This window comes from Triturus cristatus, chromosome 11 (assembly GCF_964204655.1).
Source record: "Triturus cristatus chromosome 11, aTriCri1.1, whole genome shotgun sequence".
Taxonomy (NCBI): domain Eukaryota; kingdom Metazoa; phylum Chordata; class Amphibia; order Caudata; family Salamandridae; genus Triturus; species Triturus cristatus.
This window is the reverse complement of record NC_140594.1, coordinates 246,702,878-246,774,966: the sequence shown is the minus strand read 5'-3', so window position 1 is coordinate 246,774,966 and position 72,089 is coordinate 246,702,878.

Genomic DNA, 72,089 nt, shown 5'->3' with positions numbered 1-72,089 from the left:
TCGCAAACGCTGATTTTGTGCATTTTGATAAAAAAATTACTCAGGTTGTCATTCAGCTGTAGTTTTGGAGCACGGGGAAGCTTTTATTTTTTTAAAAATAATTTTGAGAGAGGAAGTAAGTCCCACAGAGACTACAACTTCCTGTTCCTGTCATTTGTAATCACTTTGGTTATTTGTGGTGGGTGGCCTGAGCATGTGTGGTGGCCATTTTGTGGAGGCAGGCATTGTGCTTTTTGCATATGCCTCCAAGCTTGTGGCCTAGTCGTACAGTAGGCCCAGGGGTACTACTCATCAATCATCACGGGTGCATGGAATTTAAACAACTGTTTTTGTGTTGTGCGTTACATTTCAACATCATGTATGGCTTTGGATTGAATTGTAAAATGTGGCCTTTACTTTTTTACGGGGGTAGATTTAACTTTTTGGGTGTTGTAAATAAATGCTTTTAGTTTTTGCGTATATGTTCGTTGTTGTTGCTCCCTGATGCTGCATCCATCCCATAAGATGCACAAATTTTTATTTAGGGCAAACAGGCTAGACTACATTTATGTTTTTGTTCTTTGCTATTCTGAGTGTACACAGTACAAATACAACAGGATCCCTGGCCTTGTCAGTCTCTTAATGGCTGGCTATACTGTTGTTGTTCACTGACTTCATAAAATTTAATAATTGTGACCACCCACCAGACACTAATAAGTTACATATTATATTATTGATCTTTTGACTGATGTTCTTCTGGCTTTTTGCTTTTAGGTGCACAAAAGACAGAGGAGGTGTGTCATCATCATCATCCACCGTTGTGGTGCCAGACCGACGTCCTGCTGCTGTACACAACGTGACGTGTGAGTGACCTGACCAGGCATCTCTGCAACTTGTGCAACTGAGTGCTGTTTCGACATCTGGTGGAGATGCCCCCAAAGAAAGCAGGTAGCAGGTCCTCCGGTACCAAGAAAGTTGCCATGGAGAAGAAGGAACAGAAGAAGAAGAAAGTGTTACTTAAGTCTGGTGTGCCTCCCAAAACCTTTTTTGGTACACCAAAAATGACGCCTGCAGCAGCGGTGTCGGGGGGCCAAGCTGGGGGCAGCACCTCCACATCAGTGGGCCCAACCCACCAACCCAGGCCCAAGCAGATGAGTGTGGATGAGGTAGCCAGCCTTATGGTGGAAAGCAGTGATGCTGAGCCTGAACTAAACTTATTGCTATCTCAAAGAAGTACACAATCAACGCAGGAGGGAACACAGCAGATAAGTGGTCAACAGCCACAGCCACTGCCCGCAATAGGAGCTGTTGTTCCTCCCGAAGTAGGGCCAGTTCAGGAAATTGAGCCTCATGCAGAGGAAGAAGAGGAAGCCACTCCTTTAGAAGTTCCATTGGCTTCCAAATCCCCAGCAAGGAAAAGGAGGGTTAGTACATCAAGTTCTTCACCAAGCCCCCTTCTGATGATCTAGATGCCACTTGGAAGCCACAAACTGAGTCTGAGAGGGAAACACATCACAAGAGCAGGCATGGGAAAAGGAAGGTTCCAGAAAGCCTTACACTTATGGATGTTGATGTAGAAGAGCAGGATGATGATGATGATGATGAGCCAGTCATCACAAACATCACTCCCGGGCCTGAGGAGATGGAGACCAACATTTTTACACTATCCAAAATGGCTGCGAGGGATGTAGCACGCATACCTCCAACACAGGTAACACCAACACGACCTCCAGCTTCCATATTTACATTAACAAAGAGCCGGCAGAGTCCTACATCCAGCACGAGCACCACCTCAGCAGAAGTAGGTAGTGGTACTGCACAGAGTCAAATGCAACACACACCCTCCAGTTCATCCGACATTGGAAGTGGGAGTGGCACCTCCAGCAGGAGACAAAAGTTAAGCTCCCCAGTGTGGGACTTCTTTACGGTTAGCGGAAAGGAGAAGAACATTGCTATATGCTCCGTTTGTCATACCTCTGTTAGTCGTGGTAAGCTTGGTACAAACTATGGTCCCGGAGGCCAAATGACCCATCTGAAAAAACACCACGCAATCCAGTGGGAGGAGCACCTTAGTCTTATCAAAACTGGAACCCTTGCTGTTGGGCATAAACGAGTAGAAAGTCTGCTCACGGTGGAACAGGAAGAAGAGGGAGTGGTAGTGGTGCACAAAGTAGCCCTGTCCCCAGCACTGCAGTGATAACGCCCACATCCTCAGCCACATCTCATTGGCACAAGAGTAAGAGTCAGCCTGAGACACCAAGGAGTACTGCTGGCCAAAAAAGTGCGACGTTGAGAACAGGAAGGAATACCATGCAACCTACCATTCTTAGCATGTTTAGTAGCATGTTTAGTAGCACGTTTGTACAATGCAAAGCTGGGTAAAATGTTAGCACTGGACCTTCTCCCTTTTTCTTTTGTTGAAGGGGTGGGTTTTCTTGAATTTGTGACCACCATCTGCCCAAAATGGAAAGTTCCCAGCCGCTACTATTTCGCAAGAGTTGCTGTTCCAGCACTACATCATGATGTGCTGGAATTGCTTGGAAAAGTCTTAAAACAGAGTGCTGTTCAGAGTATACACATGACAAAAGACATGTGGACCAGTTGCCAAGCCACTGATTACATGTGCATCACTGCACACTGGGTCTCTTATTCGGGTGTTAAAGATAAGATATCTGCCGGTGTTGTTGACACCACTGAGATTTTTAAAGACATGCAACTGTAGCCATGATTGCCATGGAGAAATCTCATACTGCTGCAAACATTTTGGATGAGTATAACAGCAAGATGTTTGAGTGGCTGCGACCAAGAGGGCTTACCATTGGTTTTGTTGCCACGGACAATGGCAGTAATGTAGTTAGGGCCATGAAAGATGGTGGCTATTTCAGGGTGCCATGTTTGGCACACTGCGTTAACATTGTTGTTCAAAACTTTCTGAAAAATGAAAGCAAAGTCAGCAGCTTACTGACCACCTGCAGAAGAATATGCACACATGTCAACCATTCCTTTAAAGCCCGGAAGCAGCTGAGGGTCATTCAACGTGAGCATAAAATGCCAGTCAAAGCACTCATCCAGGAGGTGCCAACACATTGGAACTCATCGTATTACATGCTTGAGTGTCTGTTTGAGCAGTACATACCACTTAATGCTTATGTCATGAAAAGGTCAGGGGATCCTACTATGAAAGGCATGACAGTTGAGATGGCCCAATGGAACCTCGTCAAATGCCTGACAGAGATGCTACTTCCTTTTGAGGTCTTCACACGTGAAGTGAGCAGGGAGGACTGTACTATGGGCCAAGCTATCCCATTGTTGTACATGCTAGAGCAAGAGCTGAAGGAGGTGTTAGAAATGTACGCAGGTGTGGATGACAAAGTAGACGCATATTATTTGGCAGACACCTTCATGGAGCAAAGTCCATTGGTGTATTGGTATGGGAAAAGAAGCAAATGGCCAGTCCTCTGCAGGCTGGCGATAAAGTATGTGGCTTGCCCTGTTGCAAGTGTCTCTTCAGAGCGTGTTTTCAGTGCTGCTGGTGCCATTGTTACTGTCAAAAGGACCAGTCTCTCGCCCAAAAGCGTTGAGAGGTTAACCATGATCAAAATGAATCAACACTTTATACCACCGGAGTACAAAATACGTGAATCACAGCAGGAAGAGGAGAGCAACTTCGATGACATAAGTAGTGGGTTGTTAGACGTACTTCTGTCCGAACCACCAGAGTTTGAGGACGAGCTCCTCTTCCCTGACAACTAGGCTTTCAAATTGTTCTCTCTTCCTTTTCTTTGTGTGTGACTGTGTATCTGTTTTTCTGGTTCAAAATCTAATCACAAGAAATCCATCAACAGTCTCCTCTTTGTATTTCCCTATTGGAGTTGCACGTCTGTGCATAACTGTCCACACCACTCCTCAGGGTCCTGCTTCATCTTCCTTACTCTCCCTAAGGACATTTCAAGCAAGCCAGACATTGGATGGAGATGGAGAATAGTACAATACATGTTGCCTCTAACAGTCCCTCCATAAGAAGTGAAACGTGACTCCAGCTATATTCCATTTTGTTTCCAAGCCGAAAGAAACTCATCACTGACTGCCAGAAGGCTAGGCAGGCATCAGATCAGACAGCCAAAGAGAACACCAAGGCAGGTAATGAGTGATTGTTGTGAATGATGGTGGCATGCATTGCATTGGATGCTGGCTGAATACGAATAATTGTGCATGAAGTAGAACTATATTAGTTTATTGACAAAGTAAAAGTGACTCAGGTGTGGTGACAGTTAATGTTTCCTTGTTGTTTAATAATAACCACATTGTACTCCTACCACTGCAGGTGCCGGCCAATATCCGTTGCAATTTTGTAATATGGAATATATTATAAACTTAATCAGTCACTACAGACTGAGTTGGTGTTGGAGAATACGTACCACACGGTCATCATCATGATGCTGCTGAGCATACTATCTTTGCACACAGTCAGTTGGATCGGAGAAAATTGATGGAATAACTGCGTTTCATGGCCTGACTTAAAAGGTAAACAGTTTGAACAAGAACCACAGCAGACCTGGGCTAGATGTCCGTGTAGTAGTGTGGACTGGAGTAGAGTGTAGTGGTATGAGGGACAGTGGCGCATTGATTTAGTCACTTCATTTGGAAAATGCTAGGTTGCTGCAGTGCATATGACATTTCTCTGGCTCGGTCAAAATGTAAGTAAGGGGTAGGGTGCCTGGCCTGTGCCGAGGTTCTCCTGTTCTGTGGCTGTGCTGGCCCCTGAGTCCTGTCCCGTTGTTGTTATACCTTAATGCTGTAGAGTAGACACTATATATCCTATCCAAGCTGCCTCAGTCTGAAAGTGTTCTCTCCAGAGTGCTGTCTTCTCATCTTGCACTCCACTGTAATTGAGTTTATTGTTTTAAATGCAGTAATTTTTCAATACCCGGTTTGTTTTTCCATCTCCATTTGTTTTTCCATCTACACTTACAGGCCGGCCTTTAACCTGTGCTATAGTGGGAGAAACGACTCACACTTACCTTACCAATCCGCATCAGGCAGGCAGTGGTACCCAAGATTGATGTGCGGAGTGTCCATGGAAGGGAGGACCAAGAGGAATGACGAGAATGATGCAACTCCACATTTGGACCAGGATAATACAGTAACTTTAGTATCATTCATCATTCGTCTTTAAATGTATTTGATTGCTTTTTTCTCTTCAATCATTACGACTGTGTGTTGTGGTTTGTTTGCTAATTGATCCCTACAACTATTTTTTAATTTCCTTTGCTAGCTTGAAAAATAAAAGTAAGCCCGGTACAGCATGTAATTGGGTTCGGTCTGAGCTCTGAGGGCGGCAGACAGGCAATGCAAATTTCAATTTCTTCCCTGACTGTACTGTCTCATTGGGTAATAGTAGTTATAGTAAGTACAACTCATTATCATTAACCATCAAGTTCTCTTCCTCAGCATGCATGCATTCGCTTTTTCTCACTTTATACTTTGATTTCTTTGATAATGGATCATGGTCGTCTTACAAGATGGTGTTTTACTTTTGTTGTGTCCATGCATACTGTCTGTTTTTCTTTCTCAAACCTTTCCCAAAACCCCACTTCCCATCCATTCATCAATCCCTAACCCCTTCCCCCGGGCTGTGTGATTTATATTGAGGTGTGATGTGATGACTACATTAAATGTACACCAATTGATCACACGCTTGCTGGGGCAGATGTGGTGAAAGCAACACTAATTGAATTTCAACTAAGGCAGGGCACCCATGCTGTAGTTTACTTTGTGTTCTCTTCTACTACTCCTCCCACAGTCTCTCAGTCAGGTGACTTTCTATTTCTTTTTTCAAATGCTATTGCCAGTGTCTACTACTACCACCACAATAATGGCATCTTGTCCGTTAATTTGGGAAACCAACCATGCAGCCATCAGTGTGCCAAACTTTATCATCAATCACAGGTAAGATAAGTTTGGTGGGAGGTATGGACTAGGAGGAGAGACTGACAGTACTATTATGACAATTAAAAATAACTCAGTGAGGGGTACTGCATCTATCGGTTTATGTGTGTTACAAAATCGACAGATCTTTTAAATCAAACACTGGCTGTGGGCATGCAGCAGCACGGAAACAAAGTAACAGACCATGTAACTTCGATTGAATTCGGAAAACTGTAACCCACCACAAAATATTAACTTCGTATAAGTAAATAGTAAATAGTATTTCATTTACTATCCCCTAACAAAAATAAACTATCCCACTCTGACCTAACCCACCCCCTCCCTAACCCCAACCAATGTCCAAAACGAAACGAAAGTTGAAGAGTCCCAATGTCCGAAAGAATCCCCAACGCCCAAAAACCCACCCACCAACAAAAGGAATTAAAAAAAAGGGGCAAATGACGAGGTCCTCTATTGTCGGCGGGCCTTAAGGTGTTTGTCGACCAGGATCTTTACCCGCTCCTCCAGGTTCTCCTCTAAGCGGGCCATCCGGCGGAGCAGCTGGCGGCGAAATGCCCTGCAGTTACATGCAGGGTGGGGGTCAGCAGTGCTTGAAATCGAGGCACGGAGACAGGCGGATGCCGGACCACGGCGCCGTGAAAGTGGAGGCAGGGCCTGACTGGGGCCCGGAGCATTGGAGGAGGCTGCAGCTGCAGCCGCCTCCTCCTCTGCCTGAGCCACCAGCCGGCGATAATGTTCGCAGATGGCCTCCAGTTTCCGGCGCTGGGCCCTGGCGGCCAACTCCTTCCTTGATGGTTTAGTGGATGTGGAAGGAGTATCTATATCAAGAAAGAAAAAGAACATGTTGTAGACAATACTCTTAGCAAAACAGAAACACTAAAATCATTCAACACATAATGTCACAGTATCACTAGCAAGCACAGTTCCTAACATTTGTGATTTAGTGGTAAGTATCTCTACTCCTGCTTCCTAGGACTCTAACATTTGTGGGAGTTTCTGACATTATAAATATAATCGTACTATATACTCCGGTACACCAGTCGTGTTGTTCTTATCTGTAGTTTAGCCCAATTACATAACCTTGTTGTAGCCGGCATACCAGCTCAGTCAGCTAAGCTTGCACCCAAGAGAAACAGATATGAGCCACATGATGCAGACTCACGTTAGTTTTATTTACTACTACTGTCTGCAGGTGGGGAATCTCATATTTTTGTATGACGCCTTACGGCCGTTGGCACTGGCCATACTCTGTTACATGAGGGCAAATGGCATACACAATTTCACTTACACCCTGCCATGGGTACTACAAAAAGGCTGATTATTTATCTGATCCAATGATCATTGCTTATATTCATATTATAGATGCGAATACGATAAGACATCAGGTCAGTAGCGGTCGGTGGTGGGAGTGCTGCCGGGCGGTGGGTCGGTGACGTGGGAAGGTGCAGGGTGGGGATAGTAAACTATGGATTAAGGACAATCACAGGTAATTAAACAATACATTAAAAAAAAAAAATTGTTGCACGCACTGCATCGCATTCGGCGGTGCAGTGCGCACACTGGAAATAATTTTATTTATTTTTATGTTGATTACCTGTATTTGGCCGTAATACACAGTTTACTCACCAGTGTCACCCACCTGTCCCCTCCCCATGTCACCACCCGCCAACACTCCCACCACCAACCGCTACTGCAGAGGGTACTTTGCTTTCATTGATTGTGTAACCAATAACCATAAACGACAGATAGGCCACCCTTTGCAGGCTGGCTGCCCCAATCGAAAATACATTAATAATAATAGGTAGGGAGTGGTCCCCAGAGTGGGAGGAAGGGGCTTCTGCTTGATAATATATATATATATAAATATATATGACGTGCTTGCAAACTAATGAAAGTGTACTGTATTCTGATAATACTACCTATATTCCCCTAGGCTTTGCTACTGTCGCGCAGTTTCTTTTACATTTTCTTCAAAGTAAGAATCTCCAGTGACACTTTCCACCTATACTGTCTATTGATGATAGTACATCCAGGCATACATCCATTAAAGTAAACGTTTATCCTTCTTTTTTATATCTCTCATACTTAGTTGGTTTCACCAACAACCACCCATGCTTCCGCTCCTTCCTTGCTTGCCTTGGCTTTGAATTTGAACCAAACAACGCTGATTTTTCCTATCTAGCACTATACACCCATACTGTGTCGCCCACCCAGGCAGGCATTCTTTCACCTTCCACCCATCCTTCAACAACCCATGCATCTGATCTGATTACTATCAGCCACCTATGCATGCTTCCAACAACATATCCTTCTCTGCCAGTCAGTCATATTATTTATCTCGCCCGCCCTTCCACCCTTAGTTCTTTCTCTCTTTGTTCAACACATCCATCAAGGTCATCTGATCTGAGTTTGTCTTCTCCATAAAACCTTCACAGCTGATTTTGGAGTCAAATAGAAGAGGCCATTGGTTACTCTACTCACGCTGCTAATGCTAAGTAAAGGGTGTCTTCTTCAACCGTTGTATAATAATAAGTCGCACAGTACAGTGAAATAGTGAACACACTATAATCTAATAGTAATGTCAAGAAGTAATGAATATAACTTACCGCCGCCGGCCACTGCTGCTGGATCCCCCCCTGTCTCTCCTGCAGGTGCCGCCAGTTCACCTGCCCCCTCCGGAATGGCCGCATCGCTGGCCCCGACGGCACTGGTGGATGGTAGTGTGCCTAGAAAAAAACATCACAAATTTTTAGATGCCTGGAAACCTCCCCCTATTTTAAGTGTTCACTTGGAACACTGAAAAAAAAGTTAATACAACATACATCAGCACTAGACAGTAAGTACAGTCAGTAGACAGACACTAGTAGTAGTGATATCGTTCCACTTCCTAGGGTCATCTAGTCCTACTCTACTCTTTTGAAAGTTAGCCTGAGCCATGTGTAACCCTTTTAGATTCATCATGTCGACTACTACTCTTTTGGCGCATATTTAATTATACCTGCCAGCTTATTGACATGTGCAGTAGATGCCTTATAGGCCACTTGACTGTTGCGTACAAGTGAAGAGGTCGAAAAAAAAAAACACTTATTGAGTTTGTTTAGTTCATATTGCTTAGCCATCACATACATGTTACACTTTTTGCCATGACTGCAAAATGCTTGCATTCACCAGTATACTATCTAACGGCTAACTCGCAGCATTTTTCTCATATAATAGGCGGAAGATTCCCTTCTACAAACCAGAGATTTACAGAACATATTATGATGCAAGATGATGTAACCAGTATTTCTACGTTCTACGGTGAGGGGTCTTCCAGAATTCTAAAGATCTTGGCTCTTGTTCTTGTTGTCATGCACTTGTAAATGTTTACTGTTTTAATCTTAGGCTTCTTGCTGCCTTATTGACTATGGCTGTAGTAAATTTAATTTCATATTAACGATGTACAGAGTTTGATACTTGTTTCAAATAAACCTTTTGAACTTACACATAGACTCTGTGGTATTTGGTGTGGTGGGGTGGACTTACACAAGTGAGTGAGCAAAATGGTGTTATTATGTTCTGGGTTGTCTGTCTCAGTCATCATCAACATTGTGTATCTTCTTCGTGGGGGGGTCGGGAGTGGGACCCTAATGTGAGACACTATAGCTAGTCGGTCAGGGGATCCTGGGTTCTTCGGACTGAGGTGTGATCAGTAAGGTCCAACCTCCCATCAGCAACATCCTATTTTGTTGTGCATAGTTCTGTATGTGGCTCTGCAGAATCACTAGACAAGAGTAGTATCATGTACTATCCGATCAAAAATACTAGTCAAATATCTGGTTGGCCATTTTGTTTGTGGTAATTGTCAAAGCCTCCACATTGAGAAGACTTGAAGAGGACAACCCAAAGGACAGGACACAGTGGCTAGAGCTATTGGTCAATCAGAGTTTTATTATTCCTAAGAAAACCTTCTATAAAGAGTGGGCAACTGTGCAAGCTTCGCTACAGACAGAGTAATATAATAGTAGTAGTAGTAGTATTAGAGAGTCATAGCAGAGGCAGTTAGAAGCAACTTAGTTAGAGGCAGGGATAAACAGAATTTGGAAACAGATAGTCAAGGTCAAAGAAGTAAGCTTTTGTAAAAAATAGAATTAGAAAGTGGAACCATAATTTATAGTTCAGAAAAAAAAGATGCAGTAAACGTTAGGGAAATATAAATGTCAATATAACCACTGGAGGACTTACTGGGGCCAGCAGCAGGAGCCTCGGTAGAGGAGCGGTCCTCTGGTTCCCCCGCCGACTCCGACCCCGTCTTCTTGCCCCTGGGTGGTGCTGATGATCATGTAAAATATAATAAAGAAAGAGACAAACATTAAGGAGTGCTGTGAAAGAAATAACAATAAATCATTTGGAAAAATAAGTCAAACAAGATTTTAGGAAACAACAATTGCAATAAAAGTGACCTATCTAATCAGATGGATTGACTACTGGCTTCTTCCTGCATTCACAGATCGTCAACTTATTTATGAACACTCCAGTGTTCCATAATCATTCTGATTACAAATACTAACGAAGCCTAGTAAGTACCACCTGACCTACTCCACCTATTCCAGACGGGCCAATTGTTCACTAAGTCTGCATTTCCATTTTTTTTCAGCCATCAAATGCATAGATGAGATGGAGGACACATGCATACATTAGTGCATACATACATACAACAAATTGTGATTTGGTTGCATGATTCTGATCTAGTTCTGCTACTGCCTGACCATGCTAAGCCTACCACTCACTAAACAAAGTACAAAAGGTTCGACGGAGGACTGGGGTAAGCAGCACTCAGTGACAGAGGAGTCGTCACGCAGACCGCATAAAACAATTATTAACTAATACTAACAAAGTAACCCTAGTATCCAATATCCATCCACCACTATTTCACAGTAGGACAATGGAAGGACTAGAGTCTCTCTAGCAAATCGCATTACCTAACTTCAGTTCTGTAAAATAAACTCTTATATAATCAGCATCAGCACAAGCTAGCGCAAACTAAGTTGCAAACAAGTAAGAGTACCACCGAGCACCTGGGTCCTTAAATCAAAGAATATTTTGCTTTTTGGAACTTAATTTACCAGCAACGCTTGGCACGCAGCAGTAATCTTGTTGTTCATCAAATTTAATATACACAATAAGTTACTCACCAAGCCCGACGACCTCGACACCTAGCAGGTCCAACAGGTCCTGCTCCCGGTCCAGGATGTCGGACCACCGGTGGGCTAGTTGGTTGTGGGTGCGCCGGACCCCAGAGCACCGGAACACGGCCCGGCGCACCTTCGCCCACCGACGGTGCCGCTCCTGGGTAGCGTACCCGGAGCCAGGCCTGCCACCTGCTGCCAAGGTCAAGGGGAGGTGGCACTGGATGAAAAAAACAAGGGCGGCCTCCTCCTCCTCCCCAAACAGTTGCCGGCCTGCACCCCTGCAGGACGCATTCTGCAGCAAGGCAGGCGGCCCTTCTCTGCTCCTGCAGGTCCCTTGCCCTTGGCACTCGGTGTGCCCTTGGCCATGGTTCTGGGGTGGGTGGGAGGCGGAAACGAAAAGTTTGAAGGGGAAAAAAAAGTTAGGGGGAAGAAGATAGAAAGAACTTTATAAAAGTAACAAAAACACAGTAAAAGTAGAAATAAAATGCAAAATATAAACTTAGGCAAAGGGAGAGATAGATAATAACTAAAAAAAGTCAGAAAAAATGTTTTAAAGACAAAGGATTGAACAGATAAAGGGAGGATACAAAAGTAGGCCCAGAATCATAGCATAGAGTGAAAAACAAGATGGCCGCGCCCATTCGCGACCGCGTGGGTAAGTTTGCGCGATATTTCTCGCGAACATGTACTATTCATCGCAAACAAGTAAAATGCGCTCCTGAACACGTCAATGCACATCGCGAACACGCTATCCGTGACCCGGAACAGGAAATAATGCATCGCGAGCGGGCGGGACAATAGAAAAACAAGATGGCCGCGCCCGTAGGTGACCGCATGGGTAAGATCGCGAGATATATCCCCGAGCATGCAAACAGCTCCTCGAACATGCTCACCGCGCTCGCGAACAAGAAAAAGCCATCGCGAACAGGTGCCCCAAGCAACTGCGCAAGCTCGCGAAGCTACGCGAAGGTCGCGTAGTGCAAGTACATCTTCGCTAAGCTTCGCGAAGCGCGGCTACGCGAACTACGCCCAGGGTTAATTTTGAGGCCAATGTCCTGGCAAAGGCAATGGCAAACAGACTGCAACAATTGTCTCTACAGTCATAAACCCTGACCAGTCGAGATTTATGCCGCACAGGAGCACCCAGTTGAACCTCAGACATTTTTACAGAGTCATGCAAATGATTGGAACTCAACAAGCTAAAGCTGCGACCTTGCTTTCGCTGGATGCCCGTATGGCGTCTGACAGCATTGAGTAGCTGTCTTGTCTAAAATGAGTTTTGAACCAAAATTCTGTGACTGGGTTAGACTCCTATATCGTAACCCAATGGTGAGAGCCTGGGTAAATGAGACAGTAGCCAGACCAATCACATGGCATAGGGGTACACGCCAGGGCGGCCCCCGTCCCCTATGATTTTCAAGCTGGCACTCAAACTACTTGCAGCGTGGGTACACCAGGATCCGTTCATTCATGGCATTGAGGGTGAGGGTGGTTGGGAAGAGCATATTTCCCTATACACCGATGATGTTCTACAGTACGCCCCGTCAGACGATCCATAGACTCATCCACATATTTCAGCAGTTTTGAAGAATACAGGCCCCAGCTAGGCCCGCAGAGGACAAGGGTTCGCTCTCCTGTAACAAAAGCTAGAAGGAAGTTGGCACGGAAACTGCAAATACAAAGACAGAGTTTATTAACCCTTAAGGGTGGTCCTACAACCTACACAACACTCTTCAGTATTGCATAGAGTAGCACACAGAACTTGCGTACACGGTCCCCTTTTATACACAACAGAGGGGCTCATAAGTGGGTGGATACAACATAGAGCAAAATTCATTACCATTTACGGGCATTTTCGATACAGGATCAATATGTGGGCGGAGTTAACAATTTCCTGAGCCCGTGAAAACATGGTCAAACAAGGACTAACTGATAACAGATGTGGTCAAGTCTGGGCATGCGCCAGACGGACAAAGGAGCTATTTATAGACTGTTACTAGGCAGATTACAAGAGCAACTAGCGAAAAGGTCGGACTCTTCTCGTGCAAAGCACGTGGAGACATGACAATACAAGATGGAGCCCAGACATTAGTCAACATAAGACAAGAAACTTGTTCTAAGGAAGGAGAATTCATGTCTTTAGTGAATGCTTAATCATATCGCTGTTTTGATTTTCAACAGACGACCCTTTCAGCATTTACTGAAGACATTCGGCTCATTAGGATAATCATCATATATGTCAATTTTCATCATCTCTTCCACCTCTTTGCTTAAATGTTTCTGATAGGTGACATTGGCAATAGCTTTCTTATCAGGAATACAGAATGACACACATAGAGAACAGAGTAAAGGACCACACTGAACACAGATGCAACAGGAAAACAGAACTGCTACAATAATGCAGAGACCAGTTAAAACCTTCCATCCCCATGTAGTGATCAATGCCCAGAACCATCCAGAAAAAGTCCAAGTGCCATTTTCTGTATGAATCTCAGCTGCGATTTTATGCAATTTATTAATAGCGTTATAAACTGATGGCGTATGGTCAGGAATGAACACACAACAACTACTTCCGATAATTTTACATGCTCCACCTCGGTCAGCTAACATAACATCTAATACCATACGATTCTGCAATGCAACAATTCTGGTAATTTGTAATTCTTCCGTAAGATTCCCAAGAGCAGCAGCAGTCTGATTCGTCACGGCCTCTACAACTCTTGTTAACCTTCGAACCTTCCTACTATTTAGGGCAGCTCCAACAAAGAAAAACAATCCTAAGTTAAAATCAACATACTGCTGTAAGCTAGTATCAGTTTGATCAACATCATCAATAGATAAAGTACGTTTATACCTATTTACAGTTACATTGTTCAACAACTTCAAATCTTTATGATAGGATGCAGGTGCTAAGAATACAGGGGGTAATAAAAACGCTACATAACATACTCTGGACCAGCCGGCTGGTAAGCGATAATAGCCCTTATTCCCACATATGAAGTATGTGTTATGGGAGGCTAAGAAAGTACTATTATTTAATCCGTCTATGTTCAATACAATAATGCAGTCGCTAACACCAACAGGAATATAACCCACACTCTGGACACACAGGTCCGCTTGAGCTTGTGCCACTTGAATCACAAATTGTTCATTCCCAGCAGTGTCTCTGGTGTTCGTGAAGATGTAGGGGATCGATTCATTGTCTGGTCGATATTCTTCCCATTCCCATATTGTCCCATTCGCTTGTGGATAGCCATCTTTATCTTGATGACATTCCCTATTAAGTCTGAAAAGTAATCGTCCCACTGTGGGTTTCCGTGTGGCGAAAAGCAAAGTGTACCATGCTCTACAAGAGCCATTATGAGAGAAAGGAAGAGGTATGAACGGCGTTCCTCCTTTCTTCTGATGAGCTGGCATCATACCACATATCCAACAGTTCGTAGCATTTGTAGCAACATGGGTATGATGCAACATCTGGATGAAAGTGTTATTCAAATAGGACTGACGATGTTTCAATTCTTGATACGGAAGGGTATAAAAGTAGTGCTCCTCAGGCACTGGAGTGGTCAAAACAAGCAACTCACGGGCAGGAGTTACATCCTCAACAAACCATGTGGTTATACCAACAATAGCTACAATGATAATAAAGCTTGTCGCACAAAGAATCTTCTTCTTTTCCATCTTGTAGTAAAAAGTCAATATCTTCCTGAAACTAAAAAGGTTGTCAGAACTCTTCCCCTTAGGCAGCCGTTGATTTCTTCACCAGCGGGCCATGACGGGTGTCACTACACTAATGCAGGGCTGATCCCCCCCCCATTGCCTCATTGGCTCTCCGTTTCACTAACCTAAGGGCCGTTCTGACAACGTATCTGGGTACAGGAAAAAACAAATCACTTCCTCGGTCGAAGATGATATCTTCCTCCTCCAGGAATCGCTTGGTCCGGGAAGAGCTCCTCAGTGTCGTTCGGTTCCACAGCACGGCCTTTCTCTGCGGTCAGGACTTCTCGATGGTCGGTCAACACAGCAGGCTCCACTAATCCAGGCAGCACTTTACGACAGTGCAAGGAGTGGATCCAGTTCTTTCGATTGGAAACTCGCACAGCTGTCCTCGTTGCGAGCAAGACTTGCTCAGGACCAACCCATCTCGGCTCCAGACTGTTCGTCCTTTCGAACACCTTGATCATGACATGATCTCCAGGTCGGAGATTATGACCTTCACCTGTGGACCGATCAGGGAGCGCTTCTCGAACCTGTTGATGAATAGAAACCAAATTATCCGTAAACTGTGCCAGATAATCATTCATCATTACACAAGGTACATCATACACTGACTTCGGTTTTGGTGGACCCCAAATATTCATTGGGCGTCCGAACACGATCTCGTAGGGTGTGAGACCGGTCCGAGAATGCGGTATCGATCTAATTGACAATAATGCCAGTGGTAAAGCATCTGGCGAAGTCAAAGAAGTCGAAGCTTGGATCTTAGCGATCTTAAGCTTCAAAGTACCGTTATATTTCTCAACCAATCCCGCAGACTGAGGGTGAAACACTGCATGAAATTTCTGGGTAATGCCTAGCCCTTTCAGGACATACTTGATAACGTCCGCTATAAAATGAGGTCCGTTATCACTCCACAACAATCTACAAACACCATATCGAGGGAAGAACTCCTTCAATAGCATCTTGGCTGTAGTCATTGCAGTATTGTCTTTCGTAGGGTATGCCTCAACCCATTTACTGAAGGCACAAACCACTACTAGAACATACTTCAGATTGTTACAGCGCTCAAGCTGAATGTAATCCATCTGCAAAACCTCAAAGGTTGCAGTAGGTGTCGCAAATCCTCCTGCTGGAGTTCGTGTACCCTTTCCCGGGTTATACCTCAGGCAAATCATGCAGGTCTGTACTACCCTCTTTGCCGTACTAGCGATTTCCGGATGCTCCCAAACTCGTGTGAGTAATTTAACAATTGCAGAATCTCCGACATGCGCTAGTCCATGTGCCATCTGAACCATAGGTTGTACGAAAGCTGTGGGTAACTTCCATTTATCCATCTGCTTACTTCTCCAACACCCTTCGTCATCTAATTCTCCATCATTAGACCATTGTTCCCGTTCCTTATCGGAAGCGGTTCTCTGTATCTCCAGCACTTCTCTCCTAGCATCGTGCCATCTTTCTGCCTGTGACTTCACAACATACATTGCAGTAGAACCAGGCTGCATCGCAGTCTCTCGTGCCACCCGGTCTGCTAAAGCATTTCCTTCTCCAACTTTATCAACCACCTTTTTATGGGCACTACATTTAACTATAGCAATCTTCTTTGGATATGTTAATGCAGTCAAAAGGTTGTGAACTAACTCTCCATACATTATCTGTGCTCCATGTGACGTTCGAAACCCTCTCTCCCTCCAGAGTAGGCCGAAATCGTGCGCTACTCCGAAGGCATAGCGGCTATCTGTATAAACATTCACACACAATCCTGTACTGAGCTCACATGCTCGTGTTAATGCTATCAGTTCCGCTGCTTGAGCTGATTTCTGCGGTATGCGTGCTGTCTCCACGATTGTTTGTAATGTGGTAATTGCATACGCTGCTGAAGTCGTACCATCTGGTAGCTTCAGGCATGATCCGTCCACCCATAGTTCTCCATCTAGATCTGTAAAGGGCGTATCCTGGAGATCAATACGACCCTTTGTCTGTTCCTCAGTCACAAGAATACAATCATGTGCTTTCCATGCCTCAGACTGAGTTTCCGGAAACGGCAACAATGTGGCTGGATTTAACGTTGCACACCTCTTTAACGTAATATGAGGAGCCAAAAGCGTCAACTCGTATCCCGTTAAACGAGCACTGGTCAAATGCTGCGTCTTTGTCTGATTAAGCAGGGCATCCACAGCATGGGGAACTAATACCAACAGTTTGTGAGATAACACAATTCCCTCGCTTTGGCGTATTGACACAGCTGTCGCCGCAACCGAGCGAAAACACCCTGGTAATGCTCGGGCAACAGGATCAAGTACAGCCGAAAAATATGCACAAGGGCGCTGCTTGTCGCCGTGCATCTGCACTAAAACTGATAATGCACATCCATCTTTCTCATGCACATACAGTGAAAAGGGCTTCGTATAATCAGGGGTACCTAACACTGGTGCTGAACAAAGGGCTTGTCATAATTGCTGGAAAGCAATTTCACACTCATTTGACCAGGGAAGAGGAATCGGAGTGTTTTTTGTCAAGAGTGCTAACAATGGCTTAGCTATGTGTGAAAACCCCAATATCCATTGCCTACAGAAAGAAGCAAGACCCAAAAATGCACGCACATCCTTCTGTGTAGAAGGTACTGGCGTGTCCAAAATTGCTTGAATACGATCTGGTGTAAGTGCACGCCCCTCCTTAGACAAAAGGTGACCCAAATAAGTCACCTTTGGTCTACAAAATTGCAATTTCTTTCTCGACACTTTGTGATTGTGCGATGCCAAAAAGGAAAGCAAGGATAACGTACACTTCTCACACAGCTCAGGAGTGTCGGCCGCCAACAAGATGTCATCGACATATTGTATAAGGGCGACACCATCAGTCAGAACAAAGGAATCCAATTGTCTTTTCAATGCTTGACTGTAAATCCTAGGGCTTTCTGTATAACCCTGAGGGACGCTACAAAATCTATAAGACCTATTATTCAAAGTAAAGCCGAAAAGGTATCGGCTATCAGGGTGAATAGGAATTGAAAAGAAAGCATTTTTCAAATCAATAACTGAAAACGTTGTCGCCGTTGGCGGGACCAGAGTAAGTAACGTCGTGATATCAGAAACCACTGGATACTGAGGTAACACTATCTTATTCACTTCCCTTAAGTCAATGATAAAACGATAAACCCTGGTATCGGTATCTTTCTTCAAAATGGGTAAAATAGGACTGTTGCAGACATTATAGGGAACTTCCTCCACTACTCCCACCTTAATCAAATCCTGCACAATCTGTATGAGTGCCTCCTCCCCCTCCTGGGAAATACGATAATGAGGGAGGCGTGGTAACACCGCACCCTCCTGGACACTAATGTGGACAGGCGGAATCACCATCTGTCCCACAGCAGTATCCGAAGTGGCCCACAAAGAATGAGGGAGGGAAGCTAATGCAATATCCTCCGCAACCACACACATCCATTCTGTCATTGGGTGATTATCGTTTAATATCACACGTACTCCAGTAGGGGAGCAGCGGATCGTAGCTCTGAAGTGCTTAAGCATATCAAGACCCATAATATTGTCGGGCGTGTTGGGAGCAAGCAAAAACGGACAGGGTGCAGAAAAGTTGTCAATATGAAATGCAAGGGGTCGGGATAGAGGGCTTCGAGAGAGTGTACCATCAAACCCTACCGATGTAACCATTAAGCCAGATGGGGGAGCCCTCGGAACCAATTGTTTGGACAGCGCACTGCGAGTAGCTCCTGTATCAACTAGGAACCGATCAGTAGAACCCAAAACATTTGCTGAAACATAAGGACCCTTCTGATCAACCGGTACTTCAACTGATTCCAACCCCCATCCAACGCAATCCTACGCATGCTGTGAATCATGGTACCCAGAACGGTCGTTCCCAGACAGTTGATACTGATGTTGCCGATCAAACACATTAGGTCTATCTCGTTGCTGCACGTTAGGCTCAAAGCGAACACGATCATTGGAATTTCCTCTGAAATTCGAAAAAACCCCTCTACCTCTCGGTGGTCCCTGACCACGTCCCTGACGAGATGCATATAATACCGGACAATCTCTAGCCCAATGACCCGACTGTTTACAATACGCACATTGATTTCTATTAACATCTGACCGACCTGAAGGGGGACCATAGAATCCTCCTCTACCTCTTTCGACACCCCGACGAGGCGGACCATACACTTGTGCTAACATCACCTTAGTTTTCAAATCTTTCTATTTCTTCTCCTCATGCCCCTTCGCTTCTTGTTCCTGACGCTCATAATACTGAGCCATAGTCAGGAGGGATGCCGGAGACGAGGTGGACCAAGAACTTTCACTCGCTTTTAAACGAGCTGCTATTCCCGGTAATAAATTCGCCACATATTTATCAACAAAAAGATGTCGACCCGTATCATCCGTAAGTGACTGACCACTGAAATCATGAAATGTCTCCTCAAAGCGCGTAAAGAAGTCTGAAACTGATTCATCAACCTTCTGTCTACATGAGGCTAACATGTTCCAGTCAATCTTTTTAGGGGGGATAATTGTTTTCGATTTAGTCAAGATAGCAGCAGGAAGATCTAAAATAAGCTGGGGTGGTTTTTGCGCGGGTTTTCTCTCCCTATCCACATCCTCAATCTCAGACCATTTGGCCTTAAAAGCGGCTTGATCATCCACCTTCCGCACAGATCGCCACATATCCGGTGGTAGAATAAGCCCAAAGAACAAATCTATATCTGCTAAAGTCATAGTACAAGAATTCAAGGCCCCTTCGACCTCTTCTTAAAAGGCCGCTGGATTCTTGCGGGGGTCAGGCAATGCATTCTTTAATGCCATAACATCAGCCCTATGCCAGGGAGTATAAACCCAATTATACACAAAATATCCCCTAGCATCGGGGGAGGATATATCTGAACTATTTCCTGCTCCTTTAGGAGGAACATACAAAGGTGCCGCCTCTCGCATCGGTTTAGCATGCACTAGTTCGCTCTTATCTGAGTGGGAGGTAGATGGTTGGTCGCCGCCGGTATGTGAATCCGATTGCTCCTTCTCCCCTGCCTGCAGGCGCGCTCTCTCTTTAAGTTCAAACGCTGCGTCCCGCAATGCAAACAGCCGTCGGACCGCATCGGGTACCTTAGAGGGGGAAAAAACACCGTTACGTAATGCTTTAGCATCTGATACTACAGCATCAGGCTCGAAAACATCAGAATATTTCCGAAAGGCAGTAATCACTTCATCAGAGAAAATTGCAGCAAAATACAGCTTCTCTCTATCCTGCCAACTTTCCAAAGATTCCAACAATTCAGCAAGAGATAGCTTGCCTTTAAGTACACGCAGAGAAAGTTTACGAAGCTCACCCATACGCTCAATTGATAACATGGACCGCGTGTCTACCTTATCCGAAACCGATCCAGAATCCTGTGACCTCGGGGCAGACGCGCCAACATAAGGGGGCGGAGAACGATCTAATAAATAAAAATCATCTTCAAGATTAGTAAGGACAGGATAAAGTGGCTGGCGAACAGCATATTGACCCGAGACTTGCAGCCTACGCTCTTTCTCTTGTCTCACCGCCAGTTCTCTTTCCTCCCGACGCTTCGCTTCCTGTGCTCTCACATGATCATTTTTCCGTTGCTCTTTATCAAACAGCGCTTTCTCACGTTTCTCTCGCTCACGCACTTCCTTCACCCATAACCGTACACATTCAAACATGTCTTGCCGAGCACGCCGTTTACACATACACTGTTCCACATACTCAATCTTACGCATATCAAACGATCCATACAAAGGCCATCGTAACTCAGGATCCTTTTTGGTGTATTTCCTCCACACTGTGCTGTACATTATAGAGGAAAGACCATGCTTCACATACATATCCCTATTAGGAGTCCCCTCTGGGGGTCTGGAGCAGATTCCTCAAGATTTAACCGGTTCCCAAAGCAGCAGCACCACTTACGGAATGCGCTAAAAGCAGGCATGCTAAAAAAAAATGCAAAATATGCAGTATTATCAAAAATGGCACTTAAACTTTGCGCCGTTCAGATTTACACAACTCCGGAGAAATATCTCCACATTACCTGCCTATATGTGTTGCAACGCATATATTCTCGCAGTAATCAATACAAAATATGACCGGTCATCACAAATCAAACTCAAATAGCCAACCCAGGCTTCAAAACTCGGAGCAAGTACCGTACAACGGTTCTTACCAATCAAGAGTGTCCAGATTCCAACTGCCAAGTTCCAAAATTCGCCCAAACGGCTGTCGCGGCAAACCGACAGAAGAGGTCTCAGTCGAGGACCGGCGCCACCCAGAAGGTCAGTTCGGAAGGGAAGGAAGAAACCTCGGGATGCCAGGACTAAAAACGCCGCTGGCAGTGATCACATCCCCGGCCAAATTCCTCACCTTCGTCACGACCAATCCTTCGAGCATCCGAGTCGCTGATGAGCCCCACGTGACGGGCCCCAATTGAAGAATACAGGCCCCAGCTAGGCCCGCAGAGGACAAGGGTTCACTCTCCTGTAACAAAAGCTAGAAGGAAGTTGGCACGGAAACTGCAAATACAAAGACAGAGTTTATTAACCCTTAAGGGTGGTCCTACAACCTACACAACACTCTTCAGTATTGCATAGAGTAGCACACAGAACTTGCGTACACGGTCCCATTTTATACACAACAGAGGGGCTCATAAGTGGGTGGATACAACATAGAGCAAAATTAATTACCATTTATGGGCATTTTCGATACAGGATCAATATGTGGGCGGAGTTAACAATTTCCTGAGCCCGCGAAAACATGGTCAAACAAGGACTAACTGATAACAGATGTGGTCAAGTCTGGGCATGCGCCAGACGGACAAAGGAGCTATTTATAGACTGTTACTAGGCAGATTACAAGAGCAACTAGCGAAAAGGTAGGACTCTTCTCGTGCAAAGCACGTGGAGACATGACAATACAAGATGGAGTCCAGACATTAGTCAACATAAGACAAGAAACATGTTCTAAGGAAGGAGAATTCATGTCTTTAGTGAATGCTTAATCATATCGCTGTTTTAATTTTCAACAGTTTGGTAGCTACTCAGGCTATCAGATAAATTGGGGTAAGTCTCTCATTTTTACCCTGGCCGGTGAGATCCCCCCTAATGTCCACCTGTGCGGCATTGGTGAAGAGAGAGAAATTCAAATATTTAGGTATCTAAGTTACAAGATCAGAGGAGGAATTCACAACTCTTAACCAACTCGGGCAACTGGAGAGATTGCTGGGCAATGTGGCTCACTGGCGGCGGCTCCCAATATCCCTAATGCAGGCAGTCCTCTTTAAGATGATGGCCCTCCCGGATCTGCTGTATGTGTTACAGACCACCCCCTGCAAAATTCCTAGCAAATGCTTTTGGGTGATTGATGGTGAACTGTGCAGTCTGCTCTGGTAAGGGGACTGCCGCATATAGCGTTGCACAAACTTCAGCGAGGAGTCTATGAGAGAGGGCCTCCGGTTCAGGACATTAGATGTTTATTACCTGAATCCCCAGCTCAGAAACATCTATGACTGGGCATTTGCATCATACACCGAACCAGCATATCGGATGGACTGACATGCCATGGGAGTCGGGGTAATCCAGCTGCACTTTATCAAAAGGGTTGTGAGAAACAACTCCCTGCACATACACAGACAGTAGTGGCCATGAGATTACTGGTGTGGGAGAAAAAAATGACAACACAGACCCTGCATTGGGGATGTGACTTGTTGCGGGAGGTGGGGGGCCCGCAGGGCTTTCGAATGATGAGTCTCATAGGGATAGACCACCTTGGCAATGTCTGGCGGGATGGTGCAATGATCAAATTTGAAGACCTACAAATGAAATATCAAATGGCCGATGGCAAGCAATTTCACTACCTGCAGTTGAGACATGCTCTGCTGTGTCATATACCGGGGGGGGAGCAGCTACCCTAATATTCCCCACTCGAGTACCGATTGCTCTTTGACCCAATGCTTGATAAGGTAATCTCTTTCACATACTGTAAACTTATGAATAATTCCCTGGACCCCAGGGCCCCCTAAGTGAGGTGTAGGAAGGAGACTTGGAGCCTCTGGAGGATGATGATTGGGCGGAGGCACTGCAGAGTCCCAGGGAGATAACCATATGGGCATGCTTCCGATTGATTCAACTCTGGACCCTGCAGAGATCATATGCCTCCAGAACACTCCAACATCGATTGGGATGCTGTGACTCGGACCGGTGAACAAGGGACTGTGGGGAGGTGGGCTCCTTCCTTCACATCAGCTGGGCCTGTCCCAAAACTCAGCACTAATGGGAGGGGTTGACTCGGGCTATGTCAGATGCCATGAGCCTCCAGGTCCCAGTGGAGGCAAGATTACACCTACTGGGTGGGAGACATGGCCCAGGCACATTAAAATCTGACTCATAATGGCCTCTGGAGAGGCAAAGTGGAATATAGCAAGGGCATGGGGTGCTGTTGATCTCCCTAGGGTAAGGGATTTAGAGGTTCTTATAGACTGGTTCCAGCAGGTGGAGAAAGTAGTTTATCTGCGATGGGGATGCCATAAAAAATAGGAAATGATTTGGACTCTTGGGTGGAATTAAGTAACTGATTGAGTAGTATGTGGTAATCTACTGAAGCAAATAGGGATAGGGACCTCGAGATGCAGGGAGGCGACACTGTGGGTTGTTATTGTCAAAGACTTGTGGCCTATTATTGTGGTAAACAAATGAGGAAAGAAGACACTATAAACTTGATCTTATGAAAAATTATTTATATGTACGTATTCTATTGTGGTAAAAAAATGAGGAAAGAAGACACACTAAGCTTGATCTTATGAAAAATCATTCATATGTACATATTATATTGTATATGGAACAGAACCAACAGCATATAATAGCTTAGTGGAAGAAATACAGGTCTTTTGGATTCTTCTTTTCCTTCCTCACCACTGAAGAACACATAATAACATAAAGGGATACTCAAAAAACTCAGAGTCAGTCCTGGGTGGCATTTGTTGACTTTTCAGTGAAAACAACAGTTTGTTGCTTAACTGGTAACAATGTGCATGACTATGAAGGGCTTTACAATGTAATCATAAAACAGTATCTATTAAGTAATTGTTACAATGAGAAGTTATATCAACATCTGGTAGACATATGTCCACTTTTTCCACTAGTGCTGAGGAAGGAGGTAGACCACTGGGTCAAAACAAGGGTAACCAAGACAACCACTGGTGGTGGTGACCAAAAGAAAGAGGCCATAAAAGACCCCCCAAGGGAAAGATGGTGACCCTAAAGATAAAAATAAAAAAGAGCCTTCTTCTGTCCCGCAAAAACCTGCACACAAGGTTGGACCCATAACCTCTTCACAGCCCAAGGGTGGGTACCAGGGTAAAAAGTGGGAATCCAAAAAGACTTGGAGTCATGGCTGTAAGGCCCTTGGATGCCGAACTGGAGACCCTAGCTGTAAAACGAAAAAGAATGCTTCTAGAACACCTACAGCAAATGCAGTAGTGAGTCTCCAGATGGGATCACAGATGAACCCTGACCATGTCAAGGTGCTCACTGAGGAAACTCTGGTCTCCGAGGAAGTGGTGGATGTAGCTAATTTGGCTGTCTGGCCCAGTAACCTGGAGAGATACAGACAACAGCCAAATATTAATGGGAATAGGGTGGAAGTCCTGAGAGACACTGGTTCCAGTATCACCATGGTGATTGAGCAACTGGTGTCCTCAGATCAATATCTGCTTAGAGAGACCTATCAACTCCTCAATGCTGACAATCAGGCTAAGGTGAACCCAATGGCATTGGCGCCTTTAGAATGACAAGGGGTTTCTGGCCTCAAAAGGGAGGAAGTGGTGTCATCTGCTATCCCTGTACAGTTTCTGCCAATGATTTGCTGAGGTACAAAAGAAAACCCATTCAGCAATGCTAAGAAGAATACTTAAATGTGTGTGTGAGAACACCAGAGCACGGTGTAAAACTCAGGGTGAAAAAGAAATGTTGGATCCTGATATTTTGAACCAACCTTCCAAGAGGAAGGGCAAAACGTCTAAAAACCTATATTATGACACCAGATAAAGTCCCTCTCCTCAAGGAGAAGACTTGTCAGCCCCAGAGGGAATTGAGCCCCAGGAGCTCGGGCCTTACATAACAGAGCTTTTGGGCCCAGGGGGACCTGCTAGGGAAGATCTGTTCCAGGGGAAGATAATCTATCCCACTTTTGAAACCCTGAGGCAGCAAGCTGCTGATATGGAAAATGGTAGTGTCAGTGGTTCTCACAGGATTTATTGGGGAGGAGGGCCTCCTATACACTGAGGCCGGAGACCCCAAACCTAGTGCCACCAGGAGAGTGGTAGTGCCTCAGCAGTTTAGATAGTTTCTCCTCACATTGACTCATGGCATTTCCCTATCTAGGCATCTTGGCCAGACCAAAATGTGGAGTAGGTTGGTGAACCACGAGAATGTCTCTGAAGTTGAAGGAGTTTTGTAACTGCTGTGCCACATGTCAAGCCAGTGGCAAGACAGGTAGCCACCTAAAGCACGCCTTAATTCCGCTTCCTGTTATTGGGGTACTCTTTGATATGGTTGGGATTGACATTGTTGGTCCCCTTGATTCTCAAACAGCATCAGGAAGCTCATTTATTCTGGTAGCAGTGGACCATGCCACCAGGTATCCTGCGGCAATTCCCCTAAGGACCACCGCTTCCCCTGCAGTGGTGAAGGCTCTCCTAGGTATCTTCACCAGGGTTGTGTTTTCTAAGGAGACAGTATCAGGCAGAAGTACAAACTTTATGTCTGCATGCTCACAACGCATGTGGGCTGAGTGTGGAGTGACCTATAGCTTCACTACCCCAAATCATCCTCAGAAAAATGGGCTAGATGAAAGGTTTAATGAGACCCTAAAAGGTATGATTGATGGATTCCTTGAAAAACTCAGAAGAACATGGGATGTTTTCCTTCCATGCTTTTTGCTGACAGAGAGGTACAACAGAAGGGAGTAGGGTTTCCCTCTTTGAGCTTCTGTTTGGACACCCTGTAAGGGGCACACTCTGTCTTGAAAAGGAAGGATGGGAGAGATCTCTCAAAGATACTAAGCAGGATATTGTGGATTATGTACTTGACCGTCATTCCAGGATGGCTGAGTACATATAAAAAAGGATTTTAGGCCAGCCAAGAGCTCCAGAAGCTCTGATATGACTAAAAGGCTGCCATTGTGGAGTTCCAACCAGGGCAGAAGGTGTGGGTTTTGGAGCCTATGGCTCCTAGGGCCCTCTAGGACAAATGGACTTGGACTACCCTATCCTTGACAAAAAAAGGGAGGTCACCTATTTGGTTGACCTTTGCACATGTAGGCAGCCCAAGACGGTCAGACATATAAACTGCAGGAAACACTCTAATGGCAGCGCTGACATGACTATGCTTATGTTCACTGATGAGAATCAGGAAGCAGAGAGTGAACCTCTCCCTGACCTCCTCTCTCACAACCCTAAAGATGGATCAGTTGATTGAGTCTTGTAAGATACCCTCAATGACTAACAGGAGACTGATTGCAGGCAAGTCTTAAATCATTTTGCTGAACTCTTCTCCCTGACCCCTAGTCTAACTAACTGGTGTACAAATGATGGGAGTCTGACCATGCCAAGGAGAGCATAAAGGCTGAAGTAAGCAAGATTCTGGAATTGGGTGTCATTGAATCCTCAGAGCGCCCCTGGGTCTGCCCAATTGTTTTAGTCTGCAAGCCTCATTACCAGGTTGGAAATAAATAAATTAGGTTTTGTGTGGTATATAGGGGGCCTCAATGCAGTCGCAAAAAATGATGCACATCCAATTCCTAGGGCTTATTATTTAATTGACTGGTTAGGGGCAGCCAAATATCTGAGTATTTTTGATCTCACACCAGGAACAAAAGAGAGGTCAGCTTTCTCAACCCCAGATGGGCACTTCCAGTTTACTGTGATCCCCACTTGGATTGCAAAATGGCACTGCCACCTTCCAGAGGTTGGAGAATAAAGTCCAGGCTGGATTAGAATCTTTTAGAGCATCATATCTAGATGATATTGCAGTCTTTAACGCCACCTGGCAGGATCACCCAATATACCTTGGGAACGTGCTGAAGACTCTGTGCAGTGCAGGCCTCACTATCAAGGCAATCAAGTGCTAGATGGGGCAGGGAAAGGTTGTATACTTTGGCAACCGGTGTAGTTGGAGGCCAGATTCAGCCCCTAGAGCCCAAAATGCAGATAATTTGGAATTGGGATGCTCCAACCACCCAGACTCAAGCCAGGGCATTCCTTAGCTAGACAGGGTACTACAGGAGGTTTGCACAGGGATTTGGGTCTATTGTGAACCCCTCACAGAATTGACCTTCAAGATATCACTGATGCCAGTGTTGGATTTATTAATAAATGCACACAGGAGACCCATTAGAGGCTTCCCATAAAACCTACAACAATTGGTGTGGTCTCTGACTAGTCGTGGTCAGCCTGCCACCACCAGACATGTTTCTGACCTCATGGGGGGAGAGCCCACACTCTCAGAAACCTGAAAAAAAGCCTGCTCTCTGTGGAGGTGCTTCACACCTCCTCCAGGCCGACATGGTCTTCAAGAGAGGGAAGCTATAAAGGTGATGCACAACCCAGTCTTCACTAGATAGTGAGGGATGCCAGCCCCCCGTCCTGCTACCCTTTTGATGGGAGAACAGGCAGAAAAATGTGTTAGATGAGGAGGAGTGTCTACATTCAGCCAGCACCACCCCTAAGTTGTGGCAGGTGATGTAGACCCCACTTTTGAAAAATACACCATTTGAGATAGTGGGAAAATAACCTATCAAGACTAGGGTAGTGTCCCTTCCCACAGGAAGTGGTCACTTAGAGGGTGTAAACACTCTAAAGGTAGATAGCACATTGGCTACTACCGGTCTCCCCCTTTAATGCCCCTAGATTTAGTCTTTAAGTGGCATGCCTGGACCTTGAATCCTAGATTTGATGGACAAGAAGAAGATAAGGATAAAGAAAAGCTGCTGCCTGAGAATTGATGTATTGCTGAAAGAAAGTGCCACCACACCCTGCCTGCTGCCTTAAGGACATGATAATTGTGGTTGTGTTGTCTCCTCCTGATACTGTGAGGACTCCAAGAACCCCAGAGCCCCTCCCACCTTCACCAAATCACCAGAGAACCTCCCTTGGAGTAGAGGCTCTACTCCCCTGCATCAAATGGCACCGAACTGCAGACTCCAGACTTCCCGATTCGCTGCTCCCCAGCGACTTTGACGCAGCACCGAGACCAAAAGTGGTGCACTAGCTCCGAAGGGTCAGATTTGTCCCTCCACCAGACTTGCGGACACCAGAACCTACTGGGGCCGTGCCACACTAGCACCTGGGATACAGGACCTCTTGCTGCAACCTGCACCAAGAAGAAGAGTCCCCTCCGGACTCCATTTGCCCAGGAATCAAGCACCCATCAAGGGATGACAAGACCCCTGAAACCACATCGTTAGTGGCCCAGTTGTCCTGAAATCTCCTCTCCATGTTGCCTACTCCTGACTGCAAAGACATCTTGACGCATGCTGCTCGGCTGACCTATCTGTTCTGCACCCAGCCCGACCAGCACCAGGAAGAATGATCCAGCTGATCCTTGCGACCTGCGCCGTTGAGTGGGCCCCTCTAGACTTACCAATAAGTCTCTTTGTGAGGTGTGTTTTCAAGTTGCTTCCTCTCCCGTAGATCACCAGCTACCAACAACTTCCACACCCCGCTTCTGAGAATCTGTTAGTGAAACATTGGACCTGGCCATGTTAATTACCAAAATCCAAGAGGTGAATCTTGAAAGTTGACTTTACCAATTTATATGCACTTTTCTCTATTTCCTATTGAATTCTATGGTGTTCAATTGTGCACAAATGTGATTGGTTTTGCAAACACTAAAAATTCATAACTACTTACTGTAGAAGGAAGTTCTTGGTCTGAAAAATTAAATAAAAATCAATATTTTTGAGAGTGTGTCTCATTTATTGCCTCTGTGAGTACAACACATACTTAGCACTACTCTCTGATAAGTTTAACTGCTGCTCACACTACCACAAATAGAGTGTTAGTATTATCTATTTTTGCCTCTATGTTATAATAAGACACCCACTGGACTCTCTGCACAACATACTGCATTTTAGTACAGTATATAAAGAGCTAGCTTCGAACAGCTTTTATCTTGTGTTCCACGGAGCATGCAAAGAAAACTTATGTAGATTAAGATGTTTCCTATTTGCTATATTTGTTTCATAAGTTTCGATTAGCATGTGACTATAAATGTGCCTTTCAGGTGTTCATGAAGTAAATCTGAAACTTTACATATGTATTCTAGTTTATTTTTCGGGCTTCCTTGCTACTTTTAGTAGTATTGTGCTACATTGAAAAACGTTGTAACTAAACAAATACTTACTCTACCTATCTGCACCACCCCCACAGAATCATCTGCACACCCTAATATGTAATACTGCCAAATTCCATGAAAAAGCAAGCTGGCAATTTTCACACTATGCGAAATACAAAAGTTTATAGAAAATGCATATCCAATGCATTTTCCACAGACTTTCACATCTGTTTTGAGGCCGCCTTTTTTCTTCTTCTCAAAATGAAACGGGGGCAGCAGGTCTGCAAAGTTCTGCGCACATTTGTCAACCCGTGCAACTCTATTATTGGACAAATATTTAAAAAAACCTTATCTCTGGTCACCCTACCTATAACTACAGAGTGGCTACATATGTGTGTGTGTGTGTGTTTACATATATGTGTGTCGATAGATGGATAGATAGATAGATAGATAGATAGATAGATAGATAGATAGATAGATAGATAGATAGATAGATAGATAGATAGATAGATAGATAGATAGATAGATAGATAGATAGATAGATAGATAGATAGATAGATAGATAGGCAGGCAGGCAGGCAGGCAGGCAGGCAGGCAGGCAGGCAGGCAGACAGACAGACAGACAGACAGACAGACAGACAGACTTACAGACAGACAGACAGACAGACAGACAGGTAGATAGATAGATAGATAGATAGATAGATAGATAGATAGATAGATAGATAGATAGATAGATAGATAGATAGATAGATAGATAGATAGATAGATAGATAGATAGATAGATAGATAGATAGATAGATAGATAGATAGATAGATGTCCCAGTTCTCTTACCCTATAATTTGCAAAGGAGAACAGGGTATCCTAGCTCATGCCCAAGTGAAAACAACACGCGCCGTTGCCTAGATGTGCTTTGTTTTGTTGAAGTAATACACTTATAAGTCTTTCTCGAGAAGTAAATTGGAAGCATGACTGCAGATAGGCCCCCAGGTATTTGTATTTTGTTAAGTAGAAATGAAGCTTTCACGTAATTTAAAGCCATATTTCTTGCATTCTACTCTGAAAATTAGGCTCTAGGTTCACGGCTCGGTATTCAGTTTGACTACTTTTGTTATCTTGAGTTCATTACCTTAGAAAAAAACATGTTCTACTGCAACTAAGCAAACCTATGTAATTATGCTGATTTGCTATTCTTCATTTTTCTATTGCTCTTAATTGTAGAGTTCTGGAATCATTTGAAGTAGTTCAGCCTTATTGCGTGATCGAGCAGGAGTCGAGCAGTATTTGGATGTAAGTTTGCACTTACAAGCTAAGAATGGAGGCTTATTATCTTTTAAATTGAAGTGCATGCTTGCCAAGGAATTAAATATACAGTGTTTTTACTGCACAGCGCTGATGTTATTTTAGGTGATTCGGATTGAATTACGTGTAAAATATATATATGCACCTCATCAGTATATTTTAAACTTTCATTGTCTTCTTTCTTTCTCCCTCTGTTTCTCAAAGGAATAAAAGAAGAGGCAAGGACTGAACATAAGATCTCACTCTGAGAACTTTGCAAGAATTGAGCCCATACAGCACCACGGAAATACCCTTAGCACGTGGTATTGTGCAGTTGTTTGCAGCCAATGCACGTTTTCCTCCATGCAGTGGGGAATGCAGGAACGTTCCAACCAGTTGCACCACACACTGGTAATCCCTGGAATCTTCTCGGTTGGTGTGTTCTCACATTTGTTGCATGTATACTGACAGCGTGGGCAATACATACTTTTGTCAGTAATTGCTTGAAACCAAAGAAAGTGGACGCTTGGAATCACCTGTCTATGTCAGTTTGCAATGGTGATGGGAGCCAACTCTCACTCCCCAAAGATGAGGGAATTTGGGGATTTTCTCTGACGCAACGGTTGAGGGAATGGGACTGGTAGAGCCTTGAACTGTCATACCCCGCCTCCACCTTACCTGTATCCTTCCTCTGTATAGGCCTGGTATGAATCAGATAGTGAGCACCAGCATCTGATCCTCACCTGGCAGTTGACTGTCTGGCTGCTCGCTGCTGCACAAGAGAGGGATAGCACTGTCTGTTTGACGCTATCTTCACCCTTTCCACTGCCGTATAATGTAATGGGCATGTGAATCCTAGATACATTTTATGCAACTCTGGGTTTGAAAGACTATAACCTTGTTAATGCTATTTCATCTGTGTTTCCTTTTTGTAAGAAATGAGGTAATTAGTTGCGAGGGTTTTGTGACCCCTTCTCAAGTGATAAGTAAGCATTAGTCTTTTTACTGGAGACCAAGTGCCCCATTGTAGCATGTCATTCTTTAATGTTAGTGAAAGAGTGCAGGCCATGGCTTATTCAGGAGAGGTGGTGTGTGCAAGTAACCCCAGTTCACTGGTACACAACAGCAACACTCAATAAATCATTATCCATTCAGTGTTTTTTCTTTTTAAAAGAAAAGGAAGCACACTTTTATTACACACTCACTTCTAAATACTATGCATTAAATTACAAATATAGACATTCAGGTAGATGGAAATTCCATTGAAAATATCCTTCAATCACATTACACCACTCATGGGCTGAAAACCCTAAAACCACAATGCCCCCACACCTATACTTGATGCAACAAATCAGTATAAGGGGGTGCCATTATCAATATGACAGGCCTACTGGCTTGATCAGGTTGTCACCCCATCTGTAACATCAATTACATGGTGTAATTCACTAATGTAATTCAAGCGAAGCCAATGGAGACAGTGTCTAAAACATAACCCCATAAGAAATAATGTTAAATTAAATTACATTATTCAATTAGTTAAAAAAACATATATAAACGAATGATAAAGTAGAGGATATATTATGATATAGTATAAAATAATACAGATTTAATTTTCAGTCCCCAGACTAATTATTTTCTATGAGAGCGTTTTGCAGTAAAAATGGCTGGACATGTGTAGTGCTAGACCAACACCAAAAGTGTATATTACTACAAAATTGTAAACTTATTCAAATTGTGAATTTGTGAATCAGGCCAAATATTTCCTGTTTGGGAATGCTAACACTCAACAAAGGCTGTCTGCTTTTCCATAAAGACTTTCATCCCTATGTTTGTAGGCAATCACAGGATGGCAGAGATAATAAACTGCCTAACTGATGAGCTTTAATAAGCCATTCTGCATCCCTCTGCAACTATCAGTTCATAGGTCTCATTCAGAACTAAAAAGTGATCGCAAAAAGTTAATGTGCAATTTGCAACCACTGTTTTAATCAGTTTGTTCATGCATCTAGCCCCGTATAACTCAGAACCTCATTTAGCATTATTTAGTATATGAAGAAAGAAAATATGAAGCCTAGTAGCCATATGAGCTGAGCTTGACTGTTTTTACACTGACAATGATGCATAAATGATGGCAACTCTATTGCATCCTGGGGTAAACTTTGTTTACTCTGCATGCGAAACAACGCATGTCATTACAACGCGGTCATTACAACGACTTCATTGTTAGATCGCATGCCATTACAACGCAAGCCGTTACAACGGCTTGCTGTAGGGGGCAGAAGGTGTTGGTTTTTAAATCCAACACCTTCCCTACTGTTGCACAGACTGGAGTTGGAATAGTAAATTATACTATTCCAAAATTCAGCGCCCCCCACCACAGCAAGTCGTTGTAATGACTTGCGTTGTAATGGTATGTGATGTAACAACACTGTCCTTGTAACGACTGCGTTGTTATGGCATGCGTTCTAAACGCATGCATTATAACGTGGCATATTCCCACCTAGATGTATGCCTTTTTCCAGCACAAGTATCGCGAGCATATGTAGTCATACGATAAAGCATGTGCTGGTTCCGATGATTATACTACATCTATCAAGGCAGTAAAATCACCCCTCAAAGAGGGTTTCATCAGCTAAACTTAAAACAAGATCACTCTGGTCTAGACTAAATAAGGCCTTCTTTAAAGCCTATGAAACAACAAGAGGAGGGACAAAAGGGCCTTTTTCTAGGTCCAGCATACGAGCCCAGGACAATGTATATAAGAAAGGGTATGCAGTTCCTAAGTGTAAAAAGACATATAAGGTCAGAAAAGTACTAGGTTCGATATGTAGGATCAACAAGTGAGTCCTACTGTTCAAAGTGAGAGGGGGGAGATCCCTCTTCAGGACTGGAGCCCTCACACACTCAGCAAGCTAGGTGCAATGCTTCATCATATGGGCTTGCTCCTCGTCGGGCTGGCACTGCAATGCCCGACGGACTCCCCTAAATGGGGCTCTTTGTCGGAGATCTTTTGTCCCTGCCGTTTGGGGCAGTGGGGGTGAGGGGCCCAGTACTGTAGATGAGTGAGTTAAAACAGGTCAATTATTCATTGAAATATATTTATTCTGGTTGGTAAATTGCCTGAGTGGCGTAAAACTAGGAGTTAGGTGCCTAGATGTCAACGTTCTACTCTCATAAGGTCGACATGTTTCTTGCCTTTGTTGTCAGTAAGATCGTAGGCAATTCTACAGGACCAGGGTATCAAGTACTATCTACAAAGATGAGAGGGGAAACCTACCTCTCACAACTCAATACAGTGGGCAATGTCCCATTGTTGTCACAAAACCTAAGAGCCTAAATAGTATGGCCTCATCAATTTCCGGCGGGATAAAAATGGACACCAACAGTTAGTGTCAAAAGTCACAAAACAATGATGTGATTTATATACCATACTAAGGGATTTGAATTTAATCCACAACTAAGTAAACACTGAAGAAATATTGTGATGTTGCAGAGCACTAGTGGGCAGTTCTGTTGCAATATTTTGAAGATGCTGCAAATCTAGGATCAAAGATCTATGACCTCCCCCCAATACCTTGAGACCCTCATGGGTGAGTAGTTGTGCTTTACCAACCCTTGATTGATTGATTGAAAATAGACGAGCCTGGAGTTTAATCATAGCTGTCACTGCTGTAGATCAAAACCTTGGTTGTCTTGCCATTGAGCTGTAAATAGCTAGCTTGCATGCAAAAGTGGATGGCTATTAAGGAATCCCAGACCGCAAAGGAAGTGAAGAAACATTGACCAAGATCTTTAATGAAGTGAAATAATGAAGGCCTTTCATAATAACAATGGGTAATCAGAGATATTGAAAAATTCCCAAAATGCCTTTGAGCACTGGACGCATCTGGTCATGTGAAATAGAAGCAAAAGAAAATCTGTGTTCTTGAGCCCCAAACCCAAGAAGTTAATTTATGAAGTGTCAAATCACTTAGGGCCTCATTATGACTATGGCAATCCATTGGACCACTGCAGCCATGGAGGCGGTGCGGGCACTGCCGCACCCGCAGTCTGACCACCCCATTACGACTTAGGTGGTCAGACCACATTGGCATCACTGTAACTGCCAAGGATCAGAGATCTCTGGCGGTGTTGCGGTGGCCTTGAGGCTGCAATATGTTTGCGGGACTGCTGCTGTTCTGCCAAGCATATTACGAGTTTCCTCTCTGCCACGGTTTTTATGGCAGTGAGCCTGCAATGAAAAGTGTGGCAGAGAGGAAACAAAGGGCTCCTTTTCGCCTCTGTGACAGGGGATGCATGCAGGGGAGCACATTGTTTACGCTGCTGTCTGCATGCACCCCGAGTTCCTACAGGGTAAGGACTTGATATTCCATGCCATGCAGGAACATGCAATGGCATTCCCATTTCGGTGCCTGTTACAGCTCTCCTATGAGCCTTTAAAAAAGCACCAACAAGGGCCAGGCGCCGCAGGACCGCCCAACATGGATTCCAGTCAAATAAAAGCTTTAGCTGTGTTGGAACGGGGAGCTGGCATGACGGCTTGCTATTAAGCAATCCCAGACTGCAAAGGAAGTGAAGAAACATTGACCAAGATCTTTAATGAAGTGAAATAATGAAGGCCTTTCATTATAACAATGCGTAATCATAGATATTGAAAGTGCGCAAAATGCCTTTGAGCACTGGACGCATATATCTGTGTTCTTGAGCACCAAACCCAAGAAGTTAATTCATGAAGTGTCAAATCCCTTAGGGCCTTATTATGACTATGGCAGTCCATCGGACCACTGTAGTCATGGAGGCGGTGCGGGCACTGCCGCACCCGCAGTCCGACCACCCCATTTCGACTTGGGTGGTCAGACCGCATTGGCATCACCGCAACTGCCAGGGATCAGAGATCTCTGGTGGTGTTGCGGTGGCCTTGAGGCTGCAATATGCTTTGCGGGACTGCTGCAGCTCTGCCAAGCATATTACGAATTTCCTCTCTGCCACAGTTTTTATGGCAGTGAGCCTGCAATGAAAAGTGTGGCAGAGAGGAAACAAAGGGCTCCTTTTCACCTCTGTGACAGGGGATGCATGCAGGGGAGCACATGGTGTGCTCCGCTGTCTGCATGCACCCCGAGTTCCTGCAGGGCAAGGACTTGATAGTCCAAGCCATGCAGGAACATGCAATGGCATTCCCATTTCAGTGCCTGTTGCAGCTCTCCTATGAGCCTTCAAAAAAGCACCAACATGGGCCAGGCGCCGCAGGACCGCCCAACATTGATTCCAGTCAAATTAAAGCTTTAGCTGTGCTGGAACGGGGAGCTGGCATGGCGGCCCGCTCTTGCACTGCCAAAGTCATAATAAGGCCCAAAGTAAGGGGCATTTCTAGAATTTCGACCTTTAACCAGTTAACCAGTTTTGAAAGGCTACAAACTTTTTCAGATGTGCCCTGGCTGATCACTTCGACAATATTTATTTTCACACCAAAATATTTTAGACCAAAGGATTCCAGTCACTGTACACAGTTTTTTTTATTAAATGTGGAAAACAAAAGTTGCAAGTTTCACGGGTCAATGAATTTTGGAATGTTGGTCCAGCTGTACAAAAACAGTTCAGCTGTAAACCATTAGAATTTTAAAAATCGCTGATTTTGGACCACAAAATGGGCCTCATTAAAATGTCAGTTGGAAAGGCTCCGAGCCTCCGAACAGCATTCAGATTTTCTAACCCGTGTCGGAACCCATGTTACTGACTGACTCGGAAACATTTCCGACCGACCGACTATGATAAAAGGAAACCGTTTGGTCTTTCTGAATCGGTTCCGACCTGCATTCGGAGTCATCCCTTACACCAGATCGCAGTGGTCTCTGTCTCTGTTTTAATGGATAACTGTGCCAGCCAGACCATAGTGGCAGAACAACTGGTTTCCCCAGAGGAGTATTTGTGAGAACAGATATGCAGGGTAACCTAAGTACATGGGCATAACCTTGTTCACCCCTCTTCTCTTCCTGGAATGGAGAGTGAAGTGGCCTAGATGATGGTCATTGTCAGGTCCCAAATGCCCACTGACTGGATCCTGGGAAATGAACTACCTCCAGTGGGTGTGGAGAATGCCCAGGGCACCCCAAAAGCTCAGATGTTTGGGTTACTGCTTCCAAACAGAGAGTATGGAGACCCAGGTGGGGAAACACGTGTAGAAGGTGATAGAAATCCACAATGGGAGGACCAGTGGATCTGGGGGTTATATACTCTGATAATGGATAATTAGTAATCCCAAAAGGAAGAACAGTTGACAAAATCTGAAACTTTTTTGCATTGTCAACTATTCTCCAGCAACCGATAACAATATAAAAACTACTTCAAAATAAGTTAGGGCCCAATTACAATGGCGGACAGACTTCAGTCCGTCCACCATCATTTTATATTTGGGACCGCTCACCTACAAGGCGCTGGTCCCACGGGCAAATTAGGATGCGACTGCCACCACAGCAGTTGCATTGCCCATGTTTAGTATAGCGGCGGGTGCTGGGCTCTGTAGCACCCGCAGCAGTACAAAACAAACACCCCCCACATATCCAGGCACTACGTGGCAGGCACCATGCGGTGCCTGCCAAATGGTGCAGGGATATGTGGGGGCCCCGATGTCCCTTTCCGACAGCCTTTTCATGGCGGGTTCACAGCCATGAAAACGCTGGCGGAAAGTAACATCGTAATGTCTATGGCGGTGCTTGGTAGGCATTGCCACCGTTGTAGGCATTACTCAGCCTCAGATGAACTTGGATCCGTGGCTGTCAGTCTTTCCGACTGCAACATATAGCCACCACCATCCAAATATGGCGGGGGTAAAGTTGGTTAAGATGGCGGGGGATGGCCACCAACAGCCTGTCAGTGGCGGTCTCCCCGTCATTGTAATCAGGCCCATAGTTGTAACAAAATGTTTGAACACTCTACACCCTACGGGGATGAATAAGAGACTGGAAATGTCTTCTTTCCTTTAGGTGTTACTATTGAGCCATTATTGAAAATATGTTGGACATCTTTCCCAGTTTAGTATACATTGCACAGGGTGGTATGAATGAGTAGATGGGCTCACTGTTTAATATTTTTGTGATTATCTTTGAGGTCTTTTTCAAATATGACTCATAGTTTCCTGCATGGAACTGAACTTCCCTGGCTTTAAAAATGTTGCTTTATGTTCCATCATGTTATTATTGTTTATACTTGTGCATGCATAGTCATACTCACAATTATCATTGTTCAGATTATGTTTTATTATTTGCCAAATTAAGTTTTGAAATTGTGGGATCTACATGGCAGACTTCTGTTTTTTGGTCTCACTGTTGAGGTTTTATTGTCCTACAGAGCACAGACACATTACAACATGGTGTATGTTTCTTTCTATTAGTTCACCACTTCCAGGTCACGCTTTCTTACCACAGCGGTAGGTTTGTATCTTCCTGCTTTGCATCTTGCTACATAGAACCCCGCTTGTTCCCTCACCATAAGATTCTTAATATCTGTAGACGTTTTAGGGTACTTAATTTCTCATGTTATGCTTGGGTATGGGTCATCAAAGGTGAAGTGGTTCAGATATATTTTGAAAAAGTGTTTTCTATGGTCACCTCCTGATTAGGTATATTAGTACTTTTCTGAAGGATTGTCTGTTGGAAATTTTGGTTCAATCGGTTTGTTCGACTCACACAAGGTGCTCAATGTTGTCCGATTGCAACATACAACATTGTCCACTTTTGATCTCTTTGACATTGTGGGCCTTATTATGATGGAGGCCGGTCAGACCTCCATCTGCGATCGTGGCAGGCAGTAGACCGCTTGACAAGCAGTTGGTGGTCTGACCGCTACATTACGATGCGACCACCAGGCTGGCAGTCAAAAGTGCTCCTTTACATGGTGGCTTGTGCTGTGGCCCAGGAAAAGGGCCAGCACAAGCTGTGACCTTAGATATATTGGGATGACCTGCCGAAAAGTAAAGCTGATTATCACAGAACATAAAAGCAATGTGAACTGTAAAAGAGTGACAACCAAAATGAGCAGACACTTTATAGAGAACAACCATGACACCAGCGACCTTAAGTGGGTTGTCCTAGAAAGTCTGAGAACTGTTAACTACAATGCTGAACGTATCCTGTTTGAAAAAGAACAACGTTGGATTCATCGTCTGTCCACGGACAAACAAGGCCTCAACGATAATATCCCGTGGTACACTTTGGCCTAAAAACATTTTCAGAACGAGAATAACAGATCAATATCCAGCCACAATGATGAACCAGACCATATTGATGCATTTGGTTAACTATCGTTTTCCAATATTTCTCAATCTTTTTCCAACTAACCACAGTACGTATATTGCACCGAACAAATGACTATCCCATAAGTTGATCCCAGGCCAATAGGGATGTCACTGTGCTGAACCAGAACGTATTTACATATTTATTTAAACATCATATCTCGGCTTTATTTATTTTCCCATGGATTGTATATACAACCACATAATGACAACACACCATCATAAGACAATACATATGTATTCACATCCCACATAGTAATGTCTATAAAAGACCAACAACACAACTGCACTTTGCCAATCACGAGCATTTGCCAACCTTTACCGTGCAACAATGAGTCCTTCGTTAACCTCTATTACCGTTGCACTTTTTAACGGTAAGCCTATACGGGCGATTCTGATTGGATGCACCGCGGAAAGAAGCAGATGCAGACAACGAACGTGAGAGAACCGGTAAGCTCCGATGGCCGCCGTATTTGGAACAACATCTAAACTGAAGTAAGACTTTTCTAATTTACCTTACTTGTGTCTTCTTCTCTTTAACCATAGCAATGGATTTCTCAACCTGCCCCCGGGCATCTCCTAAAGAATACTAATATCTTTGTCGAAGGTAAATGTGTGTGACATATTACCGTAGCATGATTGAGTCATCTGTGACCTAACCATTGTAAGATACGACTAGGTTTCACTACCTATGTCTTCATAATCGGCATCTCCCACCTATTTACTCATAGTTTTGCGTTTATGATGATACACGATATTTATCACGGAATCATTTACCCACCATAGATGACAATGTTCACGGTATATTTACCATTTGAACCTACCATCATTTTCATATTCTAACCCGAACTAGTGAGAACACTCTCACAGTCATTTTTAATTTCACCTCGCTAAAACACGCGTCCCTTAGCTTCACGTAACCGCCCCCTTTATTCGCCATTTGTCAAGATTACTTTCTACCTCACCTATTTCGCCCACAAAAGTAGCTCCTCCAGATGATTTCATGAAGCAGCATTTCATGATCTTGAGTTATGAAAAATATGTGAATATAACTTTTTCTACCCTTTTCAGGTACAGATACTATTGATCTGACCTCATTATTCAGAAGGAGTGGAATATCTTTTCGCTTAGGAGCGATAATGCGCCTTCCTACAATTACCGGTCCTGATGAAAGCCTTTAGACCATTACAGAAGGCTGAAACATGTTGACCCCTACATTATGAAAAGTACGGTAGACCAGTAACTCCGTCTCACCCCGCACTTCTTTCTTTTTAATTCTCTGATCAAGCTTTCAAGAATAAAGTTACAATGGAAACAATGACCAAGAGATTTTAGCTCACTAGATACGAACCCTCTCACATCCCCCTCCATTATTTTTCATGTCTGGATACTACTGTTTAACCAGAAGGTCTTCCTCCGGGTGGAGGGCAGCATACATTAAAAAAAAAGACCCGATGATGATGCTGCACTATTACACATAAGCGGTAACCCAGTTCATGCCGCCTCTGTACCTGTGTATAGTTATGAGGGTTCTTTTATGAAGGAACCAACAGAAAAAAAGACCCTGGCTATACAGGACAAGTGGTCCACTCTCCTTTCAATTTTTTTGCACTTCCTGCCCCTCCATGCACCTTGTGCCATGCACCATGTGCTGCATGGAACACAGTGCATGGGGGCAGTACATGTGCCCCCTGGGCCACATTACGGCGGCCTATGACCGAAGGGGGCCCTGTTTGAGGACCCCAAAATGTGTTTCTGACAGCCTTTTCATGGGGGGTTTTCCAACATGAAAAGGCTGACGGAAAGGGATATCTTAATCCTGATGGAGTGCCTGCCTTGTCACTGCCTCCATTAGAGATTGCGATTCCGACCACTGCCCCGACAGGATCACTGATCCTGTAGGAGGCATCGGCCTTCCCCTGACCATTTAGCGTTCAACTGCCTGGATTGTAATCCAGTGGTACGACCAAAGGACTGTCAGTTGGCAGTCCGACCAACATCGTAATCAGGGCCTATATGTTTGGTGTATATTTACCTACGTGTTTTTGATTGGATGTTCGGGGTGTAGTATGGTGTTTAGTCAAGTTTTACATTTTTATTAATTTAGCATTATTGACTAAAATCACATGCTATCCTCGTGTTTGTTTAAAGCGTTTCCATTGCAAAGGGCCCTAGAGACCCAAAATGCATTGAATGCATAATTATTCAATGTTCAGTTGTATTGGAAGGATACATACATTGCTGTAACATGAAATGATAAATGAAAATCAGCTTTTTTCAGCATGTGTATGATATGAATAAATATAAGTATGGGAATGAAACACATTAAGATTAGTTAATATTGATCTTGAAAATTCCATGGGAAACCTTGCCTTATTCTTGTTTAATCTGTAAAAGCCACTTGGCAGCACTTTTAAAGTGTGCCTTTGGATCCATTCCAGACACTAAATCCAGCTATTCTGTAGAGGTATCTGTGTTTGCTGGCCAGAAAACACGCCAAACATTCAGCAAAAACTCTTCCAGGCCCACAGTTTCATTTAAATCATTACAAAACATGCCAAGAATTACAAACCATTATTTTAAGATAAACAATCAAAAACAATTGACACACTTATAGTCCTTAATTTCATAACAAAAATCATAATTCATCTAGAAATACAAATTTTTGTTACTTATAGTAATTCCTTTATTGTAAAAAGAGACTTCCACTGATACCTGAAATCAAAAGCAATTTTAGACCATTCATTAAAAACATGCCCCTGTTGCATGTCACAGTCCATAGCCTAAGAAGGACATCTCTGATCTTTCCACATATCAAAAAGAGACCCACCTTGATTAGTTTTGAAGATTGACATTGTCTACTTTGCAAAGATTGTTGGTCCTGATGAAGATAGGTGAACAATTGTAATGGTCCTTTGAAACATATGTCAATGTTTTTAAATTGCCCTCTGTTGATGGCCACCCTAGGAAGAAAGATCAGATATCTTCTTAGGGTTTGGACTGTGACATACAATGAAGACATGGTGTTTTTTATGTTAAAAAAATATTTTAAAAAATTCATTAAATAAAATTTGAAAACAGGAAAAATTGAAAAACATGTTACTTATAAATAATGTATGAAAATATGTAAATAATAACGTTTTTGTTACAAATATACAACCAACTACTATGCTAATTATCTTTCTAAATATTAACAACGGTAATTTAATGACAAAATACTCCTACTTCATATAAATACATTTTAATTGAGGAATTTAACACTAAGGGCTTCATTACAAGTTTGGCGGTCAGTAGGAGGTCCCACCTCTGAATTAGAACTTCGGCGTGTGACCGCCTTGGGACTGCCACAACTAACAGGGTTCCGTGATCCCTGGTCGTGGTGTTGTGATGTGAGGCCACAATATGCTTGGTGGGCCGCTGCAGCCGGGCCGAGCATATTACGCGTTTACTCACTACCAGTGGTCATGGCAATGTTCAAGCCATGAAACTGCTGGGGGTGAGGAAACTACGGGGGCCCTAGAGGGCCTTCTGGTGCCTCAAGCCATGGGGATGCATGCAAGGGGGCATAAGGTGTTCCACCTGTCTGCATGCACGCCCAGTTCCTGCACAGCATTGACTTAACAGTCCATGCCGTGCAGGAACTTGCTTTGTCGTTCCCATTGTGGAGCCTTTTTCAAAGACAGTGCTGTGGGAACGCCAAAGGACCGCCCACTAGACAATAAGAAAACTTGTAATCTGGCGGGCAGCCGGCGGTTAAGTTTGCAATGTGGAATGGTGGCGTGCTGCCCCTTTCCTGCACCGCCAAACTGGTAATCAGGCCCTAAATGGGTTTAATTAAATATTCCAAATCCATCTTTAAGCATTTTGGAGAGAGTGTTGAACACTAAAGGGGTAACATTTACTATTACCACTCAAATTTAAACCATTTTGGGGAAGGTGTTTGAAACTAGAGGAGAGACATTTACGGTGTTAGACATTAAAGGGGTTACATTTACTCTTCTCAGTCCAATGTAAATCATTTCGGGGAAGGTGTTGGAGACTAAGAGGCACACTTATTTATCCCTCTGCACTCTAAACCAATTTGGGGGAAGGTGATGGACCCTAAAGGGGTAACATTTAATATTCCCAATCCAACCTATTCCATTTTGGTGATGTTTTTGGAGATTAAAAGGGTGAAATTACTATTTCAAATCCAATCTAAACCATTTTGAAGAAGATATTGAACACTAAGGGCCTGATTATAAGTCTGGGGGTCCGAGGACTGCCAGACTAATGGTGGTACGGTGGTGGCGGTCAGCCACTGCCTCACCGGCGGTCCGACAGTCCGATAACGAGTTAGGCAGTCGGATTGCCATGGGACCGCCACCGAGGAACCATCGCTCCCTGGAGGTGGTGCAGCAGTCCATAAGCCTCAATATACTTGGTGGGGCCGCCAGGGTCCCACCAAGCATATTACGAATTTTCTCTCTGAAAACCTTGGCAGAGAGAAAACAAAGGGGACCCTACAGGGACCTTTGTGCTTCAACCGCATGCACACAAAGAGACATACCATGTGCCCCCTGTGTGCATACACATAGGTTCCTGCACGGCATGAACTTTCAAGTCTATGCCGTACAGGAACCTTGTTGTGGTGTACCTTTGTGGTGTCTTTTTCAAAGGTGGCACCATGGGACCCCCACACCACCCACCTGCAAGACTTCTCAAAAGTCATAACCTGGCAGGCAGGCAGAGGCGGCCTATGGTGGAGCGGTGGCATGGCAATATGCACTGCCACGCTAGCTCTCTTCCAAAAATAATAATCAGGCCCTAAATGGTTGACATTTATCACTTTCGATCCAATATAATCCATTTGGTGAAGGTGGTGGACACTAAAGGGGTCACATTCACTATTCCCACTCCAATCTAAACCATTTTGAGCACAGTTTTGGACACTAAAGTAGCAACATTTACCATTCACACTCCAATCTAACGCATTTTCAGGAAGGTATTGAACACTAAACGGGTTATATTGACTATTCCAACTCCAATCCAAACCACGTTGAAGAAGGACGCCAAAGGGATCACATTTACAATTGCAAATCCCGTCTAAACCAGTTTTGGGGTAGGTGTTGAACACTAAAGAGGTGGTATTTACTGTTCCAACTCCCAAACTAAACGCTTTTAGGGAAGGTGATGGATACTAAAGGGCCACCATTTACTATTCCCACTCAAATCTAAACCATTTTGAGGAAGGTGTTGGCACTAAAGTGGGTCACATTTCCTATTCATGCTCAAATCTAAACTATTTAGGGGAAAATGTTGGACACTAAAGAGTTTATATATGCAATCAATACTCCATTGTCACACATAATTCTTCATGTATCGATCAAGAAACCTATATGTTTAAATTGAAACATTAACATAAAAAATAATGTGTTAACAATTATTTAAAAATTATTTCTTTTTATTAATATTACTATATTTAGACAGATAACATAAAAAATACATAATCGGCTAAAATCACAGAGGGCCTCATTATTTTGTTGAGCGGAAATCCATTCACTAGCTCATCTGAGGCTTTCCGCCCGACATTACAATACTGGTGGTTGGAGGGAAACCTGTGGGGGAATTCTGCTCTGTTTTTGACGGGCTCAAGGAGTGCGTCAGGGCAGAGGGCAGGTCATAATCCCCATAATGAAGGCGGTACCTGGTCAGGCAAGGCCGTGGGGATTACAATGCACATTTCCGACAGTCTTTCTATGACAGTCGACCACCATAGAAAACCTGTTGGAAATGGACTGTGGGGGCCCCTAGCAGGGCCCTGTTCCCCCTGCAGCCTCCGCTATGAGGCCTGGGTGGCACCTTTGCCCCCAAAACATCAATGCACCATGTGGCTGGCACTGCATGGTTGTTTGAAAACATACATTTTTCCGATGCAGCTTGAGCTGCGGCCCTTTTCTGGCTACTTCACAAGCTGTAATGGAAACATTTATGTTTCCTAATTTGGATGGTGTAACTGCGGCTAAAAGTCGGGTGGATTCCATCCCGCTACGGTGTCAGTCAGACGCTCGTCTGACTGACATCATAATTGGCCCCTAGATATATGTAAAAAACATATGAAACATATTATATAATGATATAATAAATATACACTATAATACATTTAAATTAATAAATATTAGAAAATATCCTCCCAAAAACATCTAATTCCAATACTATAAGTATTAAAATTGTCATTATTAAATTTTCTTTTATTCTAATTTTAATAAATAAATCTACAACATATAACTATTCATATAAATCCATATTAACACATCATAAATGATACATATTTGTTCTATTTTCATAATTCAATTATAAATCATTTAAAACATTTATTTATGTACATTTTATTACATGGAACAAACGTATTGATAATGACAGTACATTTGTTAAAATGTGAAAGAATTAAGCAGTACATTTTTCATATTAAATATATGTAATAAAAGTAAATTTCATAAGTCTTACTTTATTTAATTTAAATTTAAAAGATGATATGATATGAAAATGATATGATAAAAAATGATATTTTGTCCTATCTAAGATAAAAATAATTATTTTAATATTTACATTCAAAATTCATTGTTTTTAAAATTATTTACATTTTCGGATACATTAAAAATTATTATTAAATATGTTCAATAAAAATTAATAATTTAGGGAATACATATTAATTTTATAATATTATCTTGAAGATAATAAAAAAATAAACATTACATTTAAATTAACATATTCACTCCCCACTCTTAATCACTAAAAGCCTAATGTTCCACTACTAGATAAAAAAAAAAGTTGCATTTACATTAATTTGACACATTAAATGGGCAAGATGGCGGCTGGCCAACCAGCCGAGTGAGCCGGTGTCGAGCGCTTTTCATTTTGGAGAATGAATTGCGAGGGGTCTGAGGAACTGGGATTGAAGGCTTTATGATGTAGATGCGATCGGAATGATTTGGAGGCTCGCGCTGCTGGTACAGAAGGACTCACTGTGGATGCATCAATGGATTCGACCGCGACGTTTCTCTGCGGCTGCACTGCTTAATCACTCCGGGTATACGGACGGTGGAATGGCGCCGATGCAAGCTCCGAAGAATGTCAGAACCCGTGGAACTACGGCAGCCCGGTAAAAGAGGGGAAAGACTTGTCATTGAGAAGCAGCGGTCAAAACGACCCGAATTTAAAAACGGCATCAAACTGGGGGAAGCAGACCGTACCCTCCACTTAGACTGCTAAAAATAAGAAATCCTTGACCGGAGGGGAGGAAACGAAGAGAAAGGAGAGTATTGGTGTATCTATTACCAGTATGTCTACAGCAGGTTCGAGCCCAGGTTTGATTTTACCATCTACTATGACTATGGGGGGACCAATTTCAGAGAATTTATCTGGGCAGACAGCTGTTATGACGGGTCCTGAGGCCAGCTCAGATATTGTTAAAACGGCACCAATACAAAGCAAGGCATTTGAAGGGGTTGAATCCAGTAAGAAGGATGTGTCACCCAGCTGTGGGTCCTGTAGTTTCCTTTAAATCTACACAAGGAGATGGTGTTTCGGAGGTTAATGGTGTTTGCTATAATAAGACTGTTATGGATCAATCCAATCTGCAAGAAGGGCATCAAACTGATCTTGGTAGAGAAATTGATGTATTGGATAAGTTCTATTCATTATCAGACCCCTCCTCCTCATCTTCTGAGGATGAAAATCTGAGCAAAGACTGGGCAGACTATGAGACCGATAGTACTGGCTGGCCATCAGGTTGGGGAAGTCAGAAAGATACATCCGCATTCCAGACAGGAACTGTTCGTAGACTTAAAGAACAGAGAAATTATGAAGTTATTACTCCTAGTAATGCACAGGGGTTTGTAGGTTCCATGGTTTGGGACTACTCTTTTTCTACTCCGGTTGGTAATACCCTACTGGCAGAATTCGGTGAAGCTGTGCCTACTACAACTCCAGCTCAAGATCTTCAGAAAGAGATAACTTTAAACACGATATACCAGACTATTATGGCTCACTGTGCTGAGACAAGGCTGGAAAGTGCTCGAACCCAGAGGGCTTGCCGCAAGCTACAGAATTCCATCAGAAGGGTAGCCAAGGCATGCTCAGATGTCGCAGCCAGGGTTGGTGAGGCAGAGGATCGGATTTCCATGCTTGAAGATGATCTGGCTGTGCAAAGGGGGCTCACAGAGGCACTTAAAGCACAGAAGGATGACGCGACTTGGAAACTTTCTGATTTAGAAAACCGGATGAGACGGAATAACCTTCGGATTCTGGGTATTCCAGAGGGGGCCGAAGGTGCTGACATCCATCAATTTGTTATAGAACTGTTTTCAGAAGCTTTCCCAGAGCTAAATCAGTGGGACTGGAAAATTGAACTACAACGAGCCCACCGGTTTCCTTTTAAAATGCGACAGCAAATTGGACAATCTATAGAGCAACCCCAGGCTATCTTGATCTCCCTAAATAATTTTTTGGCTCGAGAAGCTCTGTTTGATCTGGCCAGGCCAAAAAAGAAAAGAGTAGGGAATGGATGTGACTTTTTTGTAAGGCCAGATTTTTGCCAGGCGACAGTTGAGCGAAGGTGGCAGCTTCGCCAACTGATCTCTTTGTTTCAAGCAAAAGGGGCACAAGCATTTTTGCTCAATCCAGCAAAGTTTTTTGTTTCTGAAGCTCAGGCCAAAGAATGTTTGCACTCAATTCAACATGCCAAATAGGCAGCTGTATAGTAATTTCGAGTTGCATAGCTCCTTTTTGTTACCTATTTGCAGGCCGTGCCCTTTGGGTTCGATCTAGGTTGATTTGGATTATGAGTTGGTTCTTGGCCTTGTGACGAATTTGAGCTGATTTTCTAATAATATGTTTCTCCATTTTCTTTCTTAAGGAGGGTGGTTTCCAGCGGGGGCCTCCAGCTCCTCATCACCAGGGACCTATGGTCCCTTTGCCGTGTGAAGTGGGTGGGGGTGGTGGTTGGGGGGGAGTGGGTGGTGGGTGGTGGGGGTAAGGGTGGGGGGAGGGGAAGGGTGTTGTGGGGTTGTTGGGGGGGTTAAAAGAAAAGATTTCCACAGTATCAAGCTTTTTGAGTAAAATTCTTTTTTTGATCATGGATCTGGTACATTTCAAAATGTTGATGCGGCTGCTTTATCTATGGCCAATTTAGGTTTGCGAATCTGCTCCTTTTATGTATGTGGGCTTAACAACTACAACAAAAGGAAGAGAGTCCAAGCTGAACTTAGGGCTATTAAACCTGCTATAGTTTGCGTGCAGGAGACTCATCTCCCCTGGGTGAAGCGGCAGAATTTGACTGATTTAGGGTTTATCACATTAGCAGCATCTAAGCAATATACTATGGTTAGAGGGGTCGCGATTTTGGCTAGAAACACTGTGGTGACAGCAGGCCGTCAGTCTGTAGATATTCAGGGCTGTTGGGCTGTTTTGGAGTGTCTAGTCGAGGATGCAAGATTCACCTTATGTACTGTCTACGGCTCTAATTTGGATGAAGCCATGATTTTGGAATATCTGAACGGGGAACTAGCGCTATGGCTCACACCACTAATTTTATGTGGGGAATTCAATATTAATCTGTCCGGCAATATGTTACAATCAGGGATCGAGGATTATAAGGGCATAAAGCCCAAAGTTTTTAAAGCACTAAGCCAGTTATTTTCTGATCATGGGCTAGTGGATGTTTGGGCTACTCTGCACACTCAAGACCCCAGATTCACCTTTTTTTCTTCCCCTCATAATAAGGTGGTACGATTAGATTATTTTTTTACATCTCCTGGGTTGGCTTCCGATTCTACAATACAAGTTTATCCTAGGGTGACCTCTGATCACGCTCCAGTGTCAATTAGTATTCCTAAAGTAGCGACCTTTAAGCCTGATAAAGTTTTTTCCTTTGACAGGAAGCTTTTATTGGATCCTTCATTTGTTTCTTACATGAAGAGCTGGATAAATGATTATTTTCAAATAAATAGACAGTCAGCCTCGTGTGATATGGTTTGGGATTCATTGAAAGCTTGTTTCAGAGGCGAAGTGCTGAGCTATGGCCTTTTTCTACAAAAACAAGCTAAGCCTACCATGTTGAATTTATATAACCAACTAATAATAGCAGAAGAGAGTCTGTCTCGTGGCATAGCACCGGTAATTACCTATCTGATGCATTGGATAATTTGGCACTATATAAATCTAATATAAATTGTATATGGTCTCAAGAAATTGCTTATAAATATCAGATTTACAAGAAGCAATGCTACAAATATGGTGAAGCTACGGGTAGGTGTCTTGCCCAGAAGATTAGAGCAAGAGAAGCCCAGCAGAGAATACAAGCTATTAAAAATAGCGGGGGCCTAACGGTCCATGACCCACAAGAGATTCTGAAGGTTTTTCATGCCTTTTACTCTGATCTTTATACAGAACAAGGGTTTGTGGATCTTCCCTTAGATTTGGGACTCCCCCCCCTTGCCTTGGGAACAGTTGGGCCATGAAGGTATTGAGCTCTTGGATAGTCCTTTTACTAGCGAGGAGTTGGAACAAGCCCTGAGCACCATGACAGGGGGCAAAGCCGCAGGTCCTGACAAACTCCCTATGGAAGTGTACAAAGTGTTTTTTCAAGATCTCAAGGAAGATATGTTGGTCATGTTTCAGGCAGCTCGTTTGGGTTGCACGCCTCGAACCTGGCAGGAGGCTCATATAATAATTTTTAAGAAGAAAGATAAACCCGCTGACCTTCCTGGGTCATACCGTCCAATCTCGCTGGTTAACTGCAATGGCAAGCTCTATGCGAAGTTGCTTGCTAACAGGTTGGCGAAGGTCGTGTCTCCCCTGGTTTTGATACGTCAACACAGCTTTATTCCAGGGTGGGGGACTGTTAATCATATTAATAAAGTTGTGACCCTTCTCGACATCGCGCAGGTCGAGTCCAGAACCCTGGGGCTTGTACTGCTCGATGCCTATAAGGCATTAGACCGTGTGGCCTAGAATTTCCTATGGGTGTTCTACAACACATGGGATTTGGTCAAGGGTTTGTTCGGGCCTTGAAGGTTCTGTACCAATCTCCTACAGCTAAGATCTGTACAATGGGGTACTGTTCTAAGGACATTGTAATTTCTAGAGGGACGCGACAGTGGTGTCCGTGCTAGCCGCTCCTGTTTGCGTTATATGCTAACCCTTTTATAAATATGTTAGAGTTAAGTCATCACATTCTACCCTTCATGGTACAGCACGAGCATTTTTCTGTCTTGGCGTATGCAGATGACATTGCGGTCTTAACAGCTGACCCGGATACAGCTTTGCCTGAAATTGAATATGTAGCTGGGAAATTCGGAACGGTCTCAGGCTATAAGCTTAATACAACTAAAACCCAAATTGACTGTACAGATCGCACACGGGTTAGCGACTATAGAGTAGTCGAGGAAGCTACCTACTTGGGCATCAAAATCAGACCTTGCTTAAATGAATTAGTTCAGGTCAATTGGGACCTTTTTTTGGGAAAGACTAAAGCTACATTAGAAAGCTGGGAGAGCCTGCACCTCTCATTAGTCGGGAGGTCTAATCTTTTGAAAATGGTTATTTTGCCAAGGGTGATGTATTTTTTTAGAGCAGTGCCCTTAGAGATACCTAAACCCCGGATTCAATATCTTCAATCACTTTGTGCTAGGGCCGCGGGGAAACCTCGGAGAGCGATTAGATTCATGACTCTGCCTTTTGACAGGGGTGGCTGGGCAGTACCCGATTTATTTTTTTATCATTTGGCCTGTCTGTTGGCTAACATGCGTATTTTATTGTCTGGGGAAGAAATTAGTAATCCGGCAGAGGCACCTTCCATTTATCAAATGGTGCTAGGCCCTGCAACTTATAACTCTTTCTTTAGTAGGCTGGATGGCAACTATTATAAGAGGACATGCTTTAAAGTTTTGAGGGCTGCTTATGGGGTATGGAACACCGTTAGAAGACTTTTTCATATCCCCAGGGTGTCGTTTTATACACCAATGTCAGCGGATTTATTACTGCCTTCTATTTTTTGGGATCATATTGTCTTGGAATGGAGATCAAAATGTATTGCCCATCTGTTTTTTTTTTTTCATTAGATGAGGTGTGTGTTTCATTTAATAGTTTAAGGGATAAATATAAAATACCTATCACACAATTCTATAAGTTTTTACAGATTCAGGATTTTCTTAGTAAACATGCCCCTGCCTTAAACCCTTATAGAATAGTCGATGCTATCAGCCGTAAGGAAAGGATTGGGTCTTTGTATCAAATACTGTTAACCAGCAGGGCTGATGACCTGGATAAAGTTAACCTTAGGTGGAAAGATACTTTGGGAGACAATACGGTTTCCGTAGAAAGGTCGATAGAAATTGCTCGGAAAGTTTGTCTTTCAGCTTCACTGAGGGCGCAGCATTATAAAACAGCTTTTAACCTTGATCGTACTCCAGCCGTAATGATGAAATGGGGTGGTGTTGGGAATAATGTAAACGATGGGAAATGCTTTCGCTGCAGGACTGGCAATGCTGATATGTTGCATATATTTTATTTATGCCCCAAGCTATGTCAGTTTGTGGGCGATATAGAAAGATTTTTGTCATTAGTTACTAGAAACCCAGTCAGAATCTCAGCCAGTGTGATGCTATTAGGGATTGGAGAGGAACTAAGGGATGGTCAATCCTTGTCTAATTTTTGTTATTTAATTTTTATCGCAACAGCAGTAGCTCAACTTTGTATAGCTGCTTCTTGGCTGCAGGCTGAGGCACCTCCTTTCGAACTGTGGCGTGCAAAGTTCTATAATATTTTTAATTTAGAAGTTAGTTTATACTCTGTTAAAAGGCCTAGTAGGTGGAAATTTGGCCTCACTATTTGGAAAGCCATGATCAATCATACTGGGGGGTAGCTTTATCAACTTTGCTGTTTTTATTTACTTTTTCCCCTTGGTGTAGTGTTTCTGATTATTCTTGACACAATATTTTGGTATCACAATATTTTTAATTCAATATTATGTCCAAACACCCTCATCTCGTGTCCAGATGCTCAATACACATTCATATGTGCAGTCCAGTAAGCAACCATGCTAGGACAAGGTTTATTTGAATATCCGTAATGTCATGGGATCGAATACCACAGTTGTGTAGTTTCTTTCTTATAGCAGCAGGTAACACTAAGGGGCAGTTTATGAGTCTGGCGGTCCATGGACCGCCAGACTCGTGGGGGTGCGGTAGGTCTCCTGACCGCCCTATCCCAATTAGGGCAGTCAGACCGCTATTGCCCTGCCGCAGCCACCGGGGAACTAGCGTCCCCTGGTGGTGCTATGGCAGACAGGGGGCGCAGTATGCCTGGTGGAACCATGATGGACCTGCCAAGCATATTAGGAGTTTCCTCTCTGCTGGCGGTGTCATGGAGGTCCTTAATCTATGAACACTGTGATGGAAAGGAAACAGAGTGGGCCCTGCAGGGCCCCCATGTGCCACCTCTAAATGGGGATGCATGCAGGGGGACACAACGTGCCTGCCTGTGTGATGCATGCCAGTTCTTGCATGGCATGGACTTTTTAGTCCATGCCATGCAGGATCTTTTTAGGGCGTTCCCATTGAGGTGCCCATTTTCTGAGGCACTGCCGTGGGAATGCCAAATATCAGCTCACTAGACAGGAGGAAACTCCTAATCTGGTGGGCATCTGACTACAGCTTTGGTGGTGCAGCTGTGGGGCGGACCCGGCGCCGCACCCCCAAAGTCGAAATCAGGCCCTTAGTGGATAGTGATACCGTAGCCTCTCTTTCTGTGCCATAAGCTCAAGCACCTCACCAGTGTATGCTATTAGCTATACCATGCTGCTTCGCTTATGGGTTGGGACTGATATACAGTAAAGCAAAAGACTTAAACACCACCGCCACTCCTACCAAACTTTCAATTTAACAAGGTGAAACTAATGGTTAATTTGCATCATTATTTATGATGTTCCACCACTTTATTTTGCAATGCATTTGATGGGTTTATCCCACACAGATTATCCCAATTGAAACGTTAGAGAGGGTATGAAAAGCTCTCATACCATACTGAAAAGATACAATATAAGCTATACAGTAAGCATGAAAATAAACTTTTAAAGTGGCCATTTCATTTGCATTTGCCTATCTCTACCAGTTGACCAAATTGACTGTTCTTCAGAAACAGTGAAGCCTATTCACAAAGTCATTCAGGAGTGGGTAAAGTTATAATCCTTAGTACTCTTTAATATACACTGACACACCTTTATGCCAAAATATCTCAAATAGGAATGATATTCAGGGACTGTTCACGTGCAATTAGTATAAAGAGAAGGACTGCACCATTTTTGCACTTTTACAAACAGGGAGTAGGACATTTGGGGAATGATTCACAAAGGCATGGAATATGACCGAAATGAACTTAAGACCATTTTCCAAGCTATTGTTTTCCAGTTTATTCTGTTTGACATGAGAATCCATGGTTTTCAGTTGCATTTAAAGGCCCCGAAGGTGCAGACCACAAGGACACAGGAAACCCCCAACTGTATTCCTGAGCCTTACAGCACTGATACCGTGGGCATTGGTACCTTTGGGCTGCTTGAATAGTGGGCCATTGCAAAACTAAATCAAAGAAAGTGGGGATAATAGGCATGGATCCATACTGAGCCCTTCACATGAGTCCTTATTTTGGGTGATTTAGTGAGCAAGCAAAATGTCTGGGAGAAAAACTTGAGAGGCATGGTACACCCTTGGTACTTGTAATTCCCTATTGAGTTGATATCTCTTGTCACTGACCACATTGAGAGCGACAGCCCAATCAGTTATCTAGAATTAATGCAAGTGCAAACTGTTACACATATTTTCAGTTTTTAACCAATTTCACTAGAGTGAATTTCAAAAGAACCTCATGAGCCAGTATCAAATACTTTGAATAAGACTAGGGTAAAGATGTAGCTCAGTTTCAGAGACTTCATTCATGTGATTCTCATATCAATACCCTTACTAACGTTTTATATTTGTGACCATGTATTTGGTGAAATAACTTTTTTTAAAAAAACATATCAAGAAGGGATATGTCTGCATGCCTGCACATTTTATCAAATTTACTAAACAGATGTGACCTGATGAAAATACTGCCTGATATACTCATTAACACAGGATGTAGATGAGCTTCTCTGTCATCCTAGTAAGAGTAATACAGTAATCCATGAATGACATTCTGCTTCTAAAGCCAGTCGGATTGGTTGGTAGGAGATTAGGCACTTCAACTAATTTCTTGAGGACATTTCATTTAGTGCTTGGCATGTCAGTCTAAATTATGGATGCATAATATTTGGTCCTAGAAAAACATTGTCTTCCTTCATCTCCAAGAATTCAGAATCACATTGGATTAGCCGTGCCATTAGCACAGAGGAAAATGACATGAATCAACTGCAGAACACTGTTCTATGTTTGATGACTCCACCTTCCTCGGGGTGCTATATGAACTGCTTGCTAACTTATTCTTCAATTGTTGAAATGCTGCTTGTGAAATCCAACTTTAAATTAATGGCTTATGACGTTCTTTTGACCATATAAATCTTTCAAAGGATCACTGTCTCTATTTGTAATCCACTATATTAGTTCACTCAAACACTTACGGCCTGATTACGAGTTTGGGGGTCTGACCGCCCAAAAATGCAGCAGCCATTAGCCCACAATGCTGGCTGTCTTTAGACCGCCGTATTACGAGTTTACTGTGGGGCCCACGATGTGCTTAAGATGGTTTTGTGGCAGAGGGCAATGGTTTTCCATATGTATCAATGACTGTGTGAACATTCTGACTGCACATGTGTCGAATGTACACATATGCATGATACATGTGGAAAAATGCCACCTAAACATTGCCGGAGTCCGGCCCATATGTGGCCAGTCTAGGAATGGGTATATGGTACAAAAAAGACTCACCTGTTGATCGCCAGAAATAGGGTTGTGTTCTTTGGGGTAAAGATGCTGCTGCAAAGGAGGGACCTAGAAAAAGGGATCCACATCGAACTCTGCCTGGAAGAACAGGAGAGGGGTGAGTATGCACTCCAAATCCTTTGTTATTGGTGGTCGGAGAGCCGCTGTCAGCTTGTCGGAAAAACAACTCATTATACAGACGACGGTAGAGCTCCTCAGTACTGCCCTATGGTAGCTGCCTCTCCCCGACTGCGACCCTAGTGGACAGCAGTGTACTGATTGTTTTAGCAGTTCAGCTCGTAATGCGGAAGTTGGACCGCCGACCTTGCCGCAGTCAGACCATCACCACCGGTGAGGCCCTTAATCAAAATTTTTAAAAATTGTTGATTTAGTGTAATTACTTGGTATAACTTTTCCCCCATTTGTTATGTTATTTTTGTGTTTCTTGCATCTTTTTATTGTGTACTCTGGTACTAAAACAGTTTAAGCACTGACAGGGATATTCACAAAGCCAACACTCGTGAGTAACTTTACTATTTTTGGCTAGCCATCATTTACAAGTGTAAAGTTGCTAAAAAATGTAGACGTAAATGTCTCCAGCCCCAAAAATGGGAGAGGATTCAAATTTACAAGCATAACTTATGAGTACCAAAAAGAAGCAGTAGTAAGTCCAGCACCACCCATGGCTAGCCACTAATGCACAGAGCAAATCCAACTCAAGAAAAACAATAGAGGCAGAGATGTAAACTAGAACTCTAGAGGGGACATTTTTACATTGGAATAATTCATTTAGACTGTTTCAAAATACAGATGAATTAAATTAATTTTCAAACAAGGTATATACTTTAAAAACAAATATTATGAGAAAATATTCAAAAAATGAATTAAAAATAAATGTAAATTTTATTTATAACAAATTTAATTAATGTTGAGTATTTCTATGCATACTTTTTTTGTCATGTTTAATACATAATAATTCAACAAAAAACATTTTAATTTAGATGGGATTTTAAGTAAATAATTTAAAGTTAATATTAGTACATTTTTCCACCATGGGTGGAAGATCTCCGTATGAGAAAGTACACAGAGAAATGTTAAAGTTTATTAAACTTAAAACTTAATACATATTAATATATTTTAATGTAAAATATTGAGGTTAAATAATGTGATATTTTGAATGAATTGTAGAACAATATGAAAACGTTTCAACATGAATAACCCAGTTTAAATGTATAGTTTAGATATGTTGACTATATTCAATTTGAAAAAGTAATGCAAAGAACTGAAGTAATTAATTATGTTTTGATCAAAATTAATATTTGATTCATTTTAAGATTTATAAAAGATGATTAAAATATGTTAAATAAAAATAAAAAGTATGTAGTTGCTGATCTTTTAACATTAAAATAAATGTATTTATATTTTTGGGCCATGCGTACTGCTAGAATTACTCCAACTCTGAGCTTGAGTACAGTTACGACTGTTTCGGATCATTTTTGTCTTTAGAAACTTTATAAGTGCAGTTTGTAAATTGGAATAGTCTTGCCCCTCTTCCGTAAAGCCCCCTCATTTTATCATAAGTATTCCCATTTTCCAGTCTCTCTGCTCTGCCCATCCCACAATCAACGTTTAAACATATGTGGGGACTCCGCAATTGTGGCGGAGATCTCTGCACAGAAAAGGAGAGGAGAAGTAGATGTGGAACCTCCACACATAGGTTTGTAAATAATGTTTTGCTGTATGTTTTATAGTGATATTATAGTACCACTAAACATATTACAAAATACAGTTAGTAAATATGCCCCTAAATGTGTTTGTATCCTGGTACAAAATATGATATAATCACAATCATAATGGCTATATACAAGGCATTGTTTTTAGATGTTTAATTTCTTGATAATTTACTGGTATTCTTCATTACTCTAACTCTAGGCTTGCCTCATTGCAGACCTTCTTAACTGGCCTCCCTCGGCTTTTCTTCTACGTGTTGCTTATTTGGTATATGCGGTATCATCTGAGGGTCTCATGGAAGTAATACCTGGAGGTTAGCTTAGACGACTAAAAAAGTGTGGGGGTTGTTGAAAAAATGGACAAAGGTTTTTCTCCATATGACACGTGAATTGGCTGTTTTCAGGGCAATGTCTCATATCACATGCTATGACTGTGACAATGATAGTACACACAGTGATAACGCAGCATGACCCTAAGTAGCAGACTTCATAGAGAACATTTGTATTGCACTCGGGCTACCTCAAACCTGAGGTTATGCTTGACTTGCATACGAGGTACCAGGTGTTTCAAAGGGCTTGCAGGATAGGGGCTGCTTTCACTGCCATGGGAGATGTTTTTGTTGCTAGGGACCTGCCGGCCATGATCCTATTTGCAGAGCTTATAAACAAAGTAAAATTGAGTTGTTTTAAAGTGCACTTTAGGCACCTTTAAAGCCATTTGTTCTTGCATTGTGTACTTAGAAGCATTGCAAGTAGGGACATGGCTGGAAGGTGTCCAGCAACAAAACCTGGACCCACAGCAGCGAAACCGGGGCCCACCAAAACGCCAGGTAGCCAGTCTGGCCTTGTTTGGTAATTTGCATTTTTCTTGAAAGGGCCTTTGTGAATATCCTATTAATAGTAATAGAAAGATTTAAATCTGTTAGTGGAACAAAAAATTATCACTGACCAGCGGTGCCTCCTCTGCTAAGGTGGATGGGCGGTGCCCAAACCTTTTGAGCAGTGAAAAATGAAAAACAAAATGATAATAAAAAAGCTTAGTATCATTTTATTTTTCCTTGCTTACTTCTTGCAGCTGAGCCGATACGGGGCCATCCATTCCGACACATTAACTCAACTGCAGGAAGGAGGAGTAGTGCTGGCACTGCTTTAAGTGTGCATGGTGGGTTGGTTGGCCATCTAAGGCCAGCCAAACCATCATGTGCACTTAGATCTCCACACTAGCTGTACTTTACATCCGGGAGGAGAACAAGTAGAGGGTCGTAGTCCCTTAGTGAGCATCTAACTATGGTGCTCACTGCAGTCACGGTGCTGCTCTCATGCTGGGTAATACCAGCATAAGACCAGCATCTGGATTGGTGTAGAGGAACCTGTGGCATGCTGGGAGTCAAGGAGCAGATGCCCGCAAAGCACCAACACTGCAGAATGCAGGTAATTATATTTTTATTTTTTCCCCTGCGCTGCCCCACCACTTAAATGCCATAGCAGCCTCCACTGTCACTGACCCTCCTCAGACCAAGGCACATTGATTCAGAGCCTCACTACCTATACTTACAAGGCACAGTGATATATTTGCACCCTCTTGGTTACAGGAGTAGCAGGTGTTGTTGGTGAAGACATAATAGCCTAGTTAATTGTGATAAGTGTGGTAACTGCTGTTACAGCACATATCGCCATTATGTAAATGTTTGTTTTCTAAATACCCAAATTGTGTATATTTTTCCACAAAAGCGTGTCACTGGGTGGTACCCAATAAAATCGGACGATCTCAAATTTCTTAGGTGCGACACATACTCACTTCAATTAGCGGGCCACTCTTTGAGGGCCCTAGAATCTGATGACCACCCTATGTTGGTTTCACTATGCAGAGTATTTGCTGATGAGAGTCAATACAAGATTAAGATTGCAATAGTAGCACCTGCTCTGGGTTGATTGGGGTCCAATGGAAACAGATTCTAAGACACCTCGATCCCGATTACAATGTTGGACGGCCCTGAGTTCGTCCAACATCGTTTGGGAACTGGGACCCAACGACCTGCTGTTGTCTGTCCCAACACAGCAACAGTGTCTGGTCGCATTTCTATTCTTTACAATGGGAGCATGTATTCTGACTGGAATGCATGCTCTCATTGTAAAGAGCTGAGGTTCAGTTCAACCTTGCACCCCATGGCAGGCACCTAAAGGTACCTGGCACCGGGGGGAAGGGATCAACGGGGGGCGCCATAGTTTCCCCCTAGGCCACCATCCGGAGGCTGGGACCCCAAAGTCAGATTCCCACAGCCTTTCTGTGTTGGAAAGGCCGGCACAGAAAGGCTGTTGGAATCTACCATCGTAATCCCTTGGGCGGAAAGAGCCACCTGAGGCATTACTGGAGCTTTCAGAATGGCAGACCTGTCGGAGGCCATTCGGAAATCCTCTTCGGATTCCTTTCCAACCGACCCCATCAAAATGGGTCGTTTGGAAAGGAATCCCAATAGCCGATTCCGATGCCGTAGGAACTGCTCCGACCGACGGCTGGAGCTGTTTCCTACGGCATTGAAATCGGGCTCCTGGATTTGAAGAGTATGGATTACAATTTGTAATTAACAGAGCAAATAAAAATAATTTTTCAAAAATTCAAGGCAACAAAATGCAAAATTAGTAGCAATGTATAATAGTAAATGCCGAGTTTAGAATCAAGGGTCTCCAGATTTTTAAAAATATTTACCAATGCAAAGAAAAAAATTAATTATTGGCAATGCATGGCATGGATGTTAGGCAACTTGTTGGAACGTGGGAACATTTTAAAAACACTCAAAAGCTGGTGCTAAACAAAACAATGGGATTTTGGCCACATTGTAAGAGGCATGTCCAGTGATATAGCGGAATAGCTGCAGATAATATACTGACTGAAATGTGTTAAGGGGCTTACTTACAAGCCCTTTGCGCCGCCGGCACATCACTTTTAATATGGGAAAAGTTGACGTACCGGCGGCGCAAGGGGCTTGTAAATAAGCCCCATCATCATCTGTGGCTTTTTACTATTCAGAAACAATCAGTTTTAAGAACTTTAAGTACCAATCATAGGTATTTGTGGTATGCGTTTGTTTTCGCTGTTTATTTAAATATTATCATTTAGTGTAGTAATCGTGTAGTATTTATAAAGTACTTTTAATCCCTTTGTTATTTAAGTATTGGATGTCTACGCTGCCAGCAGTCTGTAAAAGCTAAGAAAACACCAATAAATTAAAAGAAAATAATGTTTTTGAAATCAAAAAATTAAAAGCTGTAAAATCTGTTCTCTTCTAGCTTGTAGAGCCTGATCATGCACAAAAGTAAAGCTCCGACTTTCAGGTATCACCTATGTGTTCCCTGAGAAACGAACACCTACGGTTTTGCTCCCACTTCTTTTAAAGCTGACACACTGATGCACCGTTGACAAAGCCATTTGTTCATGCAAGTTCAATTTGCTCAGGCAAGTAACTCATTCAAATGAGGTGAATCTGTACTCATAAACTGATATTATTTAAAGTATTACCTCAGTGTGACGTACTATTAACCATGAGTAAACCTCTCTGACTCTCAATATTCAAGAGCTCTTATACACAATTCTTGCATTACAAATTAAAAAAATTGCAAACTCATTGTGGCATGATTGCAAGTAGTGATGGCCGGTGCAGGTAAGAGCTGTTGGGCGGGGTTGGTGTGGATGTCAACAGACAGCGAGGAGAGAAAATTAAAAAATGAAAACCACTTACCTTGCGCTCGCCGCATCGCCAAGAGCAAGGTAAGTGGTTTTCTTTTTTTAAATGTTATTTTCACTCGTTGTCATCTGTCTACTACCCCCCCCCCCCCACCCTGCCCCATCATCCCAACGCTCTTGCCTACACCGGCCTCCACTGATTGCAAGTAACATCTCTCTCGGCAAATCACAATAGCCTACATCACTGCTTACGTTCATAAGCATTATCCTAATTTAAAGTAAGCATCCAGCATCTTCAATTTTACTTCTATCCGGACATATTCAAACTGATATGAAGCATTTAGACAGTAAATCTACTCACTGATTAATAAAACTACGCTTAGCAAGCAAAGTAAAGTGGAAGAGCCTTGAAAAAATGTTATAGTTAATACAACTGGGAAGGTTATTCAACGCACCACAAAAAAATATGATCAACTTGGCTTCATTCTGCAGATGTTAGGGAAGAGAAGATGCTCAGGGGGACCAGATGGGAAGGGGTGAATACAGGAGTGAAAACAGCATCAGACCAGCATCCATTATATCTAAGATGGAGTTTCACATAAAACTCATGCTAATAAACATACTTTTATATGTCGGAAACTTTTAGCCAAAGAAACAGAACAGTTTCACAAACCGTTATAAATATTATATGAATCAGTTGCAGTTTTTCTCCACCCACATTATCTATTCACTCACCAACCTTGCTAAAATCCTTCCCTAAATCACTAAACTAGGAACCTGCATCAAGTACAATCTTTGCTCTTCTTTCATTATATCCCCTTAAAAACATGGGGGTCCATTGTGTTCTCGGACAGATCGCCACCGCCGGGCAGTTGGTGGTCACCGCCGGCCAAATGACCTAGCTACACCCCCACCATATTAGTATGGCGAGGGGCACCGCGCCGGATGGAAAGACCGTCCGCCGCTTTTACGCCGGCCGGATTGATGGCTGGGCGGAAAAGGGATTGGTAATGGTGCCGGTGCCTGCTATCAGGATGCATGCCTTTCCATGTAATCACCACGAGGGCCCATTGCGGGCCCCCGGGGGGTGGGGGGGTGGGTAGCTGCACTGGGGGTTACCCATGGTACCCCCAATCATTGACATGCACATGGTGGCAGGCACCGCGCGGTGCCTGTCACGTTGTGCATGGCAATGCACAGCATGGGCTTCAACATTGTGGCGGGTGCTGATAACAGCACCGCCCGCCGCAATGTTGAAGTCGAGGAGTGCCCGCAGTGTGGCGGGCGCATCCTAATTTGCCTAGCAGTACCACTGCAACTTTGACGGTCGGTCCCATGCTCTGTTGCGGTGGTGGAAGGACAAAGTCTGCCCGCCATCGTACTAGGCCCCTAAGTTTCTTCTCTACTCAAACCACACAAATAGTGCTCTTTAGTCATTTTGTTTTGACGCCTGGTTTGAAAACTATTCTCAAAAATTTACTATAGTTAACATTATTGCTACCTTCTTCTATAAGTAAGCCATTTAAAGACACATTGAAATTCAATAGATAAGGAGAAAGAAATTCCTCACTATTAAATATAGCAACATACACATTACAGGACAAGGATTAGGGTGATGGAATTTCATGTCATGCCCCCACCAGTGGAATTGAAAGAAAAGTAAACACAAAATTGTAATATTGTTTCTCTTTCCCTTTATCATTCTAGTATAGATATTATCTTGACATTCCCTATCTAAATTCTCTCTATGCTCTTACACTTTATATTTTAGTTCATCTCTAGCAGTAGTTATTTCAACATTACCAGAAATGTTTCCCAACGTAGATAGTAAGCACACCAACAGCCCAACTAAAACTAATAATGATATCAATATAATTACTATACATACAATTCTACAGCATTTCCTGTATTCCATCTCCTAACTGGAACAAAAAGGTATTTTAATGTTCCAAAAATCAGAAACAATAAAATGTTCTTTAAGACAATAATAAGTTCCTTGTTTTCTTCTTAGTTCTTTAAAACAATAATCAAAACAAAAGATTAAAAAATAACCTTATTCTTTTGAATGTTTCAATAGTTTATTTCAGATAACAGTCTCGTTTGTATTTCAAGGGGGTTGGCATTCATCTGTCTCTGCTTCATTCTTAAAATTAGTTTTAAACTTATACTGAAAACTACTGAAGCCACAACCAAACCACAAATTACCCTGTGCTTAAACCTCTGGTATCGTAGCACAAAAGCAGTCATGCTTAACTTAGAGGCAATGTGTAAAGTATTTAGGTAGCACTTTAAACAGTAATAAAGTAAAACAAAACATAGGAAAAATCCCACACCAATTTAAAAAAAATTGAGCAAAATGTAATAAATAATTTCCGAACAAATTGACAAAAATCTAATCAGTGGTCGGGAGATTTTAAATATTTAAGGGCAAAGAGCACTAAAAAGCACAATGTGCCAACTGTGGTTATCCGGTCGCACCAGACAAGGACAAAATCACACATTCAGGCCAACGACGATGGAGCACGTACCAGCTACAAGGACCCAGTGAGGCCCAGTGAAAAAACTACCTTAAATCCTGATTGCAGAGCAATGTGGACTTCTGCGTCTAGTATTTTTTGTGAAGCAGGGGATCCTAAGGGCTGCAATGTGATGTTTTGCATTTTCGTCGAGGATACCATCGATAAGGGGTTTGCAATGTTAAGTCCTGCATCAGCGATGTATCATTCATCATCTGGTTCTGATGATTCTGCTGGGGTTGCAATGTGGATTCCTGTGTCATCATCAAGGATGCCATTGATGAGGGGCTTGCAATGTGAAGTTGTACGCTGGCGATGCGTCATGCAGCAGTCCTGAGTTTGGTGAGGCGATGCATCATGCAGGAGACTTGATGTAGAGTTTTTGGGAGGTGATGCATTGCTATGTGTCGGTTCGGATGCCACCTCAGTTGGACTAGCGTAGCACCTTCACGCCCACTTCTAAGGGTCCAGGACTAGGGTGGCACCACTTGGAAGGGCAAGACTCACAGCTAGGAGAGTCCAGGTGCAGGGTTCAGGTTGAAGGAAGCCTGTTCTGTCTCTGAGGCTTCTGAACAGGAGAGGCCAGCCAACTAGCCACTCTGGAGGTCCTGGTTTCAGGATACAGATCAAGTCTTTCTCATTCAGGCAGAAGGGCAGCAGGGCAGCAGAGTGGCAGTCCTTATTACAGCAAAGCAGGACAGCAGTCCTTCTTTTCAGTCTTCCACAGGTGCGGATGTTTACTAAAGAGTTGAAGTCTGAGGTCCAATATTTTCACTTGGTGCCCATTTTGAAGTAGGATACGTTTCTTGGAACTTCCACCCCCCTGAGGTGTCAGCCATACCCTTCCAACCTGCCCTGGACCCTGCTTCTCTGGAGACACAAAAGACTAGTGATAAACCTTTTGGGAGAGGGATCAGGCAGAGCCTTTGTGATGTACAAGTATGGTAGGTGACAGCTTCTGCCCCTTGTTACATCACAGTGGCCAAATCTTCTAGCACATAGCTTCCCTTTGTCTCACTGTCTAGAAGCAATACACAAAGACCAACTGCCAGCTACACCTAGACAAGTGACACAGAAACATGCTACAAGCACTAACGGCCCTATTACGAGTCTGGTGGACCAAAGACTGCCAGACACGTGGTGACACAGCGGTGGTGGATCCAGCCACCACCCCACTGATGGTCCTACCACCTGATTATGACTTGGCCAGTCGGACCGCCCTGGGAGCGGTGGTCGGAGGCCGAAATATGCTTGGTGGGACCGTCATGGTCCTGCCAAGCATATTACGAGTTTCCTCTCTGCCATTAAAACTTTGGCGGAGAGGAAACAAACCCTTGTACCTCAACTCCATGTGCATGCACACAGGTGTGCATGCACATAGGTTTCTGTACAGCATAGACTTTCAAGTCCATGCATTGCAGGAACCTTATGTTGTGGTTCCACTGAGGTGACTTTTTTGATGGCATCTCCGCCTTTAAAGGAGGCACCTCCATGGGACTGCCATACTGCCCTCCTCCCAGACCACAAATAGTCGTAATCTGGTGGGCGGGTGGCGCAACATTTGGCTGAGCGGTTTGCACTGCTGTGCCACTGCTTCGTTAAAAAGTCATAATAGGCCCCTAAATGGCTAAGGGCCTTATAATGAGTTGGCTGGTCCTGGAGTGGGACCGCCCCACTCCCGCACTGCCAAACTCATGGTTGAACCTCCCACCAGATTAGGAGTTTTCCTCTGTCTGGTGGGCAGTTCTTTGGCATTCCCACAGCGGTGCCTATGAAATAGGCACTGCAATGATGCCATCAAAGGCAGTTCCTGCTGGGCATGGACTACGAAGTCCATTCCCTGTAGGAACTGGGGTTGCATGCCAACAGGGGGACAACATGAGCCCCCATGCAAGCACCCCAAGGCACAGAGGCACAAGAGGCCCTATATGGCCACCTTTGTTTCCTCATAGCAACACTTTTCATGGCAGTCATACCACCATGAAAAGTGTGGTGGTGAGGAAACTTGTAATATGATTGGCTCGGCCGCAGAGACACCTCCACACACATTGAGGCCTCAAGTCCACCATGCCACCACCAGGGATCTCTGCCCTGGTCGTAATAGGGTGGTTGGAAGACTGCCACTGATGGATCCCTGAGCATCTGGCAGTCTGTTTACCATCAGACTCACAATGAGGCCCTAAGGCAGGAAAATGCCAAGTTTCTGGAAATGCCATTTTCAAAACTGTAATTTAAATCTTTCCTCCCCATAAGCTTCCAATGGAGTTTCTCTAATGGCTGGTCTTGGTTTTGTGCTTAACTCACAATGCAGTTGTGTTCTAGTTCATCATCAATTTAATCATTTTCATCAATTTCCCTGTCTTCACATCTTCAGTCTGAAATAGGTAGCAGCGCTACTGGGTTCTAAGTCCTACACCCCTTATTAGAGATGTTTTCAGCTGTAAGAATGACTTGCTCAGAACATGTCAACCTGCTTTTTATCTTGTGCTGAATTCTTGTTCTTGTCAATAGACTCTTCACTGAGTGAGGCACATATTCAAATAGAATGTAACCCATCACTATACCTTAATTTTGTTCAATGGTAACCCAAACAAGTTGCAACCGATTTCAAACAGTCTGAAAGACTTACAGCTATGCGCTCCAATACAGCTGATAGATATGCTATAGGCCTCATCAACCCACCATGCTTTTGGGTAAGGGCTGATAGTGCACATTCACTCCCTTTGTGACAAAATAAAAAAAAGGGTAGACAATTGTCTTCATTCTACGTGCTGGAGCATGACACAAACACTCTCTCATTTCTTTTGAAAGTTTCAGATCATTCTTTCTTAAATGGTATCATATCTTATATATCACTGTGGGTCTGCTTCATTAAAGGCTTTGCAATCAAGGAAAAGTTTGCATTCCACTGACGTCAATAGCCAACAATTCTTAACCCGTCCAAACCTTTCTTTGGGTGGTTGGTGGACTCATTGACAGAACTGCAGAAACACATTAATTTAACATTTTCCTGACACCTCTCTTTGCTCAGTATGGTGCCCAAGATAAATCACTTCCATTTTACACTACTTCAGCTAAGTGATTTACCAAGGCAAATGTATCAAGTTTACAGTCCTACTTTGTCCTAGATGATCATCAATATACTGCACTAAGACTGAGTTGCAGGGCAACTGTAAACTTTCTTCACAATTTGACTAAAATTTAAGGGCTTTCATACCACACGAGACCTTTATTCAAAAATTGGTACACAGCAAATTCATAGGACTTGAATCACAAAAAAAGAATGAGTGTTTATTCTCTAGCTGACCAATTTTCACTACGACATCTGCTGTGACCTAATTAACAATGTATTTATTACAAATCTGTAAAACTTGGACTTCTCTTCTCAAGGGGGGTATCTTTGGAACTTCCAAAAAACAAACCATAGAATGGGTAGAGGGATCTCTCAGCAACAGTCTCTGACCTTGTGGACCCTTCCTTGGCCACAGACTGCAGCTTTGTCCTGCTGGAGGTTTTCAACATCCAAAAAGATGTCCAAGTTCTAGGGTAAAAATCTTCACCTGGCTCAACGATGAGCCCTCCCCATTTAGCAGGATGTCCTCCTCAGCCTGAAAGGTGGCTTGTCAGAGCTTTTTCCCACCAATTAGCTTCAGATGGACTCTGTCCAGTGTAATCCTGGGCGTAGTTTGCGAAGTAGCGCTACGCATAGCTACGCGAAGTGCACTTCGCACTACGCGAGCTACGAGTAGCTTCGCAAACTGCGTAGTGCACTGTGCAACATGCTGTTCGCACTGATTGCACAGTGCCGGATGCTTGTCCGCACTGTGCAATCAGTGTAAACTGCATCTTGCACAGTGCAAGCAGTCGTTTTCTGCCGCTCGAGTAGATTTCTACTCGAGCGGAGTAGATTTCTACTCGAGCGGAAGCTTTCTCAACACGGACTGGTAGTTTCTCATTGCGAGCGGTCGCGAGCATATGCGACCACTCGCAATGAGAAAACCTGACCTCCCCGCGTTGAGAAGCTCGCCGGGAGGTTTATTTTCCGCGCTCGCGATCGGCAACTTGATGTTGCTGATCACGAACGAGGAAAAAGTGTTGCCGGGATGTCATTTTGCTTGCTCGCGGTCGCCAACTTGATGTTGAGGACCGTGAGCAAGCAAAAAATGACCACTGCACTATGCTATGCTACGCTACGCGTGTTTGCACTGTGCTACGTGCAATTCACATAGTGCGAAGTAGGGCAAACTTCGCCAACTACGCGAGCGTATCGTAGGGCTTTACCCAGGCTTAGTCCAGTGGCTCCTCAATGACAACAACTCCTCCTCGCTGAACTCCACTTTCTCAGGAAGGTTTCTTCAAGATTTTTTTTCTAAGTCCAAAACTAAGTTGAGACCAAGCCTAATCCACCTCATGTGTCCACCCAGACTCCATTGCTGTTAGCCCTAACTTCTGATTTTGTGTAGGTCTCGCACAACCATAAAACCTTCATTGGCGCTTTGATCATGTAGGAGCTAGATTTCACTAAAAACCTAAGAAATTCATAACTCTGGTTCTAGTGACTGGATTGCATTTTTTGGCACCATTTTCTTTACTAAACATTTATCTATTTTTGTAAACAGTTTGGGATTTTTCTTGTGACGTATGTTCACTTTATTACTGTTTGTGTGTTGCATAAATTCTTTACCCAGTGCCTCTAAGTGAAGTCTGACTGCTTTTGTGCCAAGCTACAAGAAGGTTAAGCACACATTAAGTTAGTGCCTTTTGTGGTTCACCCTGACAAGGATTGTGCTTGTTGCTTGAGAAGGTCCAGCCCCCTAACTAATAACCCAGTTTCTTACGGAGTGAAAAGAGAATAATGGGACATTTATTATTACAATTCCTTCTGGACCACTATTTATAGACTCTGATTTTAGGCACCTTTAAAAAATGTGTAGCTTACTTTTTCTTTCATAACAATTTTGTATTTCTTTGATTATACCTTATGTAGTGATGCATGATTGCCTCACAATACACATATCATTATGATATGCAGCATAGTTTTTGGCCATGGGAACCACACGTTCATAGGCAACAACAAACACTATATATCATTCTGACAAGAAGATACGTTTGGTCACAAGTGTATACCACTTTTGTAGATGAGCCATCAGTTCAAAATATTACACACATTGGCACCCATTTCTGTTTTTTCTACTTACTTTCATTAGCTTTTGATTTGAATGATTATTTTATTTGGGTAAATCTATACAAAGGACCCTTTTCTGCATTTGGAAGTTTGTTCGTTATTCCAAAATGTATAGTTTTCATGGTTCACCCAATGGGTTTATGTATTTTTCCCTCAAAGGCCAGCAAGTAGGTAAACAGCAACATTAGGAAATATGTTGACTACCACAAACTTTTGTGAATACAATGTTTTTTTATAATATTGTCACATTCTGAAAGCTGGGACGAGTGTGATGTTAGCACCGAAAACCATCAGTTAATGTTTTTAGAACAAAACACACACATTTTTAGCCCACCACTTTTTTCCCATTTTTCCCCTCAAAAAAACATTTTAGTTATTTAGTCAGCTCCCTTTAACGGACTCCCCAAATCCTGGGTAACTTTCAAAAAATCAATATTTGAAGAAAAAAGAATACAAATTTATGCTTGATATCTTTTGTAGAAAGTAGATGATGATGGGTTAAGCATGAAATTCCACGAATATCAAAAAATACCTCACCACTGCGGGGAACAGCCTTAACGATTTAAGGTGCTAAACATTTTAGCTCTGATAAGTCTAATATAGTGTCTATCCATCCTAGTTGGGGCTTACCAACATTTAGAGAATGTTATAGATATGGGATTTGTCAAGTTTGCCAATTCACTGAAAATGCACATGTGAAAACGGTCAGTCAATCAAACTTCATAAACTCATTCTATTGATTTCTGTGTGGGGAAATAGCATTCGGAATGTCTTAACCAAAGGAAAAACAGAGAAATTGCTGATGCATCATTGGTATTTCATTATTAAGAGAAAAGTAATTCTGCAGATGATCTATCTTCGATGATTTTATATAAGTATCAATTGGAGATTGGGAGGTGAAAATACTAAAAATACATAAACAACCGGCAGGTCCAGTTTATCACATTGATTACTTGTATACAATAATGATTTCAGTAATAAAGACGGATATCTTGTTTCAATGAGTTTGAAATGTATGAAAACCCAATAGATGCTTGTACACACTGAACCAATGTGTAATTATAAACTATTTCTGTAACCACTGTTTCAAGTAGACAGTAAACCATATAGTGACACAGAAAGGTCTTTATGTATACATCAAATGTTAATGCTACATAATATAATATAATGATGTACTTAAGAGAGAAATCACTGTTTGAAGCTCTGGCCAAGAGATAGGTTTATCTGAGTTATCTGACTCATGTTAAATACAAGTACTTGGATTTCTCTGTTAGAGTATCAATGCTTTCTTTACCATTTTTAGGTCTCGCCTAAGGCAGCGCATGCGCTGCATGCGCTGTCTCAGCGAGACCTAAAGTAATCTGTATGTTGGCTTAAGCTCCATGTAATTTGTTTTTCCTCTTGTGATTGGCTTACCTGTGGCATTGCTTTTGTTAGCTTGCTTTCTGTTGGCTGTTGATCCTATGCTAACTTCCGTGTAGTCCCGAAGCAGCGGAGCCTAACTACAGTTCTCATCCGCTCTGCTTGCGCTTGTTTTAATAGCCTGCAGTGTTCCGAGTTGGTTTATTTATTTTGGAGATCACCCCCTGCGCCTGCTAATTGGAGGCTCTCCTTTGTGGGATTAGCCTCTGTAACTAGAGCGGCAACATTGCATGATAGAATTGTGCCGGGCCGCCACGCTTTATGGTTGCTATAAATCACCGCATCCCACACCACCTCCCTCAAGTCGCATCTGCTCCAACAGAAGAATGCTTAACAAGATGATTTTAGAGGGATGGTGGAAGCATTTGTGTGCCATGACTCTAGCTATAAAACACACGCAACATTCAAAACCTTTAGTCAAACATGGTTATCCTTTTAGAAATGCTTCCAGTAGATTTTATTTCCTGGGTGAAACTGCAGTTTCTAAACACAGCTATTAGATGCCCCCATTTGTTACACAAAATAGCCTTACAGTGAGCCATTTTAAGTTCGATTATCCCATAGCATGTGGAAAACAGAGAAGCGATTTACAAAAAAGTAAAACAAATTACATCTATACTGTTCACACTTTATTTTTGTTTGTTTTTTAAGTCGGGATTGTGCGTCAAGCACGTCTGGCACTTCAAAGCTCTAATAAAGAAGTATATTTTCAGACACTGACACGCACAATGGTGTACTGATAGATGGAGACGCTGAAGCACACTAGGAGGGGAGATCACTGCGACAATGAGACACTGGCCCTTGCACTAGTGGCAGAGACACCAACACCCAAACTCGGAAAGTGTCGATGGTCTCCGAGATAGGGAGACACTGACATGCACACTAGGACAGGGGGCACAGGGACTGATGACACCGACACACACACACTGTCACAGGAGATGCTGGCACAATACATCGTGTCAGAGAGACAGACACAGCGCTTGGACAGAAGACCCTGGGACAAGCACTTGGCACATTTAAAACACTAACAAACACGCACACAGGATAGACAAACACTAGTGCGTGCACTATTAGTGAAGCATTAATTAACACCTAAACACATTTGGTGTAAGATTGTAACAGCGGAACCCATGTAGAGTCCTCAGGACTTACCGCACACTGAAACCGCAGACTACAATCTGCATATCAGGGGCAAGCAAAAGTGCCCAAAAAGGCCCTGGATTTTGTGGCGCTATACATTATTCTCTAACGATAAGCCAAAGCACCCCGGACCGAGTCCTGGGCGTGGCTTTGCTTTGACACAATGGCAACACCAACCCAAACACCCAAGCAAGATGCTCAGAAGATCACACTTCACTAAATAAACGTCCAAAAAGCCGCAGTCTGGCGTTTAAATACCCAGACAAGCCCCACAGTGCCTTGTATCTGCACACCGGCGCTCTGATGTTCGGTGATTTGTGCCACAGCTCAGAAACCAAGCAGACCAAACTCCGGACTTATTTTCTACTGAACTTGCATTGCGAAATTATTTTAAATATTCTTGGCTTCATAAATGATGTGTCGAGTGGCAAAATAGAGAAAAAAACAACCATATCATTTCTTAGGACGAAAGAAGTTATTTAGAAAAATATATTTTCTTCATCGAAGAAAAAAAAACAATTACCCTTCTTTTCTGTTTTTAGCTAGACATGCAAGCAAAGTGAAATGCTACACATCAAGGAAGAGAGAGGGAGTGATTGTTGCGGAAAGGCCTTTTCAAACACCTGAAACAACTAACAATTTAAGAAGAGCCCTTTCTTGCCAATTCAAATGCTTGATTATTTATTTATTTATTTTATAACACTTGTAAGGCGCACAGCTACCCACAAAGGGTTTCCCGGCGCCGGACCAGCGAATCGCACAAACCAACTGGATAGAAAACAATTAAAGCACTTATTTGTCGAACAACCAGGTTTTTACACTTTTTCTAAAAGTCATGAAGTTTTCCTCCTTGCGTATATGAATGGGTAAAGTGTTCCACAGAGTTGGGCCCAAATAGGAAAATGATCTTCCGCCTATTCTAGCCCGTTTGAACCTTGGTACCACAAAATTCGCAGCAGTACCAGAACGGAGGCTGCGATTGGGGAGGTAGGGTTTAACAAGGTCCTGTAGATATTTAGGGGCAGTACCAGCTTTGATTTTAAATAGGTAGGTCAGGGTTTTGAAACGGATCCGGTTTTCGACCCTGAGCCAATGCAGGTCCCTAAGATGTTTGGTGATCCTAACGGATCTAGGGATTCTGCAAAGCAGTCTGGCAGCAGCGTTTTGCACCAATTGCAGACGTCTTATTACCGCTTTGTTTGAGCCCAGATACAAGATGTTTCCGTAATCAAGCCGAGATGTCACTAAGGCATTGACTACGGTCTTCTGGGTGGTAGGAGGTAACATCCAGGCAATTTTGCGAAGCCATTTAAGAATGGCAAAACATGTGCCTGCCACTCTGTTGGCTTGCTGAGTCATAGATAAACTATCATCTATGATGACCCCAAGGTTTCTAACCTGAGAGGCTGGAGGTGGAAGTTTACCAAATGATGATGGCCAATGGGGATCACTCCAGAGATCTTTCCTGTTTCCTAAAAGGAGGACCTCTGTTTTCTCCCCATTTAATTTAAGTTGGTTAGCTGACATCCAATTAAATATTTCCTGAAGGCCTATTTTCAATGCAGATGGAGCAGATGAGTCAGATTTAGAAAGTGAGAACAGAATTTGAGAGTCATCTGCATAAGTCATTAAAGTAAGACCAACATTTTCTGCAAGGTTGGCTAATGGACGTAGGTACAAATTAAAAAACAAAGGGCTCAGGATCGATCCCTGTGGCACACCATGAGGAGAGTGGAATATCTCAGA